This window comes from Terrapene carolina, unplaced genomic scaffold (assembly GCF_002925995.2).
Source record: "Terrapene carolina triunguis isolate 2854851 unplaced genomic scaffold, T_m_triunguis-2.0 Scaffold131, whole genome shotgun sequence".
Lineage (NCBI taxonomy): Eukaryota > Metazoa > Chordata > Testudines > Emydidae > Terrapene > Terrapene triunguis.
Genome location: NW_020664482.1, coordinates 25687048 through 25747571, shown reverse-complemented (window position 1 = coordinate 25747571; position 60524 = coordinate 25687048). Strand labels below are relative to the sequence as shown.

The 60524-nt window shown below is 43.4% G+C and overlaps 1 protein-coding gene across 3 annotated transcripts; it reads right to left on the bottom strand.

The window, feature by feature from the left end:
• Positions 1 to 10940: 10940 nt before the first annotated feature.
• LPAR4 (lysophosphatidic acid receptor 4) lies at positions 10941 to 29530 on the bottom strand. Of its 3 annotated transcripts, none has more exons than XM_029911849.1 (2): positions 29159 to 29530; positions 10941 to 12408 (listed from the first exon to the last, which is right to left on the bottom strand). In XM_029911849.1, the coding sequence occupies exon 2, from the start codon at positions 12261 to 12263 to the stop codon at positions 11214 to 11216; it is 1050 nt and encodes a 349-aa protein (XP_029767709.1). In that variant the 5' UTR covers positions 12264 to 12408; positions 29159 to 29530; the 3' UTR covers positions 10941 to 11213. The 3 variants fall into 3 exon arrangements, with proteins under 3 accessions (XP_029767709.1, XP_029767710.1, XP_024060541.1); XM_029911850.1 differs by having other exon boundaries at positions 29371 to 29530; XM_024204773.3 differs by lacking the exon at positions 29159 to 29530 and adding an exon at positions 28122 to 28374.
• Between the last annotated feature and the right edge of the window lie 30994 nt (positions 29531 to 60524).

The window sequence follows — 60524 nt, the reverse complement described above, 5'->3', positions numbered from 1 at the left end:
ATCGCGATCTGCGGCGGCAATTCGGCGGAAGGTCCTTCGCTTCAAGTGGGAGTGAGGGACCGTCCGCCGAATTGCTGCCGAATAGCTGGACGTGCCGCCCCTCTCCAGAGTGGCCGCCCCAAGCACCTGCTTGGCAAGCTGGTGCCTGGAGCCGGCCCTGCATACAGCTAGCTAAATTGGTTTTTAAAATACTATTTAACTTAAACCGGTACAACTTCTTTATTTAGACACAGTCTTAGATGCTTTACTACCGTGTTAGATTGCATAGTACTTGGGATGTTTTCGTGTCAAAAATTCTCTGAAACATATGGATCTATCTAATTAGTCAGAATGTCCGATCCTGCAATCGTTGTACATATCAAAATCCATCTGAAGTTAATGGGAGCTTGGCCTGCACAAGGATTATGCAAAGCAAATACAATATTCAGCACTTTTTTTTTTTGTATCAGCAGATGTATCAGGTCACTGTTACCTTGGATGTTCTCTTTGTCTACACATACAAACTTAACACAATCCCCTACCATAGATGCAGTTTTGTGTGTGTGTGTAATATGATTCTTAGTAAATCAATCTAATCCCCAGTGTAGACGCAGCTAAGTCCATGGAAGAATCCTTCTGTTGACCAAGCTACCACCCACCCCACAGGGAAGTGGATTATCTACACCAGCAGACAAAACCACTTCCATCGATGTAGGAAGTGCCAACACTACAGTGGCATAGCTGCAGCACTGTAGCTGTGCTGCTGTAGCACCCATAAGTAGACATGCCTGTAGCATGACCACAGGGGTTTGCACTGGTTTAACTAAGACCTTGTCTAAGTTAAAAAAGTTTTGCTGCCATAACTATATTCAGGCAAGCCCTTCTGGTATAGACACCACTTATACCAGTATAAAAGTGCTTCTGCTGGGATAGCTTACACCAGTTCCTTGAGAAAGATAAGCTACACTGGCAAAATCACTTCCATGCTTGTATAAATGCATCTACACTAGGGGTTATACCAGTATAAGTAGTAGTAGTAGGCATCCTTCAGTCTCGAGAGACCATGGGTATGCGCCCCTGAGAGGTAAAGAACTTACTCTGTTGGTTTTATGGCAGCCACGAACGTGGCTGAAGAGACCCACTCGAGAGAGACAATCTCTGCCACATCTGTCACATTTAAAGGTGATGTTTCGACCCTTTGCGCTCTGCCTTCTGCAAGCTCTTTTCTCCTCTGCTAAGCTGGACTGCTTCCTCTCGTAACTCCGGAGACCTTTGTTAAGCTCTTGTTTCCAAAGGCTGCGGTCTTGAGTGTGATCTTTTGTCCACATCCATGTCCATTTCTTTGAGGTCTCACTTGCACACATCAGTATAAGTACACCTCTACCCCGATATAACGCTGTCTTCGGGAGCCAAAAAATCTTACCACGTTATAGGTGAAACCGCGTTATATCGAACTTGCTTTGATCCACCGGAGTGCTCAGCCCCGCCCCCCTGGAGCGCTGCTTTACCGCGTTATATCCGAATTTGTGTTATATCGGGGTAGAGGTATATGTCCGTTAAAAAAAGTCATGCCCCCTAACTGACATCACTAGGCTACATTTTAAGAGTAGACCTAAGCGTTTTTTAAAACTGATTTTATTTAGGGCTGATCTACACCCATCTTTTGTACACTTAATATATTGGTTTTGAAGCAGATGTAGTTAAAGTGGTACAACCCATTAGTGTGGACGAAGTAATGGGGATATAAAGGTGCTTGTACGGGTATCACTTATTTCCATAAGTACACATAGGCACTCTTAGTTTTATTTATTTATTTTAAGTATCTTATTTATCTGTATCCTGGAGTCTGAGTTCCTCCTCCAAAGCTATTCCATTTTAGCAGTTAACATATTGTTCTGCTCGCTCTCTAAAATTGTGCAGTCCTCACCCAGCCTAAACCTCACTGAAATCAATAGGAATTTTGCCTGAGCAAGGACAGCAGTACTGGGCTCTTAATTACTGAGCCCATTCAAACCGAAGCAACCATCCTTCTCTATTGAGTGTGAAGTGCCTACCACAGTGGGCCCCAATTCCTGATCGAGGTCTCTAGATGCAATTGCAATTCTGTTGTTTAATTATGATAATATATTGGAATCAGTTTGCCCGCCACTGAAATGCAGCCGCCTCTAGGGCACTGATAATACATTAAGAATGAGCTCCTACAGATGTTTCACCCCATCTTAGCTTGATACGCTCTGTGTCCTAAGTATGCATGGGCCTGCACACAGGAAGGATGTGGGACAGGGCAGTCTATTTACTTGTTTTTTCCATTTAAAGAACAATGCTTTTTCTCAAGCATTACCAAGAAAAGAGGCAACACAAAATCACCCAATTCTCCCTTCAACCTTTAGTTTAGTGATAGAGCATAACCAAGGGGGCCCCACTGAGAACTTTCCAGCCAGTAGTGCTGTAGAGTGTAATATGGCTACTGGTCACTAGTGAACAGCTACGCTACATAATGTAGGACAGGAAGTGAAAAGTATCTGATGATATTGTATAGGAAGCGTTTAGAAAGGGGGGATGTAATTGCCAAAACTGGGATTGATTTTGGCTTGCAGAATATCTGAGAGCAAATGAAGATCATGGATCTATTTGTCATCCAAATTTATTCAGCAATCTATTTTACTTTCTGGTTGGATTACAAAACCAGTTCGTTGTGAATGTTACTTGAGATTTAAAATTTAAGTCACATGGCATAGTTGAGATAGGTCAGATGGTGATTACCATGTAGGAAGGGTTGTCCCTACTTCAGATATTTGTTCAGTTTTCCTTCCCTTTTTGAGCTGTGAAGAGCGTTTTGAACAGCTTGTGTGAGAGACTGGGAATCTTTGGGATGAGCACATGCAAAAATGGAAAGTTCATGGTGACCTGCAAATGTAAAATGCAAAACCCTGCCAACATTAGAACCATGTGCTGATTGGTAAATGTCCCCAAGTGACCAGGATAGTAAAAGGAACATTCAGCAGGTTTCAAACTTTATTCTGTTGCAAGTATTGATATACATATACAAACTTGGCAAGAAAAAACTGTAGGGTTACTTGAATGCTATAGGCCAATTCTATTTTCCAGTTCAGTTCTGTGGTGGGTTGGTATGATGGGATGTATGATAGGCTCTTTGAGATTCAGAGGGGTTCTGCTTATTTGGGCTGTAAGCACCCTACACCAGCTGGTCTGCCGGAAACATCCTCCAACACTTCTGCACCTCCTGTGGCACTATATCCAGGATCAGCAGAGCTTAAGAAGTTGGTTTATTTGGCAGGTGTCCCTTGTCATTCTGCCAATTCATCAAGCAGGAGGTAAGGAAGGGGGTTGAATGTTACATATAGAACAGAAGGACTCTTCTCCAGACAGGAGTGCAGAGGGAGGGCTTTACCTGTGCTCACATTCTTGCTTCTTATGATTTGATAAGGAAAAAGGCACCTGAACTTGATTCTAGAAAAAAAGTCTTTATTGCAAAGCTCATCTTTTTGATCAGGTGATTGAAAATGTGGGGAATTGTTTGAAGGGCGACATGACTTCTAGCTTGTAAATCACCTGGTTTGCTGATGATGGATTATATGAAATTGTACTGCTGCACTTTCGTTACCGTTGAGTATTAATTTTGTTGTATTTTTAAACCCTATATCAAGGTAATTATGAGTATATACTTAAGTTCCCTTCTTTAGAGGTGTTTTTGTAAATCTAAATACTTACATGATCAAGCCTTGCAGAATTGGGGCCAGGAGGTTTAGCACCTGACTTTGAAAAAACACACCTGACATCAGTAATCACCAGAGATCTTATTCTGATGATTTACTGTCTTACTCTGGACATATGAAATGTGACAGGGGAGGTTATGTTTTATCAATATTATGACGCTGCAAAGACATGACCAACTGAAAAGTTATAGTTCTGACGCCAGTAAATAAGTGCAGGGATTTGGTTGTCTTTCACCAGTGTTCCTTTTGCAGAAGTTGAATTTAATGTGCTTCAGCTTATGTAAAAGGCAACACTGGAATGATCTGAGTAGCTGTGTTCTGATTTCATTGATTTTTCACTGAACAATGGGATTCTCTGGTGTGAAGCATTCTCTCTGGTAGTCTTATTGCAGCTAATATGAATTTAGCAAAATGAAATAATTCAGAAAGGCCATTTATTCCTAGATGACTTGATCACAGAAGTTGATATAGCTTTCAAGTGCAATGCCTGGGACTCAGGTTCCCTAGGGAAGAGCTTCTCAGGGTCAATCTTTGCTTTAGGGTCAATCATTTTTCTGCTAGCCCGCTTTTTTCAAAGAGAACATATGCAAAATGCTGACTTTGGGTAACACGTTCCATCCAATTTCTGGAAAAGTCTTCAGAATTCATTGAACAATAGAATCCAGTCTTCAGGCCAGGTCTGTGCCAATGTTCCAGTTGAAATCAATTAAAAGGCCAAGAACTAAAATAGTGGCTGTTGGAGGAATCTCCAACTATCATTATGGAGCAATCCTCTCTTTCTGGTTTACATAGCAGTATTGACAGGCTCCACAGGAAACATCACCCAGCAATTCATCAAAAATAGGTAGTAAAAGGAGTGAAATGGGGAAACCAGAGATCCATTTTCCCCCGAGGGGAAAAAATAATGTGTTACACAAGTGATGACAAAATGGTACTCTGGCCTTCAGAGACACTGCTGTGGTCCTTTAGTGTAGTATGTGTTTGATTCTACTGTCCTCAGCCAGACAGACAGCTGGGAATTAAAGGAAATAAACTACATCAAATGAGTTCTCTCTGGCAACCACTCTGGATGTGTCATCATCTGACTTCTGCGGTCTAATGATGCCGACTTTCAGAAGTGGTTTAATGAATAAGAGCAACATCAAAGGAAGTGTTGCTTGGTCCTGGAGACCTAAGGCAAATGAAGTGCTACCACAAAAAAAGGCTTGGGTATTTATATAAAACAAGATGAGAATGACCAGATTCCCAGGCTAATGCTCTCCAGGAAATTCTGCTTGTGTGATGGACCTTGTTTTTTCAAATGGTCTATAGAAAAGCTTCAGTTTAAATGTTATTTTGGTTAATCTGTGTGTATTCATATTAATTTATTTTGCTGAATATACTCACTTTTTTTCTCAAATGGTGTCCATCTTCATTATACAAATATAATAGTGAACACCGCAAAAAACTCAAGATGCTAAATAAAATTATATACAATATTTACATGTTTATAGTAAAAATTCCACAGACAGAAGTGCTAATGCAAGATTTTTCTTAGTGTCTTTGGGAAAACTTGCACTAACTAATCCTGAAGGGGAAACCAGCTACTTTCCTTCTTGCATTAATATATTTTACATAAGTTAGAACTGTTAGTGCATCTTGCATCTAATAGGATAAGGGTGAAGTTTAAAGATTCATAAAGAGAATTGCATGTAGCATTAAGTTTAATAAATATTATTTCAACTGGTGTTCTACTCTGAAAAAAGCCACCGGAAGCTTATAAAAACATTAAGGGCTAGTCTACACTGTCGTGGCAGCGCTTTAACGTGGCTTGTGTTGTCACGGCAGAGCGCTGGGGGAGAGCTCTCCCAGCACTGTAAAAAAACCACCTCCACGAGGGGCATAGCTCCGAGCGCTGGGAGTGCGGCTCCCAGCACTGGTGCACTATCTACACTGGCGCTTTACAGCGCTGAAATTTGCTGCGCTCAGAGGGGTGTTTTTTCACCCCGAGTGAGAAAGTTGCAGCGCTGTAAATTGCCAGTGTAGACAAGCCCTCAGATACTAACTAGTTGTTTTTCACTTTTCAGGTCTTGAGTGCATCATTTTAAATACAGTGATCTCAGCTAAATCATCGGTGCATTTAATTCACAAAATAAAATAACTCCAGTACTCATCCCCTCGTTCAGCAAGCTGGTACACTTGGCAGTTACAGCCCTGGTTCTGAGAAGTGCATCAGAGACCCAATTCTGAGTAGCTCTCTATTAGAGGGCTCTGTCAGGTCTCAAGGCAGTATATGGTAGTTCAAATTACAGCTGTTTCCAATCTGGAGAAAAGTAGGGCTTCTATTTTCAAAGGGATTAGTCCTTTAATCTTAATCAAAATAAATATTCCCCTCCTAGTCGATTAATGGAAACCAACATCTCATACTCCATGAACAGATCATTGCTTTGACATGTGTTCTTGAAGTGAACTATGGACAACACATCCCTTCAGATGCAGCAAAGCCTTTATATTTGCCTGTTCCTAAGATACTAAATATATAGCTAGGTCCTGATCTGATTACCTCACTAGTCATTCTTTATGCTGTAAACTTTTGGGGCACTGCGTGGCCCACAGAAACTTCTTGAGAGCAGTCACTGTTACCTATTGCCGTTCCCTGTCCTGAGATGGCACTTTCCCCGGGAAGTGGCTGTCTCCTTCCTAAATTTATAGCAATTGAGCCCATTGGGAATGACAGAGGAGTTACTGAGGAGAAGCCAATTGGGACAGCATGGCTGGTGCCTCCGCAGTGTGCTGGCTGGGGATAGGGACCCATATTGCTGAAAATATGCCCCTCTTTAAAGGTTGTGGAGGAAAGGAGGAAATTCCCCACTGGTGGGGAAGCCCTTCAATGGCTACAGCCCACTGCCTTTGGATGTGTAAGGAAAGCAGGCGTTCCAACTCCCATTGTTCCTGAAGCAGTGTAGTATGAGAGGCCCCCAAGAATGTTATTGGGATTATTAGAGATGCTTAGGGGTTGGAGTCCCTCCCCACAAAATCTGAGAGGAGGGTATGGCTAATAGGGTATAGTGGCACTCATGGGGCAGAGAACTTACTTTCATGTATCACTGTGTAACTCACCTGTGGTGTGGGTGCTTTTTCCTCTTCTTCCTTATTCACCAAGCCAGCACGGCCTCTGGGTACCCTGACCCAATGTACAGACTCTCTATGTGACCTTCTGGTGCCTGTCTGCTCTTGAAGGCCATTTAAAATTTAGTCTGGATAGTTTCCCTTCATTCTGCAAAGCCAATGAAAACTTACCCCATCCGATAAACACACACTTTTCTTCTGCTATAAAAGTAGCTCTGTCTTGCGAACTACCACATAAAATGTGGTCCCACAGCTGCACATAATGGCCTTAATATAACCAACCTCTTTAGAAATTCACAACATTACTATCCAAAACCCTTAGATGAGATTCGTATGGCATTTTACATAGATATGCATATATACACAAGTGGAAGATATTCTTCACACATCAGTGTTTGCGAATGCTACAGCTTAGCACCAGAGTTAAAGAAAGATTAGTGGCCCAAAATTATATAGTAAGCTATAGTTTTGTGATTCACATAAGTGGCATTTGTAAAAAGGAAAAGCTGGTTGCGAATAGATGGAATCCTTGATTAAGTTTATAGCTTGAGTCCTGTCTCTCACAGTTTCAGCTAGATGAGAGCATCAACCTCCTTAATTTGTTTCTTGCATCTAAATTAATGTTTCTGTTTTGTGCTATTCATTAACAGAAGCCCTTTGGCCAGGGGCGGTGTGTGTGTGTATGGGGGAGGGGGTGCAGAAGGGAAGAGGGAGAGGACCCAGCTGCAAGTTATCCAGGCAAACGGAATCCACTTTTTCATTTGCCACCAGAGTTCCTTGCAGCCTTGCTTACTAGCATCTGAAAAATTATTTTCCTCCCTTTCAATTCATTGGTTACTTATATACAAACCATACAGGCATTTACTTGGTATACCTGACCTAGAAAAAAAAATCAGTCAAAAAACTGTCCTACCAGATATGCCAGTCAGCATATGATCTCCATATAACTTGTAACGTATTAAATTACAAAATAATGAATCTTTTCAGTTAGCATTTTGGCACATGATGATAGTATTACATTTTATGTGAGAATATCAACCACAGCTCTCACCCCATAAAACTGCAAACAGAAATTTGTAAGCATTGGCACTAGTTTCACTTAGAAAAAGACAACCATTATACTAGCATTACAGTTAAGCTATGCATGTACAGGCTGGATGGTATCCAGTCACATACAGTTCTTTCCCTCCTCTTTTAACATTTCCTTAAGAAGGCTAGACAGTGGTTTCTAGGTTTTTTTTAAAAGTCCTGCAAATTTAACTAGTAAAAGCATAGAGTTGAGTAGAGCATGAGGTTTCCCAAGATCATTGGTAACAAGATACTCCTTTGTAGTCAACTTTGACACAGTGGGCCAAATTCTGTTCTCACCAATGAAACTCCCTTGCATTCATTAGCTGAGAACAGATTTTGGCCTAAGAACATCCCAACTACCCCCACATAATTCAAGAATCATGCTTATTGCATGAAAGTAGAAAGAAGATTTAATGAACAGAGCGTCACAAGCTGAAAGTCAAAGCTTTCCATTGAGAGAGAGCTGGCATCTACACAGAAGTTTCCATTTTCTCTTTTGTAAGACTGAAATAATAATATAAATGGACCCTGCCTGTGAGATCTGAGCTTACTTGTTTACCCTGTTTTTCCTTACTCAATGGAAAAGGGCTTGATTAAAAGTTTAGAAATGCATCATTAATTCAGTAATCTAGCTTCCAATGATACCCCTTTCCCTTTTCATTCCTTGTTCCCTCCCACCCACAATAAAGTTCCGTCTCCCCAGTACATGCAATTTTTAACATTTTAGGTATCAACATTCAAGAGCCAGTAATGGGGGGAGGGGGTGCGCGTGGAAAGCTGGAATACCTACTGTAAAGGCGTGCCAGACTTGTTATTGATTTGACAGACCCGACTGCTTCCTTGTCAGTGCTCCGGTGTGAAAGATAGTTTGCCACAAACAAATCTCTCTTGCCACATCTTGGATTTTGATCTGAAGCGATGGAAGCAGCTTCTTTGAAATGCATACGACTTATGGCAAGTGTTGAAACAGGTTCATCACGCAAAGGAAATCGAAATTGCAGAAATCCTTGTAAATGGTACAGTGCAGGTGTAGATTGGGGGGGGGGGGGAATGGAAGGGGAACTTTTCTTCCACTTGGCATAAGACTCAAATGGCTGTATTGAATTACAGGAACAAACTCCTCCTTGAGCACACATGTTCCTATAGAGGTCCAAGCATTTTGTTGAAGGGGGAGCAAAACAATCTGGTTAAAATTGGATGTATGTTTTGTACTTGATGGTGGTTTTGGTGATGCAAAGCAGGCATGGTGACTGGTTGCTGAGCAAACCCTGCAACTTTGTAAAATGCCAGCTAATTCATTTTATCATTTGAGTTGCCTGTATTTCTCAAAGCATCAAAGAGTGTTCACCAGGGCAATGCTGGTGTACCCTGCCCCGCCACCTGTTCCAGCTATTGACTTACACCCCCAAGTGGCTAGAATCCTTTCTCCTTGTTGTCATGTTTTCTTTCTTGTCTGGAAATGCTGACTGCCCATTGTTGCCCTGACACTTATGCAGCAGTAAATCCCAGTACGAGAGGTTAGTTTCTAGTCAAGATGGCAATAATGCAAAGCCAAGCTATCAAGGTTTGGCCACTCTATCATTTTGACTGTGAGATTGTGTATCGGGAATTTATCATATAGCCATTCTGTACCTGAGTGCCAGAAGTCAGGTGCTGTAGTTATTTAAGAGCTAAAATATGTTGAACTACAAGATCTTTCTTTGTCTTGCTCAGTGTATGGCTGTTTCTCTTTCATTGAAAACAATGGTAGTGCTAAATAAATATTATTTTCAAAGTGAATTATTTTTTTTTTGCAATCCACTTAGTAAGTAAGCATTTAAACTCCAACCATTTCAAGACGTAATTAGACCTAATGGGTTGCTTGAAATGTCACAGGAGATTCAACATGTGAGAATTAAAACAAATGGTTAAATGGAAGTCTCTCTCTTCAGTTCATTGTGGTCTCACTGTTTTTATCCCTGATAGCTCTGAATTAGAAAAAGACTTACACCATCAACCAGAAAATGTGTATTATTAATGTTATTAAGAGAGTTGCTGGAGCAAGAACTTTGTGGGATCAGATCCTTGCTTTGAGCTGACTGTGCTGAGTAAGGACTGGCCCTGTACTTTGCAGTAACATCATGGGCTGTAGAAACACCAGTCTTAACAATGCTGTAATATGCTTTTTCTTTTATCTACAGTTGGTGTTTAATACAGTGCTAAAATCAATTGAAAGCTAACTTAATCATGCAGCTCAAAAGAATACAGCATCTTGCAGGTGACTTTGTATATCAAAGTCCTTTAATTATTTGCTCTTTCCTATTATTAGTACAACAAACAACCATTTCCTGCATTCTGTAAGAGAACTAATTAAGCTCCAAACCAACCCATACCTACTCTCATTTAAAAAGAACCCTGTATCTAGTAAACCCAGAACATACACTCATAGTAAAGCTGAAATTTTTTATTATATGTTTGAAAGAAAACATACATATGTGTGAAATTGACTTAACATATCCTGTATTTTCAGAAGGCAGGAAAAAATTGACTGAGATTTCTAAAGTAAGATAAAGTTTTTATATTTCCTGACTGGTCCCATGTTTAATCCTAGGAAAACATACCAAATGTTGGCATCATTCAATGCAAGAATCCGCTCCATTCTCTCCATAAATAATCTCCAGAGAGAGATCTACCTTGACTTACATATCTTGAGTTCTCAAAACTGAGAAACCTGTTATCTGATGGGCTTATCTACACATGGAGAAATCTCCGATTAACTCCACGTGTGGACACTTTGAAAGCTAAATTCAAGTGAGTTAAGCTAAATAGGAACAAGACACTCTTATTCTGGAATAAGAATATCCATATGTGGAGTGAACAAGGGTGAAAGTAATATTAAACACTTACCAGTATGGGGGCCTGGCTCTGGGCCTGCGGAAGGGGCAGGGCGTCAGCCTCCCTCAGCCAGCCCATCTGTGCTGCCTGGCCTGGGCCGCCCGGGGCTCCAGCGGCGATTTAAAAGGGCTCTGGCCGCTCACACGGTATCGGCGGCCAGGAGCCCCAGGCCCTTTTAAATCACCAGCCCCGGGGCAGCTGCCCCTTTTGCCCCTCCCGTCGGTGGCCCTGCCGATAGGGTCCCTTCTGGCAGGGCTGCCGATGGGGGGGCAAAAGGGGCAGCGACGTTAAAGCACTGCCATGGCAGCGCTTTAAGGTCGGCTGCATACGGGCCGGTACCGGCTTCTTACTGGTACATCATACCAGCCCGTACCGGCCTACTTTCATCCCTGGGAGTGAATCAGGGATAGTTAATCAGGAATAACTCTATATGTAGACAAGCCATTAGAAATGTGATTCAGCAGTTGGATCACCTCCATTTGTAATAGCCTGGTCATTCACTTCCTCCTGTATTGCAGGCAGTGCAGTCTTCATTGTTAGAGGTGTTTCAGTCTTGGAAATGGAGTCCATTTGTATTTGGGGGTGTATATTGAAAGACTTTTGAAAAGATTCTGATGTGAAGTAGTAAATGAAGGGGTCAAAGCAGCAATTCATTGTTGCAATGCATAATGTGATTGGGTACATTGTCCTAGCAAATCTCTCCAAAGAGCAGTTTGCTATGGCTTGAGATCGCACAAGAGCATATAAGAAAAGTATGGAATTGTAGGGCACAAAGCATACTACAAAAATGGCCACATGCACAATAATCATCTTTAGTACTTTCTCTTTGTTTGTCCCAATCTGAGATAATGTAGCAGGTTTCCGGAGAGTCCTCAGAACCAGTGAAGAGCATGTGAGGTTGATTAGCAAAGGAATTATGAATCCTACCACTTCAATAAATATAGTGATCTTAGACAAATAGGTCTTCCAAACAATTTTGGAAAAACCCTCAAAGCAGGTTGTGCTAGTGCTAGAGACGTTGGTTGTGGAGAACAATGAAGCTAAAATTCCTCCACTGAGGACTAGTATCCAGACTCCTGCACACACAATGGCTGAATTTCTCCTTGTCCGAATGGTACGAGATCTGAATGGGTAGACAATAGCCAGGAAACGGTTGACACTAATGCAGGTGAGGAACAGCATACTGCCATATATGTTGGTGAGAAATGCAGTCCCTGAAATCTTGCACAGAGTGTCCCCAAAAGGCCAGTGCCTGTTGAAATTATAAAATATTTTAAAAGGCAAAGTGAATACAAAGAGCAAGTCAGAGACGGCAAGGTTTGTCATGAAAATAGTTGTCTCGCTTCGCATTTTCATTCGACAGCAGAAAACAAACAAAGAGGCACAGTTTGTGATCAAGCCAAGGATGAATACCACGCTGTATACGGCCCCATACAGGTTGTATTTAAAGGAATCATCTGTCAAACAGGTATGATTATTGCTGTGGTTTCCCATTCCAGGTCTGTGACGTGCTTTTGGAGCCCTTCAAAGCTGAATTCAGTGGCATCCATAAAATAAGTTAGTGAGCGCACTCTTCCTTAAGAATTCTAATGTTGTGGCTTGAAGCTCTGGTGCCTCATATTTGTGATGTCCTGTCATCCTGAGGAAGACACAAACCGTCAGTTCTGCAACCCAACTATCATTTAAAATTTCTGTACATGAAAACACACAGCCCCTTTTCCCCACCACCACCACTTTCACATGTTATTGAGCATATTCTTACCGCTGTAGATGTTCAGGGTTTTTAAATGTTTATCAGGTATGTTTTCTTAAAGATACATCCCATAGGTAGGTATCATGGAGTAGGTATCTTTATTTTATTTTAGAAATGTTGTGATAATGGTAGTATTTGGTTTACAATATATTTTCTTATATACTAAACCAAGAAATATGAAATGATCTGGAAATACATCAGGAGGGAGAGTTTGTCACAAAGGCCAGTTAAGCATCCAGATTCTTACTGAAAGTCTATAGGAGTTGGGTGCCTAATTTACATTTGTGCCTTGAATGGGATTGCCAATCCTCCAGGATTGGCCTGGAGTCTCCTGGAATCGGCATCAATCTCCCGGTGACTATTGAAAGCAATCCGTGAGATTTTAATAGGATATTTTAAGAAAATGACATTGTCATGTTGGGGGGGGGGATCTCCCAGAATAGCTTCAGTCAGAGTTGGCAACTTCTTGAAATAAATCTCCTCCTAAAATCTTAAATAGGAATGGACCATCAGGTTTGGGAAACAAAACCAAAAAACCTAACCCTAACACATCACCCATAGCTAGAACCAAATAAAAATCTGAAATGTTCAGATAAGCTCTTGGAGCTATGCAGAGAATGGAAATTCCATTTTGTGAAGGATTTTGACATTTGTCATTTTTCCGATTAAGAACGAAATCCCAACATTTTGAATTTCTCTGTGAAAGAAAATTCTGAAAAATATTTAGTTACAAGTTGAAACATTTTGTTTTGATTTGCATTTGTTTAAAAAAAATCAATTATACTTAAATAACTGAAACAGTCATTTAAAAAAATTAAAACATTTCATTCTGAAAAGGCCAAAAAGGGACATTCTGAAATTGTTTAGAACTCTTTAGTTTTTTCTCAAACAAGATTTTGGCAAAAACATGATTTCATGAAGTGTTTTGATGATTAAACTGTATTCCTTAGAAAAGGGTTCTAGTGAAGCTTTTCCAAAAAGCTCCTTTTTCACTTCTGGTCTTTGACTAGGATCAGAACAGGAAGTATTGGAAATCCCATAGAAAATCTGGTCTCATGAGACTTCCAACCCAATTTAGCAGGCTCTAGAGATTTGGATAGTTCTGATAAGCATTTGGTTTTTTACACTTATTGGAACTAAATACTTGGAACCCTTTTGAGGTACCCTCATTAACTGTTCTATCTTGAGTCTATTTTTAAGGCCTGTACAAAGAAGCAATCAGAAAGTTTCTCAGATTAGAGAGAGAATAATTTTTTGGGCATGGCTGTATCTCTGGAGAAAGTGGGACAAGGTCAGACAACTGCAGGAGGAGCGTCTGCACTGTAAAAATATAGCAAACCAAATAGAGAATGTAAAGCTTGTTTTCTGTGATCTAACAACTGACCTGGTAGGTAAAACTATAGAGCATTTTTGACAGATGGAACCACTAGTTCGGAGGTGGAGCTGCATCAAAAAGAGATCTTGTGGCAATATACATTAAATAGCAAATTTTAGGTGGTATTGGATACATTATGATTCTCTGAAATAATTGAAAACACTTTTGAAATTAGAATATGTAAGCAAACTACTAATTGAAATGAAGCATGGATTGAATCAGGATAATTGGATGCATATTGTCTAACTAGTAAAATCAAGTGTTTTCTGTATTGTATTCCCAGTGGAAAAAGTTACATTCTCAGACAATATTTCTTGCATGCAAGTTATCTGTAAGCCAACTGTAAAATGTCCATTGCTCAAAACTTTACTAAAACCTACTCTACTACAATGAAAAGAACAGAAACTTCTCATTTTCCTCATCACAAAACTTCACCAAACGACAGACATGAATTCTGGCCCAATCTAGGAGTGACCAGAAAACCGTACATGTACTGTAGGCACTGCAAAAGCAGCATTATGTGCCAGTTGTCTGATCAGTGCCCTGCCTTGTCCATTAGAGACTATTCCTGCTAAGAGCACCAATCTATGTATAAGTAGGTGCATAGGAGTTAGTGTGAAGTCAGATCAGATGGACCATGGCCATGATCTCTAAGCGTTACCTTGGAACTGCACCTGTGTCACAGAGGGCTTACACAACAGCCTCTCTCTAAGTTCTGGAGGAGCCAGGATTGGGGCAAAAAACTTCTATCCCAGGCTGCCCCATTTATTCATGGGCTTTCTAGCAATTGCTAACTGTATGTGCACTGCTCTGTCTGAATTCAGCTTGTGGTCTCCTGGCAGTTTTTGGCACACGCTTTTAAACAATGTTCAGTAAACTTCTTTATCTTTACTTATGTTTGAGATGCGCAGTTGCTATGAGGATCCTGGTTAACACACATTCAAATCAGAAGAAGACATATCTTAATCTGATAGTTGTTGGCTGTGTGGCATGACAAATGATATCAAAGCCAACATTCAGATGTTTTCTACAGCACAAACAGATGCTTCCTTATGTGAACTGTCTTTATAAAAAAAATGTAGGGGGCAAAATGCTCTTCTGGTATCTCTCAGCTTTGTAATCCACACATTGTCTCTCTTTCACTATTTCAATGTCTGCCTTACTAAATTCATGACAAATTGAATTTCATTGCCAACCAGTAGGAAACAGAACACAGAAGAAAATTCCACAGAGATTCGTTTTGGAAGAGGTGCTACTAAGCTATGCAAAAATGCACTTGCTTTAATTGTGAAGTAATCTAAAAATAATCAGAGGTTGACCTACACATTTAGCTGGCTAAATCTATATCAAATGAATTTGTATAGGTTTTATATTTTGCCTGCCTTTAAGGCAATAAGTAACCAGGTTCACAAATATATGTAGTTCCAACAGGGATGGTTTGCCTCATAACTTAAACCTCAGTCTACTATATTAACTTCTTGGCTTCTAACCCACATACTGTACATAAACAGACTGCACTTTATCTCCATCAGAAGCAATCTCTAATGTTTATGTTGAAATTTAACTTGCATAAGTAGATTTCTTTTTTTTCCTCATTGAGAGCCAGATTTTCCATGTGGCCTCAACGGAGGCTCCATATGTGTCCAAATTTTGGAGGGCACAATTTTGGGAACCTATGTTTCTACTCACCCAAAACTTACATCAGATAGTTGGATATTCAATTTTCCCAATTTGTGCATGTGGTCCTGCATTTTGGCAGCCCCAAACTGTGCATTCAGAAACAAAGACTTGCATATTTAAAGGGTATTTTGAAATATTTACCATTGTTATTCACAATCAAGCTACGTTATGTGCCAGCAGTCTGAGCTGCATACAATGCAGCTCCAGTGCTCTGGAGAAAAGATGCTGGATCATTTAATTTTTTTTTTTTTCATTTAACAAGGAGTCACATGGACAAATTTCACTTTCCTGGTGCATCAGTCTGAGAATTATCTACCAACTATTGTTCAAACTAGGTTATGATCTTGAAAATATGAGTCCATGTTGTTTATCTATCTAACACTAAGGTGGTTAAACAAGCTGACAAATTACTCAAACTGAGTCATTCACTTGGAATTACAAGGTGTCAGGGTCTATAATTTTAATGCTTTAAATATTAGATACATTCTCCTTCTCTCTAACCAGAATTAAATCAACAGCAAATTTTCCCTGCCTATCATGCTCACCACAATTATCACTCTGTTGGGAAAGATTAAGAAGATTTAGTTTCACGTTTTTAACATGCCAAGTTCAGTGCACATCAAATAAACAAAATAACTTAGAATTCTGTTTTTCAGGCAGGCCAGATCTTTAGATTCATTGTCCGCTGTACAGAATGTACAAATTCTAGTTCAGCAGTTATTAGACGTGATGCCATAATGGAATATAGAAAAGTGCTTTTACACTAGAGTAGTGAATTACTGTGAGCATTACATCTAATGTGAAGGGGGAGCTTCACGTGACTCTACATCTTTTGTCAGTTACGCCAGTTCAGCCCCACTGAGGGTGAAGCCAGCAGTGTCGCAACAGATAATTGACAGTCAAGCTTGCTCTCACTCAGTTCTCATGTGTTACAGGGATCACTTTCACCTGCCATGCAGTGAAAATTAAGGAAATCTCTTGTCCTTCCTAAAATACATGATCCCTTTGTTTCTGACTCCATTGTCCTTACGCGCTATGACACTCATAATTTGCATGTCGTAGCTTCTCGGGGCACTGTAATTATCAAATATATTTACTTGGCATCCTAAGAGCTTTTAATTTGGAAAAGAAGTATATTTGCACTGAAAATATTGCTCTTGACACACAATAAATGAACTGTTCCAAAAAAAAAGGAAAGAAACTGAGCTCGTCTTGTTTTATTCATGAAGCTGCCTTCTTTTTGTTGCTATTGACATGTCTCTTTCCCTACATGTTAGCCATTGGAAGCCCAGTATAATACAGTATGAACTCAGTGCTAACTGTAAGTATACCTAAACATTCTAGATAGGGTGACCAGGTGCCTGGTTTTTTACCAGAAAGTCTGGTCAAAAAGGGGACCTGACGGTGTCCACTCAGATCTACTGACCGGACACTCAAAGTCCAGTTACTGTGGGCAGGGAGGCGCCGGGTCATCACCCACACCAGCCCCTACTCAGCCAAAGCTGCCTCCTACCTACATTGGGCAGCTACCGCTCCCAGCAGTGGCTCCGCAGGCGAGTCCCTCCTGACCCAGGAAGAGGAAAGAGGACCGAGGAAGGGGAGGGGGCCTCAGGGCAGGCAAGATGCACCACAGAGGAGGTTCCAGAACTCCTGATGGAGTGTCTGGCTTTCAAATATTACGAAGTTGGCAACCTTAATTCTAGGTATACTTCAGTCCCCCTCAGAACAGTTGGAGATGGACCTCTTGTCCCTTCCAGTGCTATATGTCTGTTTTATATGTTATACATAAAATATACATTAATTGGATCACTTTTACTTTGCAAAACAACTTTGGAATCGAAACTTACAATTCACATCTTCTCAATACATTTGTTGCTTTCCCTTGCTTTTTATACTAACTTAGTGGAGATGTAAAGTGAATTGAACTTTGTGAGCATGAACATTTAAGAGGTCGTGTGGGTAAATAAAATTACATGGCTTGTTGATTTTCTTAGTTTGACTCAGATTGACAAAATCAAAACCTTTCAAAATTCTGATGGAATTATTGTGCTTAATGCACTTCATGACACAAAATAGTGTTACACAAATAGGATCAAATTTTGGAAGATGGTTGTACCTGTGTGGATGACAGAAAAGCCATAGGCCAGGAGGTGATGCGACAGAACTGCTCTGGATTTCCTCATGCAAATAGACTAGCGTACAGACCTTCCATGACCAAAGAGGCAGGGATCTAAGGGTCATGGGGCCTTGGCTGTATGATTCAGTACAAACAGCCTCTGCCCCAGTAGTAGACCATTATGTATTGTCCTTACACACAGCATGACAATTTTTCCTACTCTTGGCAAGAGTGGTATGCATGAAAAGGCTTTTGCATCATTATTGTGCATCCAGTTGATAGAATGTAAAAATATGGCTCCACAGTGTGTAACACTACACACTGCACTAAAACATGTCTTATGCATCGTGTCTGCCGAAGCCTAGTGAGATGAGTTAAGTTCAAAGTCGCTATAATCACTGATTTGGAATTTTCTTCCTTTTGTCTATGTCTAAGGTTACTTGGATTAGGTAGAGATTTTGGATGGGAATTTATTTTGTTCTAAAGACAGTTTTAGTTTTTCTTCAGATTTATTAGGGCATAATCCTGCATAAGGGCTGCAAGATGTAGATTCTTCTAGACTTGCATGAAAACTACTGATATGAGAGTGGAACACATCTCTGTAAATACAGACTCTACAGATATGGTTTGTTTTCTAAATGCAAAATGAGATTGTGTGACAAATCTAAGGTACTTCTAATGGACCTGTCATGGTAGCATCTAGTTATCAAGCATTTTTAATGTCTTACAAGGTTTAAATTAAAAAATTAACAACCCTGAATTCAGAATGCCAGCTAGCATTTGGGATAGTAATAAAGCCCAGCTCACACGACTTTGTGAGTCTTGCAATATATGTTGATTTTTGTCTTAAAGCCCCAGCATAGGCTTACATTACTCTTTCATTAAATATATCTATATATCTATATCTATAGCAATATAGATATTTGCCCTTATGGTTAGGGGGGTCATTTCAGAAAAATTCTGAGGTAGGAGCAAAGTAGTATCCGCATATAGGGTGTCCTCTGTCCCAAAGAGGATCACAAATGAGAAACTAGGCAATTATTGCTTTCCTAATGATGTCATCCAAAATTGAGGGGGGAAAAGGGTGTGCAAAAAGTGGAAGAGATAATGGAGCATATAGACCTATGAAAAGTTGGGGGAGGGAAGACAACTTCCCCCTTGCCTTTAGCAAATGATGTCCCTGCTTATAGTTTTGGAGAGAGAGCCTGAAAACATGATCTAAGTGCAGTCTAAAGGCTCAGACAAATCTGCTTTTCGGGAACTCATGATTTTTGACCGCTCAGGTCTGGCAGTATTGTAAAGATATGAGACAAGTGCCGGTAAAAGACTGATCTTTATTTCCTGGCCTCAGTCACATAACATGGAGCAGGGTCACAAAAGGTTGCCCCCTGTCACACAGCAGGAGTAGGTATTCACTGACTCCATTGACTACTGGTAGAGGAAACAGCATTTATTTATTTTTAATTGGACATTTATTTGAAATAAGGTTAATCTAGAATTAGATTCAGGCACTACATCTTCCTATTTTCAAAAGTTTTTTTTCTGTTTCCTGTTGATGTGTGAAAAAGCCGTACGAACAGAAGAAACTGGTTGACTGACAACAGGAAACAATTAAACTGTCTATAAACAAAGTGCTGTTAAATGTACAAAGTAACTGAAAGCAGAAAAGAGACTTTTTTCCTAATCTTGCAACTCTAGTAATCCTAGGTGTTATCTGTGACAATAGTAGGAAAATCTATTCAGATAGTGTGTGACTTTTAAGTTGTCCCTTTAAAGCCTCTCACTCCAAAGAGCCAAACAAGATCTTCCCACACACAAACATGCGTATTTTAACAAAGCAATTTACTGTTAGGAAGATGACATGTAGGTTACAGTGAAAGGGAGAGTTTTCTAGTGCCTTAGAATAAGGGAAGGAGTCAGGCTTTCTTTCATGGCTCTGGCACTGACTTGCTGTGTATCTTCAGCACCTATATTATCTTAATTTTCCCATATTTATTAGCACAAATGCTACTTACCTCATGGGTGTTGAGGCTGAAATAATTGGTGAAATCCTGGCTTCACTGACGTCAGTAGCAAAAAGCCAATTGACTTCAATAGGGCCAGGATTTCATCATGTTTAAGTGCTGTCGATACCAGAGGAAATGCATTAGACAGAAAGCAAAGTTTTAGGCTACTCCAGATCTGGGGCAAACTGAACCGTTGGCATAATCCTGGGTCCCAACAGGCCCTTCTAGCAGCCAGGGGTAGCCTCACCTTGGCCACACCCCCTTTCTCTTGGCCTCTCCCACAGTAGGGGTGGGATAGGAGAAACTATGGTGGTTCTGGGCGGTGTCCCAACTCCCACTGCCCATGATGGCCCAGCGCCTGCACTGCCCACCCGCGGTGGCTCTGCATGAACCCTGGGGCCTTGGCCAGGGCTATGGCTGGATGCAGACATGGTGTGGGGCTTGGTCACCTTGGAGACAAGCCCTGCCCCTCCTCCCAGGACCCTGCCGCTGCCATCGCTGGCCTGTGGCTGCCTGACAAAGGGCTGCACACCAATCCGAGTAAGTGGGGAGCAAGGCTAGTGTCCTGCTAGGGCCCAGCTTGTGGGGCGGGGGGAGGGGTGTTGGTGAACAAGCGGGTCCCACCCCATAGGGATGGCTGGGCCTGCCTGGAGTGTCCCCACTGAGCTGTCCTAGCCCCCAGCACTCGCAGCAGTTGGGAGAGGGAGCAGTGGCATGTAACCCTATGTGCCCCCCACGCATTGCCTCCGTTTGGGGAGGCAACCCCTCCTCTTCCCCAACCTGCACCCAGGGTTCTACAGCTCCTTTTTGCACTAGCAGAGGAGTATAAAGTGGCCAAAACAGGAGCCAGGATTAAGGCTGTTCTTCCTAGAGATTCTTCTTCACTGAATGTGGAAAGGGAAACCTGATCTATATAAGTTATAATCCTAAAGGATCACGCTTTGTTTCCTTTTGGATTGATCAGCACTGTTGTTGATTCTTCTAACAGTCCTTGGAGAGCTCCAAGGCGTTTCCTGTGCATGGCGACTTCCCTGTGCTGTATCTGTTTTGTGTTTAGCTCACTAAAACGTTTTCCTTAGAGGAATGGTGAACTGACCTAACCAATGATCATATGCTAACCTTCAGGGCAAGATACTTTTTTTTTTTTCCTTTTCACTGAAAATGCCTTCTTTCCAAACCCCTCATCCCCTAACCTATTCTAAGATTAGAGCTACCTTCCAGTAGATATTTCAAACTGTCACCATAATGTGTGTGTACATCGATGTGGTAAACTTGACCCTCAATTCATATATATTAATGGATTATTATTAGTATAAAGAGAACTCAACCTTTTGGGCCTAACTTTCAAAGGAACCTCAATATGATTTCTGAAGACTGAGACTGTCATTTTGCATGTGTCTTTTTTCATGCCCAAGTCTCTTACTGGGTGGATCTCTCTTTACACTGGTATACCCAGATCTAATATAGTGCTGCTGTTTGCCAGCATAGCACTAGACCATGCAAAATCTGGAAAATCCAATAGAGAATGCAATACAGAAAACAATCAGTGAAAAATTCTTTAAAAAACCCTGTTATGCTTGTGACCTAAGCAGTTAGCTAATGTTTGGAGTTTAGCAGGTTGTTTCCATTAGAAGGAGAAATTGATGTTGGGGTCAGGTATTTCTTTGATGCAATTCTATTTATTTACAAAGAATGTACAAAGTCCTATTTCCCTGAACACAAGGAGAATCAAACAGGAGGGAGTTTCTTTGCTCAAAATTCAAAGTCTCTTTCCAGCCAGCACTCTGCACAAAAAGTTCCCTCTCTCTTTTGGATTTCTCTCTCAGCCATGTTTTCAGTGCTTCTCTTGCTGTCTTGCTTGGCTTTTGGCCTGCTTCTCTGCATGTTCTCTGGGTGCTTCTGCTCTCACATGCACACCTCTATCAAATAATTCCCAGTAAAACCCCACTGCCCAATAAGTCAAATTTCTGACCAGCCTTGCATCTGGCCTGTGTTTTGGGAAGTGGCTCCTACACTTTCATCTATCTTACTGTAAAAAAGAGCATAGCTGCATCTTACATTTATCCTGAATGAATGGTGTCTTATGCCCACCAGCTTCAGTGAAGTTTCACTCACCTCCATCAGAATACAAATGAGTCTCAGGCTTTTGCAGCTATAAAACTCTGTGGTGAGGGGATTATAGGTTTGATCTCCTTTGAGGCGCTGAGTTCATTCCTCCCCCACTGAAGTCAGTGGGAGTTGAGAGCACTCAGCATCCCACAGGAGTGCTCCAGATCTTGCAGGATGTGCACCCTGCACTGGTTTGGTAGGTGATCTTATTGATATAATAAGGCTTTCCTCTCTCAAAGGCCCTGATCCTGGAAGGTGCTGAACACCCGCAACTCCCATTAAAGTCTATGGACCAGATCCTCAGCTGGAATGAATGGACGTACAGTACAGACCCGTTTACGCGCAGATGTCGGGAGTCAAGCTGCCACGACCACGTGTTAACGCACTGCGGGTTAAGAGGGCCATGCTGAAATATCTTAAGATATCTATATATACATGTATAATTATCTAGGATTACATACGTACTCACAGCGTCCCACATACTGCAGGCCTAGCTGTTAACGGCGCTTTGCAAGAATATAAATTCAAATGTGTAATCTAATAAAAACATTATTATTACTACACGGGGTGAAAGTAACTCAGGGCACTTACCAGTACAGAGCGGGGGTGGCTCTGGCCCCCAGAAGGGGCGGGGCCTTGGGCAGAAAGGGCAGAGCTAGGGGGTCAGCATCCCCCGGCCAACCCTTCCAGGCCGCCTGGGGTTCCCATGGTGATTTAAAGGGCCAGGGGCTCCGGATACCGTTGCTGTGGTAGCGACGTCTGGAGCCCCAGGCCCTTATAAATCGCCGGCTCCGGGACAGCTGCTCCCTTTGCGCCCCCCCCCGCCCGTCGGCGGCCGAGGGGGGGGGGGGCTAAAGGGGCAGGGACCTTAAAGCACTGCAGGGTCCTTTGCCGCGGCCACACACACACACACACACACACCCCGTCGGCGGCCCAGCGCTGCCGCGGCAAAGGATTGACCTTAAAGCGCCCTTTTTGCTTCCCCATCGGCAGCCCTGCTGGTAGGGTCCAACGTTAAAGCGCTGCCGTGGCAGTGCTTTAAGGAGGGTCCTTTGCCAGGGCAGCGCTTTAATGTTGCTGCCCCTTCCCCCCTCCCCTCCCATCGGTGATAAAGACGTACAACATGTTTCTGCTCCGCACTTCCTGTCGATTTCTATGTCAGTGAGTTAGTGAGCAAATCTGTAGCACTACATAGCAAGTTCCTGTACCACGTGTTAACGAGTCTCGCGTGTTAAATAGGTAGCACTGGGAGGCATGGCGCTACTGCGCGTTAAGCAGATTCGCGCGTAAACAGGTCTATACTATATTACCATTTACTGCACTGGAACGGTGCTGCTTTGTACTAGCTAAGGAGCTGACTATTTTTGGGTATGTTTACACTGCAATGTAAACTCAAGGTTAGTAGAACTTGAGTTAGGAGACCCTGGGTTTGTTAACCCAGAGCTTGAGAGTCTACATTCATTTGTAATTACAAGTTAGGAATTGTTGAACCTGGGGTCCCAACATGAGGCTCCAGCATCTACACTGCATTATGCGGGCCTGAGTCCAACAACCCATATCCAAGACTTCCTAGTGCCCTCCCAAAATATGGCTGCACTAGCTCTTTGTTTATGGTGCAGTGTGGGGGGAAAATTGACTGTCCATCAAACTTGATTGTCCAGAAGACAAAGAAAGTTGGCCTGTGGGATTGTGAGATACGTCTGGTGGACTCCCAGATCATGAGTCCAATGGGCCTGCGTCTACATTGCAGAGCAACAGGGTCCCAGCTTGATTCAGGCTCGGATCCTCCAACTCGTGGGCTCCTGGGACCGAGCCCTGCATTAGCATGATTTGTATATAGACAGAAGGGGGGTTAGACTTGAGCTTGAGTTTGAACCCTGGGCTTACACTGCAGTCTAGACATATCCTGAGAGCTGAAGGTACTCAGCACGTTCTTGGAGTTAGATTACCACATGGTTTTGGGCCTTAGGCATCCATATCTTATATGTCACGGGTACCTTTGTCAAAACTGATGTAAACTGACCTGGAGGTTTGATTGGTGTTTTCAGAGAAGCACCTTTACCCTCTCACAGGGAAAATGTCATATTCCTAACCAGCATTCTCCAGTAAATCAGGCTTTTATTTTGTTTTGTAAACTGTAAACAAATTCAATAAATTATAATGAAAATACATAAGAGAAAACACCCCCCAGTGCTGAAAGCTAACAGACAGCGAGAGTTGTGACATTTTACTCCTTCAGGGAGCAAAGCTATAATAATGGAATAAAGCTAGAATGATTTGTCATTACAAAAACACAGATTCAGAGACCTCATAATTTCATTCCCATAATTCAATTTCTAGATGCCATATTTCCACGAATGACAGAGAATGGTGGGAAAACTACAGCATGGTTTGAGGGGAGGTGGTGTTATTTTTGAGTAATGCAATACAACTCATGTTTAACTTGAAAACAAAAACATCTTGAGAGAGAAGACCGTATCCGTAGGTTCCAAAGTGAAACCCCCAAAATGCTAAAAAAAAGTAGCTTTTCAGATGTGACTTTCTTTGTGAACATACATAACTTTTTAAAGTATTATGAAAAAGCATATTGTGTATATTTCATTAAGACCTATGATACAAAAGCAAGCTATTGTTGCCTTCATATGTACTCATTTCTAAAGTTGAATGACTGATGAACATTGTTCAAATTCACTTGCTCAAACTTGCCAAGATAAAGATAGTTTTTGAATTTTCTAGAAAACAAAACTACAAATAATTCAGAAAGCTCTCTCATTTAAGGACAGGCTAAACTGTTACTGAAACTGAATAGGTCTTCACCCTTTCAGAGCATAGTCTCTCTTGAGTAAATGCAGGAGATGGTGCATTTGAGCAAAACATGTACCACCACTGTCTGCTCTGGTGAATAGATAACTTCTGTTTCCAGTAAAATAATTTAGCTTTTGTGAAAGGTGGTGGCTTCATGTCCCCAGAGACTAAAGTCATATTATTTATGGAACAAGCATAGCAGCAGAGCAATCCTTTATACCCACTTGACTTGGTAAGACCCCACTGGGGATGGATGGGGATTTCAGCTCCATACCCATTCAGTCCTATGTCTGTCTGTTGGGATAGTTAAATAGAATGTCATTTGTGGCAGTGAACAGCTGTCCATGCAAATAGCCAGGGACTGGATTGATTTAATCAGCTTGCTTTACGTATGGAAGGCCAACAATGCGTCATGGTAATGAATGTTCTTCACTACCAACCTGGTCTAAATTCCAGCAGGCAAGCTAGGGCTGCAATCTTCTATAACTAGATTTCACATTTTGGTGAACTCTAACAAACACAAATATATCTTAAAAAATTAACATAAGTAGACTTGGAAGAATATGGATATAAATACTTTGACAATTGTGGTCAATTGACTGAAGAAATCCTATAATATTAATAAAAATACAGAGCAATTTTATAGTGATTTACACGTAGACAGCTCTTTGCAAACATTTAGTAAACCTTGTAATGCTGTTAATCCTATGAGATATGGCAGGGTTTTACTTATGGTTTTTCCCTATTTTGGAAACAGATCCAGAACTTAGCGGGTCTGGTTTTGCACCACTGAAGTCAATGGGGACAGGCTTAGACCCAACCTGCATGTAAGGGTATGAATTCTCTGCAGAGTTGGCCTGGATGTGAGTGACCACGCTGTAAAACCACATCCAAGTTACTGTGTCCTCACTGATGCTGTGTTCCCCCAGGTGTGTCATTAGGACTTCTGCGGGCACATCCCATGATCCTTCATGCTGCGGTAAGCTGAGCTGCTCTGATTCTTTCCCAGTCAATTGTGGGAGAAGTTCTGTTCTGAGCACACGGGTGAAATTGTGGCAAGGCATTGGTGGACTATCAATACTGCAGTGATTTACCCTGCATCCTCACTGCAAAGTGGGTGGGTTACTAGTTCCAGTGAAAGCAGAATCTGGGCTCTAACCCAGGGTTGAAAGCACTTCTCTCGGGTGAGAAGTTTTTGAGGGTGGATAGGACAGGAGCTAGGAGCAACACCTGGGTAAAAACCTGGGCTAATTCTGTAGTGCAGACATACCCTTAAAAGTGGCAGTACTAGATACTAGAATATAAAGTTTCCTATTCCTAGTCCCATGTTCTATCTGTTATGTCACACAGCCTCTAAAAAAAAAAAAAAAGTGCTACTGCTAGGATTGCATCTTTTCTGCTGCTTGTGATCTGCAACACTTAGAAACTGTTAACATTAATATCTCACTTCTGCCAGAAAACATGACGAGAGACAGGGCCGGCTCTAGGATTTTTGCCGCCCCAAGCAGAAACAATTTTGGCCGCGTCTTCCCCCCCCCATCCCCCCCGTTTTTTTCTTACCCCACCCCCGGCCCCGCCTCAGCTCCGCCCCTTCCCCAAATCCTCAGCCCTGCCTCCTCCCCCCAGGCTCTCAAGCCTAGGCGGGAGGGGGAGAAGCAGCGCGCGCGCCGCGGCCACTCGGAGTCTCCCCCTCCCTCCCAGGCTCTCAAACCTGGGAGGGAGGGTGAGCAGCGGCGCGCGAATCAGCTGTTTCGCACGCCGCGGCCGCTCGGGATCTCCCCCTCCCTCCCAGGTTTGAGAGCCTGGGAGGGAGGGCGAGCAGCGGCGCGCGAGCGGCAGCAGCGGAGGTGAGCTAGGGTGGCCGGGGCACATTTTTAGGGGCGGCAGGGGCGGCATTCTGGCGCCGGCCATGCCGCCCCTAAAAATGTGCCGCCCCAAGCACCAGCTTGTTTTGCTGGTGCCTAGAGCCGGCCCTGACGAGAGACAAGTTGATGTATTTTCTTTGTGTTCCTTGTCAAACCACATCTTCTGAAATGAAAGTTAATAGGTAACTGCATTCAGGCATGGTTCTATTTGTACTTTCTCTGTATGTTCTGAACTTCTATCTCCAGAATTTAAAGGACACTGGTTTTATCAACTGACCTATACCCTAGTCAGGAGAAGTCTCATTTTTAGTCTCTAAGGAGTAAAAAGAAATGTACACTGAGTCCTTTTTCCCCCTCCCCATGTTTTTCAGGACTCTTTAAGTTAATAAGCTTTGAACTCTTTAAAGTAGTAAGGTTAGCTTCCTGATAGGTTTGCTTTGGCTTTCATAATACTAGTAAGAGAAGGAGGACGGAAAAAGAATTGTAGGGTGAGAGGATATCCTCACTGAGCTTTGAACTTCCTCATCCTTTAGGTTTTGCTAACTATTGTATTCATCTATTGGAGTAATAATAAATTATAGAACTGCCTGGTCTTAAAGAAAAACTCAGCACTATTATTTAAAAGTATCTGCTGCAAATCATTCTTGAGATGGTGAAAAAACTAAGGGATTTTTATTGTAATTGTCTTTTTAAAAGCATCACATTTTAATAACTAAGTATCTTATATGCCTAATAAATTTTACATTTGATAAGTTTTTATATATACTTATAGCCAAACCATGGCCCTATTGAAATCCCTATTGGGAGTTTTTCCATTGATTAAAAGGGAGCAGAATTTGGCTGCAAATGAATGCCCCTTAATTCTTTAAAATAAAACAGTTTTACAAAATGAGAAATTTTGACTCTTATACTCAATTCTGGAAATATAGCTTCTAGGGCCTTGATCCTGCAAAGATTTGGGCATGTGCTTAACTGTATGCACTGTCACAGTGCATAAAGCTGTGCATATAAATCTTTGCAGGATGACAGCCTAAATTAGCATTGTTTAATATAGAGCTCGCTTGTTTAAACCTATGTTAAACAGTATCTTTGAGATACTGAATGCAAAATGTTAAAAAATGCTCTAAACAATTTATTATTGAACAAGCTGCTATTTTTTGGATTAGCTGAAACACGTTAGTTAGCTAATTAAACACAACTCTGACAGAGGTCCTTAATTTGTCATACTGACTTCAGGAGATAGCGTGCATTGCAATGGTTTGCATTGCAATAATTCATAGCAAGTAAGTAGTTTTGCAGAGTTTGCATTCCAAAAACTTGGAGATAATCTTTTCACTGTAAACATGTTGCTACATCACTGTGAGAAACTAGCACTTCTTTCATAGAAACAATATTATGGCTTGGGCAATAGAAATGAAATCTTTCCCCAGATAAAAGTATTGTTAGGTTAGTACTAAAATATTCCACAATTCAAACCTAGTGGGCTAGAATTATTTCTAGTGAAATCATTCTATTGGTTACAGCAGGCATCAGTCTGACCCAGTGAATTAAAAAGTATTAAAATCAGATTCTCAGAGCTGACATTAAATCTGTACACTTTTATAACTGAACCAGAAAATTAATAAATAAAAATAGAAACTTACCCAAGAGATACAGGGCTAGAGATATCATGCCTCCAGACAGCTACCTAGTTAGCAGATCTCAGACAGATTCCTCTCTGGCAGTCCATAGACTTATCCATTTTTTTAAATGAAGGTTTGTTTAATCCCATAAGTAAAATCTCCCTGCTCTAGCTGTTTACTGATTGTCGTTCATCCTTTAAAATGTGAGGCTACTAGCAGTTATCTCCATTCCTTTGTTAGGGGAGGAAAACTGCTGAACGTTGCAGCCATCATGCCTTAGGAAACAGGACGTAAGAAAAGGCCCAATGTCTATGCAGGATCTGAGAGCAGGGGGAACTCTTGGGGGTCTCAATAGGAAATGTTTTTCATTGGATAAGAAGGTATTATTAGTAGCTGTGATCCCGCCCCGTCCTCTGTGTTTTTAGTCACCAGTCATTGGGCTGATTGTGTTTTCCCCCGACGCGCTTTGCCGAGGAAAAGCACCCTTGAGAGTTAAGAATTAGCAGCTTAAGTACTGCTCGACAATAGATAAAGCTTATTTCCTGAGCAGTTGGTTGGCTGACGCAGCCGGTGTGTGTGTGTGTGTGCTTGTAGCAGAGTATTGTTTTAGACTAGCAACTGTAAAGCAAGGGGATACCCAGGTCTGAAAGCTCAAACTTTGTGTTTCCACAACTACAGTGATTGTGTTTCCCCCACCCCAATATAAAAAAAAAAAAAAAAAGAGGGTAAAGAAGAGATTTCTGCCTCAGGCATGCACCATAGAACACCCTCTGGCTGCAAAATGAAACTTTATAAAGATAATGAAATTCTAGGTGCAACTGTTTAGATAAAAATGAGCAAGAACAGATTTCAGTTTGCTCTGAAAGCCTTAGGTTCCTGCTGAAAACGTTTGACGTAGTTTGAATTTCAAATGTTTATGGAGATCATTATAAAGTTCACAATCTCCAGAGAGGTAGCACTTCTCAGGTCTTTATAGCCCAGTCTGCTAAATCTTATTGTCTCAGTAAATCTGGCTCCTGACTTACCAATTAACCAGGAGTTTTATTTCTCTCTCTTACCTTCAATGCCGGCCCTTCAGCTAGGAAAAGGTTTTGGGGTGTCTTCTGTCTGGGAGGAAGAGCAATGTTAGTGGACAAATTATTCAGCTTTGCTTTCTTATGGCAAGTAGTGGTCAGTTTCTTTTCTCCCAGCCTTCTCCAGCCCTCTGCTTGGGATCCTGAGTCTGCTTTTAAACTTTGGTTTTTAAAACTTAGCCAAACAGCTCACATACCCTGATTTCATTTTGTTTATTCTCCTTTTTCTCCGCTCTCTTCTGGCTGCTCTCACAGGCAGCCAAGGCCAGTAAACAACTCATTGTGAAGCTGGAGTGAATGCTATTCCTTGGACTAGTGGCGGGTGATACAGCACTGCAAAAAGAGGATTCTCTGTCTTGCTCCTACAGAGAGAGAGAGAGAGTGTGTGTGAGAGACTTTTGCATCATGACCAGCTGCCATGGGTTTTTATCCAGTCGACTCTCAAATAACTTTCTGAATCTCACGTTATAGCAGCTTTAACTCTCAAATGCACAGACACTGTGGTAGCCCTTCTTCCTTTGACCATAAATGAATTTCATCCTCTCAGGATTCATTTATTCTCCCGTTAGAGTGCATAAAAAGACCTACATAGATTCAAATGGCAAGTGAAGAATCTGCAAATGCGTTTAGGTGCAAAGTGAAAATGGATCAGTTTTCCCTTTTGTACCTGGGATTTAAAGGTGTGAGAGAATATAGATGAATAATGAAGATAAGGCTGAGGAGATAGCTTTGTTAATTTACAGAGCAACACACAACTGAAAGGCAAAGCACCCCTAGTAATCCATCCACAATCAGATTAATCACATTTTTGTGGGCAAAGGATATGGGACTGGAGGGGTTGAGGAGACAAAAGCCACTATCCCAAAGAAGCAGGGTGTAGGGGCTGCAGATATGCTGATCCCCCATTTCTGTGGTCAGTACCGCAGTTTATGGGCTGGAATATAGTAGCTGCTGTCCCTCCATACTTCTAGAATAAGGTAATAGGGAAACTGACCACATAGTGGCAGATTGTATGGTCTATCCTCCATTCTCCTCCGATTGCCACTTCCCAAACCAGCCTGTGCTAGGCTGACACACAAACCTCTTCAGCACACAGGTGTGCAGAGAACCTATCCATACACCACTATGGGTAAACTAAGGGACTCCACTTCAGCTGCATGCTTTAAATGGTGTGGAGGACCTCGTGCTGGCTTATTGCACCAGCATGAATTGTATCCATAGATTTATATACATAGGGAAGTCTGATTTGGCTTCCTGGAAAAGAGACAATAAAGAAAATTGATTTTTACCATAGTAGGCAATGGGAATTTTACAGCTGACATCAGAGAGAGCCTGATTGGGCCTTTGCCTTTCAGACTGAAAAACAGAAATTGTTTCATTATATTGCCTCTGAGTGCCCTCAGTACAAATTAACTAAACCTGAAATTTGCACTTGAGGCCATCCTGAAGGTGTTCAGCGAAAGAAATGCAGTTTAGCTGATTTGAAGCTTTTGTACTGCTGTAGCCATGTCAAGCAGAGTGTGAGAGGCTAGCAACCCCTGTGGATTAGTGGTGAGCATACGTGGCAAAAGCCCTTCAAAGATATCAGTCACTGGGTCAGTCCTCCAGAATTACCGTATTTCTGCCATTGCAAGAATTTTCCCATGTTTCCTTTTGAAGAATAAACACTGGATATATCTTTTAAAAAACAGCCAATTATAGTATTTAGCCAGAACCTGGCAACTTTACCAGTGACTTTGATATCTTTGGAATTTAATCAATCCACTGCACTAATCTGGGGCTGTTGGTTTATCTCAAAGCAATGGTTTAATTATTAACTGTAAACTGATTAACAGGTATCTTTAGCAGCTGCAGGCTCGAGGGGACTCTCAGGAACCCCTTATTAAAATTCTCCTGCCATGCTGAAGGGAGAGTTGGGATGGCTTTCCTGCCCCTTAGGGAGTTCACCCCCCTTTCTAACCATTCCGAATAATTCCTGCCCCTCCTCTCTCTCTGGAGTTGGTAAGAAACTTCTCGCAAAGGCAAGTTATTCCATAATTATCTATTATGGGCTTTTCTTTTTTCTGGAGCATGTTTTACTGGCAACTGCAAGAGACTGGACTAGAAGGGTCACTGTGCTGGTCCAGTATTGCAATTCCTAGGGCTCATAAAGAACAAACCTTCCCCTGTGGAAAGTACCTGATTACACTAAATGTCAGTTATTTTCCAAAAATGTTCCCAGGGTGGCATATACCTGGTTCCCTCACAAGGCCTTCTCTCAAACACACACACTGCCCCTATCCTTCCCCACTTCTAATTAAACAAGCTGAATACTGTTTTATACTATCAATAAGCTCAGTATAATTTTTTCAGCAATAAAGTATAAAAATAGCCAACAAAGTGCTTTTAATGCAAGTTTATTTACCAAACAAAAACACAAAAAAGAGGGCGGGAGGGTGTTGACTCCATCCTTGATTATGATTATGTGGAAGTGTTTTCTTTAAAATGGAAAAACAAATGAATAGATCCCATGGGTCTTTACCCCTCCTCTCTGCAGCAACCTATCCTCCCCACCCCTGATCCCATTGGTTTGTTCATAGACTGGGGGAGCATGGAATTTTGTGGGCACCCCTTGTTAAAATATTGACAGGACATCTGCAATCTCCAGCTATTTTGAAAAACAAATGAACCTAGCCTGTTATCTTATTGGGAACCACGGCTACTTAGAATACACAACATTTTCAGCAAAATTGCCACCATGCTTTTAGAGCACACATAGTGTTTGTACAATGAAGCCCTACTGATGTGCTCTTTTCTGTCATATCTATGTAAACTCTGTCACATTCTGCCTTGCATTGGTGCGTGTTACTTGCATTGAATTTAATCCGAGTTGCATTTGTGTTTCAAAGGCAAATTTTGCCCCCAAGAATGGAATAGCGTAGTTTCAAATTATCACTTACTTCTATTGCTGAAGCTGCCATTGGTTTCAATTAGAATTCATACCCAATTGTGCCTACAAAATATATGTGCACAGGAAGGTGTTTTCCCTGCCTCGAGGTACTTACAAGTAGAAATGGTCAAAAAGTGACAGTTGTGTTTTTTTTTGGTGGGGGGGAGGAATGCAGATTTGGCGACACTAAAAAGTTTTGCGAATTTGTGTCGCTTTTGGTGAATTGTTTCGGTGTTTGAAAAAAACCCTCAAAATAAAAAAAAATTGAAACATTTTGTTTCAGTATTTTAGAAACCATTTTGATTTTTTTTATTCAAAATGACATTTTAAAAAATCTTTTAACTTTATTTAAAATTTTAAAAAACATGAATGCCTCATATCTAAAGGAAACATTTTTATTTTGGGTCAAACAAAACATGTTTTGACCTAAAACAATATTTTTTCAACTACTCGATTTACCAAAAATTTTGAGAAACCTTGTTTTTGGTTTGACCTGAAACAATTTTTTTATTTTTCAAAATTGCCAACGAACCAAAAAATCTATTAGTCACCCAGCTCTACTTCCAAAGCAGCCAAAACAGGGTATTGAATCAATAACTTGCATTTTTAAAAGCCCATAGAATATATATGCATTATAGACATTAACTGGTCCCAACTCTCCTCCTTTCACATAAGTGATTTCTGTTTCCTTTCTTTGTTTTGTACAAAAGCAGACTTAATTTGTGACTAGCTTCTGCATGAATCATTGCTGGGTATTGTACCATGTGCCATACATTCTGAAATATTATATTGGGCCCCTATAAAAAAGCATCTGTACCTCTTATCAAAGCCATGCACAAGTCTAAGCAGCAAAGATAAAAGCACCATTTGCTAAAGGTGATACTTCGAGGCACATTGTTACAGTATTTACAAATTCTTATTGTAATTCTTATTATGATTATTAAATATTTATATTACATTAGCTCTCAAAAGCTCCATTCAGAATCAGGGCCCCATTTTGCTAAGTGCTGTATAAAATCAGAGGTATATATATTGTGTGTGCCAAAGAGTGTACAGTTTGAAGACAAACCGTGTATAAAGGGAGGAGGAGATGAAGGCAATGAAATATTTACCATTTGTATTATAGGGGAAGTGGCAATCACACACACACACACACACTGTTTAGATTTCCTAGCATTTGCTATCCATACACAGTCACTACTCAATTTACTTTAGTTTTGTAATTACATAAATGTTGATTTCCCCCAACTGCCCCTCACCCACTGACCCAAGACTCCTTGGCCTAGCGATTGAAGTGACTTGTAAGCTCCATGGGTGAAGTCAGCCTGGAGGAGAGATGTGAAGGAGGAGGAGAGGGTGTCCTCACGCAGCAGGTGGGTGACCGTTTGAAATCATCACAGTCCATCAGAGTGGTGGTGATGTTTATGAAGGCAATACTTGTGAGATTACTGTCGTCCTGGTTTGGAGGATGGTTGGTTTGGGAAGATGGACAATCTGGCTGTGAGCTTATGAACCCCATGTGTTTGGACACACTGGGCTGCCTGAAAACCAACTGTGGTTCACAATAGATTTCAAGGTTTCAAAATCAGTTTTTGTTCCGATGCAAAAAGTAAATGAAACTTCTTGAAATGTTTTCACCCAAACAAACAAACCCAAACGAGTACAAGGGAGACCAAAGGAGCTAATAGCCTGGTGCTTGCCTGGGGTCTGGGAGATCAGTTTCAAGTCTCTGCTTGAAATCAGGGTCTTGCATGCTCCAGGCAAGTGCTCTAGCTAGCCACCAGGCTATTGGCATCCCAGGTGAGTGTCCTGACCACTGGGCTGTAGAGTCTCTGTCTCTGTCTCTCTCACCCCCAGTGAATATTTATACAATGTGGATCTGCTCCAGTTGGAGCAATTGAGAGACAGACTCTCTGTACCAGTGGTTCCGCAACCATTATGGAGAGGGATAGAGCCCTGCATCCAACCCAAACCCACTGGGACGAGACTACAAGTGCTAGGTCTGGGTTGGGTGGGAAAACAACCAAACCCTCTTGGGCTTGGGTTAGGTCAGCTCTCCTCCTCCTGCCCGTGGGGTTGGCATTGGGGTGTCAGTGTGTTCTGCTTCTCCCAGCCACTACCACCTCGCTGGGCTGTGTTCCAGGATATGCCTGCCGAGGAATGGCAGCTCCTCTCACTCCACAACATGCACACAGGACATCAAGGAGCAATGGATGGCAGCCACATAGCCACTGGTGCACTGACTCCAAGCAGGAGGAGGACAGCCCACCACAGGGGCAGGAGGTAGTGGCAGCTGTGGCAACTCAGGTATGGGGGGGAAGGGTGGGATTAGGTCTGCATGTGACCTAAAATTAGGCCGGGGCAGACTGCTAATGTGGGAGACCTGGGTTCTAGTCCATTGCTCTGCTTTATTCAGAGTCCTAACCACCAGGCTATGGACTATGCTGATCTCTCTCTCCTTGTCTCTCGTTTTGAACTGGAATTCCATCCTGGACCCAAGAAACCTTCCAGATGAAATTTTTATTGAAATCAAAATATTTTGGTTTTGCCGAAACTGCACTTTTTGATTGGGAAAAAGTTTTGTCAAATTTTTCAACCAGGTCTAACTGTAATAATCCATGACTGCCTGTAGGTCATCACGGCCACCTGCTACATTGCAAGTGTGCATATCAGGAATACAATTCATTGTCACCTTGTGCTTCTAAAACACAGGCTTTAGTCAGTTGAGGTAAAGAAAGTCTCTAGTAGCAATGGACATCTCTAGCATCATGGGAGATGAAGGCCAGCTAGGGAGTGTGGTCCATATGCAGAAATGGGGGTGTAAGGCTCCTGAACTACAACTCCCATGAGACACTATGGCTGCTCAGATGTACACAGGTTAAAATTTAGCCAGTCCAAAAAAAATATTTTGATGTTTGGTTGACAAACGAAAAGGTTTTGATTCAGGGTGACCCAAACAAAATGTTTCATTTAGATTTTCCCAGTAGAAAGTAGAAAAATTAAAAGCAAAACTTAGATTTTCCTGCTGAAAAGTTTGATTTTTGCAGGAATGACATTTTCCATTGAAAAAACACTTCAATGAAAAATCCCAACCAGCTCTAGCAGATACTACTCAATGCCGACTGGTGCTACAATACTTAACAGTTTGTCAATGTTTCCATTTCAAATTCTCCTTAATCATAATAATTCACTTTGGAATCAAACTGGGAATGCAGAGTGTCAGCCTGTAGAACAGGGGTGGGCAAACTACGGCCCACAGGCCGCATCTGGCCCACCAGCTGTTTTCATCCAGTCCTCGAACTCCCGTTGGGGAGCGGGGTCGGGGGCCACTCCACGCAGCTCCTGAAAGCAGCGACATGGCCCCCATCTGGCTCCTACATGTAGGGGCAGCCCCGGGACTCCGCTCTGCATGCTGCCCCCACCCCAAGCACTGACCCTGAAGCTTCCATGGGAGCTGCAGGAACAATGCCCGCGGACGGGGCAGTGTGTCGAGCCGCCTGGCTGTGCCTCTGCATAGGAGCCAGAGAAGGGACGTGCCGCTAGTCCAGGAGCCGCTTGAGGTAAGCGCTGCCCAGGAGCTTGCACCCCTGAGCCTCCTCCGCCCCCCCAACCTCCTGCCCCAGACCTGATCCCCCTCCTGCCCTCCAAATCCCTCGACCCCAGCCCCGAGCACCCTTCAACACCCCAAACTCCTCATCCCCAGCCAGAGCCCTCACCCTCCCCAAACCCCAACCCGGAGCCCCCTCCCACACCCTGAACTCCTCATTTCTGGCCCCACCCCAGAACCCACACCCCCAACCAGAGCCCTCACCCCCTCCTACACCCCAACCCCAATTTCATGAGCATTCATGGCCTGCCATACAATTTCTATTCCCAAATGTGGCCCTCGGGCCAAAAAGTTTGCCGACCCGTGCTGTAGAAGCTTTTTTAAAATATATATTTGGAAGGGATCAGTTTAGTCATTTTAAAAGTTAGGGCTAGACAATAAAAAATAGAGATTTACCATTTGGATGGATTTAGGTTTCCTGTAACTTTTTAAAAACTCTTCACTTAAAAATGTATATGTTTTGTTAATTTGGCAGAACTAAATGTTCCCCTACTTCTCTGACCGACGGGGTTTTCCTCTAATAAAACGAGAGGATATTTTTTCTCTAAATGTTTGTTTAAACCTAACCCTCCTTTTAGGAAAAACTGCAAACTGCGCCAACTTAGTGACCAATGCTACAGTCCCTGTGCACCCAAAACTCTTCCTTTGGCTTCAGTGGGAGTTGGAGGTATACAAGGACTATCAGACTAGGCCCTGTCTGACTGTTTTCCAATGTACATAATCCACTAAGAAATAGGATTAGTCAATCTAGCGGAGACCCATTTTCAGAGCCATCAAATAGCAATTATTTTCACATACATCAGCCTTTAGCCCACACTTGTATTAGGCATGATTAACTGGGTACAAAGAACTTAGATTGTTAACTACCACTGTACATTTTATTTAATTATGGGAAAGAAAAAAAAGCTAACTGTAGAACTTTCTAGATCAGTCAGCATAAAAATCTCAAGATACACTAAATGCCTGGATTTGCATGTGCACCCAAGCTGTCTATTTTTTGCTAACCTTTGATTTTGTCTTCCATGTGTGCCACGTGTTCTCAATAAACTGGGATGATAATAGTTGTTAATACCTACCTCTTATACAGAACTTTTCATCAGTAGATCTCAAAACATTTTACAAAGGAGATCAGTATCACTATTCTAATGTTTATAGGTGGGGAAACTGAGGCATGGGGAGGGAGGGGAAGTGACTTCCCCAAGGTCACCAAGCAGGCCATTAATAAGAATTAGAATGATAAGAATGAATGTCAAGGTGCCTTGGAGAAAGAACACGGGAAACCATTGTAATAAACTAATGTTTCTAAGCAGACTTTAAGAAAATAATTTTATTAAAATCATGGGATTGTGTACTGTAGTGTAACAATGTGATGTGCCAGAGTGTGAATATGCATGAGGAACGCACTAATGCTCCCCTCTAGAAATAGTACTGGAGGTATGAAAGTCTCTTTCCACAGGTATTTAAACACTGATGCTTTGAAAATTAACTCGGGGAGTTGGGGGGAGGAATCATTCCCAAGTTCTATTTCCACACTTGTACTAATATTCTTAACTATTAGATATTAGAACAGATCTCTCCTCGAGGTGCTTTCTGTAGGAAAAGAAGGCTTCATGTAAATTTTCTTTTCTTAAAAAACCAAAAATGGATTTGCTGTTGCTACTCATTTCACAGTTTGTTTTGAAGGGAGCGTAGACTTAGGCAGTCTGCCACTGCCAGTCTTTTGGACAGTGTCTTCTCTATGCTTCGTGGCATCTGCCTATCCTCGCTTTTCACATCTCACAGTGATTTAACTGTGCTCTTCCAAATGTACTTCAGCAGTTTCAAAGTCTCTAATTTTTCTTCTCCACTGAGGACTAATTCATTTAAGAAGTTCCCAACTCACTTGCAGGTCATTTTTCCCTTTAGCTTGGAACAGTTTCAATTTTTCATCACCAAATCTAGCATGGAACATCAACTCATTTCAGAAACTGCATCCATGACTGGTTTAGTGCTGAAAAATTACTTCAAGCAAGAAGTACCTGAACACTCACTCATCAGAAATCAGCCAAAACACAAACCTGCTGTGCCCTTATTTAGTAAGAGAACTGGAAGGGTCGATTCTTATCCAAAAGGGACTAGTCTTTATATTTTCTATTTGTGTGTTCTTCAGAGTTCTTACTTGAATAAATTAGGGCTGTCGATTAATCGCAGTTAATTCACGCGATTAACTAAAAAATTAATTGCAATTAATCGCAGTTTTAATTACACTGTTAAACGATAGAATACCAATTGAAATGTATTAAATATTTTGGATGTTTTTCTACATTTTCATAGATATTGTATTCTGTGTCGTAATTGAAACCAAAGTGTGTATTATTTTGGATTACAAATATTTGCATTGTAAAAATGAGAAACAAAAGAAATAGTATTTTTCAATTCACCTCATACAAGTACTGTTGTGCAATCTCTTTGTCGTGAAAGTGCAACTTACAAATGTAGATTTTTTTTGTTACATAACTGAACTCAAAAACAAAACAATGTAAAACTTCAGAGCCTACAAGTCCACTCAGTCCTACTTCTTGTTCAGCCAATCGCTAAGACAAACAGGTTTGTTTACATTTACAGGAGATAATGCTGCCCTCTTATTTACAATGTCACCAGAAAGTGAGAACAGGCATTCGCATGGCACTTTTGTAGCGAGCATTGCAAGGTATTTACATGCCAGATATGCTAAACATTCATATGCCCCTTCATGCTTCGGCCATCATTCCAGAGGACATGCTTCCATGCTGATGACGCTCATTAAAAAAAATGTGTTAATTAAATTTGTGACTGAACTCCTTGAGGGAGAATTGTATGTCCCCTGCTCTGTTTTACCCACATTCTGCCATATATTTCATGTTATAGCAGTCTCGAATGATGACCCAGCACATGTTCATTTTAAGAACACTTTCATTGCAGATTTCACAAAATGCAAAAAAGGTACCAATGTGAGATTTCCAAAGATAGCTCCAGCACTCGACCTAATGTTTAAGAATTTGAAGTGCCTTCCAAAATCTGAGAGACAAGGTGTGGAGCATACTTTCAGAAGTCTTAAAAGAACAACACTCCGATGCAGAAACTACAGAACTGGAATCACAAAAAAGAAAATCAACCTTATGCTGGTGGCATCTGACTCAGACAATGAAAATGAACATCTGTCGGGCCGCACTGCTTTGGATTCTTATTGAGCAGAACTTATCAGCATGGACATGTCCCCTGTAATGCTGGTTGAAGCATGAAGGGACATATGGATAAGGGGCGAGGTCCCGGGGGGCAGTCAGGGGATTACAAGTATTTGCACTGTAAAAAACAACAACAGAAATTGTACTTTTCAATTCACTTAATACAGGGATGGGCAAACTTTTTGGCCCAAGGGCCACATTGAGGTTGCAAAACTGCATAGAGGACCGGGTAGGGAAGGCTGTGCCTCCCCCAAACAGCCTGGCCCCCACCCCCTCCCACTTCCTGCACCCTGACTGCCCCTCTCAGAACTCCCAACCCATCCAAACCCCCCCCTGCTCCTTGTCCCCTAACCGCCCCCTCCCGGGACCCCACCCCCTATCCAACCCCCCTGCTCCCAGTCCCCTGACTGCTCTGACCCCTATTCACACCCCCGCCCCTTGACAGGCCCCCGGGGACCCCACGCTTATACAACCCCCCCCATCCCCTGACCGCTCCCCAGAACCTCTGCCCCATCCAACCGCCCCCTGCTCCCTGTCCCCCTACTGCCCTCCCGGGACTTCCGCCCCTTATCCAACCCCCCGACACCCTTACCGTGCCGTTCAGAGCAGCATATCTGGCAGCCGTGCCACCCGGCCGGAGCCAGACACGCTGCCGCGCTGCTTGGCAGGAGCGCGCAACCCTCTGCCCAGAACGCTGCCGCGGGGGAGGGGCTAGCCTCCCAGGCCAGAAGCTCAAGGGCCGGGCAGGACGGTCCCGCAGGCCGGATGTGGCCCCCCGGCCATAGTTTGCCCACCTCTGGTCTAGGGAAACCCAACTGATAATTAACAGCAAACGTATGGTTTTCAGAAGAGATTATAAAAAAACCCACTCATATTCTAATTGTGGTCCAGCTACTATTGTATCCTGTCCTAGTTCTTAAGCATCCTGGAGCATGTTCTGATACGGTAGGACATAGTCATATATTAACAAGTTTCTTTAACTGGTTGCCCACATTACCAGCAGTTACCGCACTGGTATAAATGTGCAGTCGGAGGAAGTTTCAGCAGTATCCGAGCTAGTATACCTTACTAAATGATGGCTTTTTAATGGTGACTACTGAAATACACTGAGTCCTGCCAAAGGAATGCAAGAAACTCTCTGAAAAGTGAATTATGAAGTAATGTTGCACTATCTACTTAAAAACTGTAAAATGAACAAGAATTTAGCACTCAGATTTTAGTGACAGGTCCTACATAGCAGGTAAATAGGATCATAGAGAAGCATGGATCAAGTGACCAGGAACTGTTTGAATTCAGCATAGAGTATATGGAAATTAAGTTTTCAACAAAACAAACGTGGAGAATAAAAAATCATGGTGCCCATGTAGTGATGGGAAGTATTAACCTCTGTGAGTGTGAAAAGGAGCTGGAGGGTCCAGGACAATCCAAAGTGCAACCATGCAGTAGATTACAATTTGGCTGCAGATGAATACAAGGAACAGGGAGGTGAATATCAGGAAACATTTTCAAACAATGAGAACTGTTGGGCTTCAATATAATTTCCCAGGGGAAGTGGCAAAACTCCATGGCTTGAATCATTTACAATTAGACTAGATAGAGCAATTGAGTATATACTTTAGCAAGGGATCCTGAATTAAGGGAATGAAGATATGATCCACAACACACTTTTCCATCTAATGAGAGTAGTACTGGTGCTCTCTATTAAGAATACTACTTTATTCCTACTAAGGATACATTTTGCAGATTTAGAAACTTAATTTTGTTACTATGCCATGCCTTATTCGACTGTCAAGGATCCTTTGCTTGTGTGAGGTGGATTAGAACAATTGGTACCTATCTGTTTCTGGGACAAACACATCCTAAACAGCAGCCTAGTTTTTGTGCTTTCAGATTTATTACAAGAAATCCTTGCTAATCCTTTTCCTGTCTCCCTCTAGAGGGCAGTTGCTTCCCTCATAAACAGTTGTTTCATAGATTCATAGATTCATAGATTCTAGGACTGGAAGGGACCTCGAGAGGTCATCGAGTCCAGTCCCCTGCCCGCATGGCAGGACCAAATACTGTCTAGACCATCCTTGATAGACATTTATCTAACCTACTCTTAAATATCTCCAGAGATGGAGATTCCACAACCTCCCTAGGCAATTTATTCCAGTGTTTAACCACCCTGACAGTTAGGAACTTTTTCCTAATGTCCAACCTAGACCTCCCTTGCTGCAGTTTAAGCCCATTGCTTCTTGTTCTATCCTCAGAGGCTAAGGTGAACAAGTTTTCTCCCTCCTCCTTATGACACCCTTTTAGATACCTGAAAACTGCTATCATGTCCCCTCTCAGTCTTCTCTTTTCCAAACTAAACAAACCCAATTCTTTCAGCCTTCCTTCATAGGTCATGTTCTCAAGACCTTTAATCATTCTTGTTGCTCTTCTCTGGACCCTTTCCAATTTCTCCACATCTTTCTTGAAATGCGGTGCCCAGAACTGGACACAATACTCCAGCTGAGGCCTAACCAGAGCAGAGTAGAGCGGAAGAATGACTTCACGTGTCTTGCTAACAACACACCTGTTAATACATCCCAGAATCATGTTTGCTTTTTTTGCAACAGCATCACACTGTTGACTCATATTTAGCTTGTGGTCTACTATAACCCCTAGATCCCTTTCTGCCGTACTCCTTCCTAGACAGTCTCTTCCCATTCTGTATGTGTGAAACTGATTTTTTCTTCCTAAGTGGAGCACTTTGCATTTGTCTTTGTTAAACTTCATCCTGTTTAACTCAGACCATTTCTCCAATTTGTCCAGATCATTTTGAATTATGACCCTGTCCTCCAAAGCAGTTGCAATCCCTCCCAGTTTGGTATCATCCGCAAACTTAATAAGCGTACTTTCTATGCCAATATCTAAGTCGTTAATGAAGATATTGAACAGAGCCGGTCCCAAAACAGACCCCTGCGGAACCCCACTCGTTATGCCTTTCCAGCAGGATTGGGAACCATTAATAACAACTCTCTGAGTACGGTTATCCAGCCAGTTATGCACCCACCTTATAGTAGCCCCATCTAAATTGTATTTGCCTAGTTTGTCGATAAGAATATCATGCGAGACCGTATCAAATGCCTTACTAAAGTCTAGGTATACCACATCCACAGCTTCTCCCTTATCCACAAGACTCGTTATCCTATCGAAGAAAGCTATCAGATTGGTTTGACATGATTTGTTCTTTACAAATCCATGCTGGCTGTTCCCTATCACCTTACCACCTTCCAAGCGTTTGCAGATGATTTCCTTAATTACTTGCTCCATTATCTTCCCTGGCACAGAAGTTAAACTAACTGGTCTGTAGTTTCCTGGGTTGTTTTTATTTCCCTTTTTATAGATGGGCACTATATTTGCCCTTTTCCAGTCTTCTGGAATCTCTCCCGTCTCCCATGATTTTCCAAAGATAATAGCTAGAGGCTCAGATACCTCCTCTATTAGCTCCTTGAATATTCTAGGATGCATTTCATCAGGCCCTGGTGACTTGCAGGCATCTAACTTTTCTAAGTGATTTTTAACTTGTTCTTTTTTTATTTTATCTGCTAAACCTACCCCCTTCCCATTAGCATTCACTATGTTAGGCATTCCTTCAGACTTCTCGGTGAAGACCGAAACAAAGAAGTCATTAAGCATCTCTGCCATTTCCAAGTTTCCTGTTACTGTTTCTCCCTCTTCACTAAGCAGTGGGCCTACCCTGTCTTTGGTCTTCCTCTTCCTTCTAATGTATTGATAAAAAGTCTTCTTGTTCCCCTTTATTCCCGTAGCTAGTTTGAGCTCATTTTGTGCCTTTGCCTTTCTAATCTTGCCCCTGCATTCCTGTGTTGTTTGCCTATATTCATCCTTTGTAATCTGTCCTAGTTTCCATTTTTTATATGACTCCTTTTTATTTTTTAGATCATGCAAGATCTCGTGGTTAAGCCAAGGTGGTCTTTTGCCACATTTTCTATCTTTCCTAACCAGCGGAATAGCTTGTTTTGGGGCCCTTAATAGTGTCCCTTTGAAAAACTGCCAACTCTCCTCAGTTGTTTTTCCCCTCAGTCTTGATTCCCATGGGACCTTACCTATCAGCTCTCTGAGCTTACCAAAATCCGCCTTCCTGAAATCCATTGTCTCTATTTTGCTGTTCTCCCTTCTACCCTTCCTTAGAATTGCAAACTCTATGATTTCATGATCACTTTCACCCAAGCTGCCTTCTACTTTCAAATTCTCAACGAGTTCCTCCCTATTTGTTAAAATCAAGTCTAGAACAGCTTCCCCCCAGTAGCTTTTTCAACCTTCTGAAATAAAAAGTTGTCTGCAATGCAGTCCAAGAATTTGTTGGATAGTCTGTGCCCCGCTGTGTTATTTTCCCAACATATATCCGGATAGTTGAAGTCCCCCATCACCACCAAATCTTGGGCTTTGGATGATTTTGTTAGTTGTTTAAAAAAAGCCTCATCCACCTCTTCCACCTGGTTAGGTGGCCTGTAGTAGACTCCTAGCATGACATCACCCTTGTTTTTTACCCCTTTTAGCCTAACCCAGAGACTCTCAACACTTCCGTCTCCTATGTCCATCTCTACCTCAGTCCAAGTGTGTACATTTTTAATATATAAGGCAACACCTCCTCCCTTTCTCCCCTGTCTATCCTTCCTGAGCAAACTGTATCCATCCACACCAACATTCCAATCATGTGTATTATCCCACCAAGTTTCAGTGATGCCAACAATGTCATAGTTGTATTTATTTATTAGCACTTCCAGTTCTTCCTGCTTATTACCCATACTTCTCGCATTTGTATATAGGCATCTCAGATACTGGTTTGATCTTTCCTCCCAGTTTTGTCCTGACCCTCCTTTTTCTCTGCCAATATAGCCCACACTCCCTCTCGTTTCCGACCCATCTCCCAGGTCTCCATGTTCCCCACTTACCTGCGGGCTTTGCTCACCTGTCCCCGTCGAACCTAGTTTAAAGCCCTCCTCACTAGGTTAGCCAGTCTGTGTCCAAATAGGGTCTTTCCCGTCCTCGAAAGGTGAACGCCATCTCTGCCTAGCAGTCCTTCCTCAAATAGCATCCCGTGGTCTAGAAAGCCAAAGCCCTCCTGGCGACACCATCTTCGCAGCCAGGCATTCACCTCCATGATGCATCTGTCTCTGCCCGGGCCCCTACCTTTGACAGGAAGAATCGAAGAGAATACCACCTGCGCTCCAAACTCCTTCACCCGTACTCCCAGAGCCCTGTAGTCACTCTTGATCCGCTCAGTGTCACACCGCGCAGTATCATTTGTGCCCACATGGATGAGTAGCATGGGGTAGTAGTCAGAGGGCTGGATAATCCTCGACAATGCCTCCGTAACGTCTCGGATACGGGCTCCCGGCAGGCAGCATACCTCCCGAGATGAAATGTCAGGGCGACAGATGGGCGCCTCCGTCCCCCTCAGCAGAGAGTCTCCGACCACCACTACCCTACGTTTCCTATTCGCAGTGGTGGCAGCAGACCTCCCAGCCTTAGGGGTATGAGGCTTCTCCTCCTTTACTGTAGGGGGTGATGCCTTCTTTCCTGTATCAAGAAGAGCATAACGATTACCTATTACCACAGCGGGAGGGTTCGGAGCAGGGGTGGAGCACTGCCTGCTGCCAGAAGTAACCAGCTGCCAGTGTCCACCCTGAGCCATCTCCTCCTCCACCAGTGGTGTATCAGCAGTCCTGTGTACTGGGACAGCTACCTCAGCTGTCTCCACATGGACACTGTCCAGGAATTGCTCGTGGATTCGGATGCTTCTCAACCTAGCCACCTCCTCCTGTAGCTCTCCCACCTGCTGCCTGAGAGATTCCACCAGCAGGCACCTTTCACATTGGATGGTCCCCCCAGCCTGGATATCAGTAAGTGGAAATTGCAAGTTACAGTCTCTGCAAAACCACACCAGGATCTGGGTAGAAACATCCATGCTGAGGCGCTCTGTCTGGCTACAGGCACAGGTGGAGGAGACAGAAGCAGTGCTGGCACAGGTGTTGCGGGTCTTCCTAACCATCGCAAGCCTCCCTCTGTCAAACTCTCGTCTGCAGCCCCCTGTCCGCTGAAAGGGTTGTTTAAGCAAGAAGTTTACAGTTTTAAGGGGAATAAAGGGAAAACAGATAGAACCGGCAAGGGACCCTCGCCCCTTCCCACTCCCCTTGCGAAACTCCCTGTTAGCAGCCCCTGTTCGCAAAAGCTCCCTGGTCGCTTGTGTGCTGCTTTATAAAGCCCTGGCCTGTATGAATGCCCCGCCCACTGATTAAGGCTCAGCCAATTACCAGAGGCTTCTAGGTTTCAAACCTTCCTTTGAAGCTCACAGCTTCCAACTGCCAGCCACAGCACACAGTCCTTCAAACAACCAAACAGACTGACAAACACAAGCTCAGCACACAGCAAGTAACCCCCAAACACAAATAAACACACACTACAGACAGTCACTTACCCCAAAAGGGTGCTGTATTGCTCCTCCTTCACCTGGAGAACTCCCTTGCGAAACTCCCTGTTAGCAGCCCCTGTTCGCAAAAGCCTGGCCAATGTTAGCAGCCCTGTTTCAATCCTGGCCAATGTTTTCTGTTTGCTATTTTACATTTCATGACATTACCGAATTTGTGGGATTTCAACTCTCACCACCAGATGCAGAGGGCTGGTGCAATATTGATTCATAACATATTAGCTTCTCCAGCCTTCTGGATTATATCAGCTAAGTGTCAGATGGAAATATTCATTCCACAGTGACAGAGCTGCAGCCAGAATTCAAAAGTTTTGCACTCTTAATAGAATGTGTATTGGCATCTGTACTGATGCAAACAATAGGACTCAACATGGTGTCCAATTTCACCAGGTGTGACAATATCTCACAGTATCTTAGCTGCTATTATCAAATAGGTCAAACTAGATGATCACAATCCCTTCTGGCCTTGGAATAGATGAATATCAACACATGACTTGCTTAGAAGATATATATTAAGAAGGAAGAAAAATCAGGTTTCCAGTTTTCTTAAGATTCCATGCCTACAGTGTCTAATAGTTGTTATAGCCTGGGATTTTCATTGACTTCTCAGACGTTGGTTAGTGGGTGGCACGTTATAATATCTTAATATACAACACTACTCATTTTTGAAAAGGCAGTGGGAGACCATGACTAAAGCTCCAACTGTGCAAAGTGATATGTGCAGGTGCAAGGGTCTGTCTATGCTCATCCTATTACAGATTCAGCAGGTTTATATTGTATCTACATCTATATATAGATGCTTGTTTTATTGGTGAAATATATTAGCAAAACTAATCTTTTCAAGTTCTTGTGCTACTTTGCTGCATAAAGAGATTTATAGGTGAAAAGTGTGATAAAGAACTAAGTGGTAGCATGATTTTTATTATTATTGTTGTATCTCCAGTTCATTCCTGCACTCCAAAACTCCATGATTGATAGTACTTTGTTATTGTATCAACCTGATTGAAATAAATCTCTTTAAAAATCATCTCACATGGTGTGACACTACGCCCAATGTTCTTCATAGAGATATTGTTATGATATGAATATGGCATAACTAAGATGTGTTTTATGCAAGATGGGTCATGAGGTATCATTGGAAAGGTTATGATTTACTGAATATGATTATCCTATTTGTATGCATGTATCATTTCTGTAGCTGAAGTTAGGAATATGGACTATGTCAGCATTTTTCAAACTTCGGGTTGCAACCCAGTACTGGGTTGCGGCATATCAGGCACTGGGTCGCTCTGGTCAGCACCGCCAACTGGGACGTTAAAAGTCCTGTTGGGGGTGCTGCCCAGCTAAGGAAGGCTAGTGCCTATCTGTTTTGACACTGCGCTGCGCCCCAGAAGCGGCCAGCAATGGGTCCGGCTTCTAGGCAGGGGGGCAATGGGATGCCGCGTGCTGCCCCCACCCCAAGCACCAGCTCTGCACTCCCATTGGCCGGGAACTGGGGGGGGGCGGTACTTGCGGGCGAGAGTCACACAAAGCCACTTCTGCGCCTTCGCCTAGGAGCCGGACCTGCTGCTGGCCGCTTCCGGGGCGCAGAGCGGTCCGCGGTGCCAGGATACGCGGGAAGCCTGCCTCTGCACCCCGCTGTGCCACTGACCAGGAGGTAAGTCCGCCTCCCAACCCTACGCCCCAATTCCCAGCCCTGAGCCCCCGCGAACCTGGAACCCCTTCCTGCACCCCAAATCCCTCATCCCCAGCCCCACCCCAGAGTCCTGATCCCCTCCCACACCTCAACACCCTGCCTCAGCCCTGAGCCCCTACCTCAAACCTGGAGCCCATGCTGCACCCCAAACCCCTCATCCCTGGCCCCACCCCAGGGCCCTGACCCCCTCCCACACCCCAACCCCCTGCCCCAGCCTAGAGCCCCCTCCCACACTCTGAACTCCTCATTCCTGGCCCCACCCTGCAGCTCTCACCCCTGCACCCCAACCCTCTGCCTCAGCCCAGAGCCCCTCCCAAATCCCTCATCTCCAGCTCCGTTGGGTCGCAGGCATCAACAATTTTCTTCATCTGGGTCCCCAGAAAAAACGTTTGAAAACCACTGGATTATGTAACAATTACAAGTGGGTTTACACCTGGGGAATGCCCATCAGATAGCATGCAATCAGTGTGGATGGGCCATTAGGGAGAATAGGATTTAGAAGATGCTAATCTCCCACCTTCCTGGGAAGTCTTACTGAGGATTTATGGCTGCTTTGACACTGCAGGGTCATGTGATCATGTCACCTGTACTGGACTCCAACTTGGACTACTGGTATTTTTCCACTAATAGGGGGTGGGGATCAAACTGGGAAACAAAGAATTCCTGCCATATGTAAATCCTATTTAAGGCAGGGAAGTGAGTTAATCAGGATTCATTCTTCACTGAATCCCTGCCCAGGATGACTTGCTGAAAACATTTAAGAAATAAAGAGAAAGGAGGGGAGAAGGACTGAACCCAGGCTGGAAAAGGTGTCTGGCCTGTGAAAGAAATGCATAAAACAACATTTAGGGTGAGAAATTACTACTTGTAACCAGTCTATTTAATGTATTAAGCTTAGTTTGCATGTTTGTTTTATTTGCTCAGTAATCTGCATTGATTTGTTTGCTATCCTTTATAATCACTTAATCTATCTTTTGTAGCTAATAAACTTGTTTTGTTTTCTCTAAACCCAGTTTGTAAAAAGCTGTGCATATCTTCTTCCACATTGAGGGAGGGAGCGAATTTCATGAGCTTACGCTGTACAGTTTTCTGTGCACAGCCAGACAATACAATTTTGGGTTTACTCTCCAGAGGGGGAGTGCACTTGAGTACTAGGCAAATCCCTAGCTTGTCTACACTGGCAACGTTAAAGCGCTGCCGCGGCAGCACTTTAACGCGGCTTGTGTAGTCGCAGCACAGCACTGAAACCACTTCCATGGGGGGCATAACTACCGGCACTGTCTATACTGGCACGTTACAGCGCTGAAACTTGCAGTGCTCAGGGGTGTTTTTTCACACCCCTGGGCGAGAAAGTTTCAGCACTGTAAAGTGCCAGTGTAGACAAGCCCTGAGTCTTCCCATGCAGAGTGATCTGTCTTTCTGTGTCTGTCTTTCTGTAGTTGGGTGTGTCCTTACCTGTGTGTGTGCTGGAGGAGGCGGCTTGAGGGCCTGGTTCAGCAGGACAGTGTAAGGGAGCCCAGGTTGGTGGAACAGGTAGGTTCAGTGGTACCCCAGTACATGAGGTGGCACCCCAGCAGTGGGGAATGCGAGTGGGAGGTAACCCATCCCACATGGTCTATCTGTGCTGGCTTTAATTGTTCATGATCCAGAAGTTTGTAAGGTTCTCCACAATGGAAGTTTCAGAGAGTATGGCATCTAAAACATTAACATCATCCTTGTTTGTGATACAGTGAGTCCATTTTAGCACTGAATTATCAGTTCTGTTGACTGAAAAAAGCTTCTTTGTGGCAGTGGGGAAGTCTCTTGAATAATGCAGTTTTCCTAAAGCTTGTTCTATTGGCAAAAGACTGTCTTATCACAGGGTCATAAAAATGCCTGTGTTCTTAATAAAAGTAGGATATGTGCATAAGGGCAATAGAAATGCTATAAACAGAAAAGACTGATTTAGAGAGAGAGCTGTCTAAGTATTCAAAAAAGCCTGTGACTCATTATTAGACTAAATTATACTTGCAGATAGGGTGACCAGAGAACAAGTGTGAAAAATCAGGACTGGGGGAGGGGGGTAGTAGGAGCCTATATAAGAAAAAGACCCACAAATCGGGACTGTCCCGATAAAATTGGGACATCTGGTCACCCTACTTGCAGATAAAGATTGCTGAATATCTTGGTACAGCAAAACTTTCAACATGAAATGGAGTTATAATTAATTAAAAGAATCAAACATCTTCTTTCAGTCTATGATCTATTCATTAGGTGAACAGTACCTAGTAAAGGACTAAATTTTCTGGGTTCTGGGGAGAAGTTGGGAATCCTTATTTTGCATTATATTCTGAAATGGAAGAATTAAATCCACACTTTTCTGTCTCTAGAGAATATTTTGGCACTGACTTTTTTTTTTCTCAAATGAATGCAATTTACTGGAATTATGTAGGTCCAGTTTTATTTTATTTCAGACTTAAAATAAATGGAGAAACTCCTTTTCTGCCCTTGGTCTTTACGGTTCCAAACTCCTCTTTTGTTTACAGTCCATTTAATCCAGAAACACAACACAAACAGTGGGTGAAACAATATAAATTTTAAAATTGTTTGACTTAGTGCCAGATTGTCCATGGCCTAAAGCTTGTTGCTTTAGTACACTTTACTATGGATCATTATATTGTATGTAGCAGTTATCATATGAACTGCCATTTGTCTCAATGCTAAAATAACCACCAGATGCTACAGTACACTTTGGCCAACTACATGTATTTTATGGTAGAGGCTACTTGCAATGATTTAAAGGGAGTAATAGCTGAAAATATCAAACGATCTTTACTTGCAGTGGGGATGGGCCCCTCCCCCATTAAATGAAAAAGCAACACCTATAGTATAACAGAAGATAGCTCTCTTCTGAGAGTGAAAAGGCTCTTGTATTCTCTCTGCTAGCCTTTAATAGAGTACTCCCCAGCCCCCTGAGATAGTGTATTCTGTGCTGAACTGTGGCCTGCTTAATATTGAAAGCATTTCAAAAAGAAAAATGAGGAAAAATTGTACATCACAAAGTTCACAAAAAATCCCTCACAAAGCTACCAGGACTCTACATCCTCCTTCTCCCACACAACATAGTTCTAACCTCCTTCAGGACCTCTGAACAGATACATGACGAATGGAATTTCAGCTTTAAACAACAAATTAATCCCAAAGCATCCAGTTAACAATTCCAAATTCATGCCTAGATTGAAGCTTAAGTGTTTAAGAAATGTCACGGTTGTTGTAAGCCATACTGTACTTTATTTTTTGCCAGATGTTCTCTAGAAAGTAAAACAGATTACTTTTAAATGGAGCCACCTGTATCAAAGTAATTAATGACTGCAAGAGGGGTGACACTCATCAAGAAGGTTAAACCAATCAAAAGACAACGGCAAATAACTAATTGTATATCTTTAGTACCAGACTGGTCAAAGCCTTGCCGGACAGGTCTGTCATTAGTACAGTAATTTAAAATAGACTATGCAGCAACTCAACCTCTGTAGTCAGGAGCAGAGCCAGGGTTTTTGGCCCCCTAGGCGGGGGTCCTTCCGCGCTCCTGGTCATCGTCGGCAATTCTGCGGCGGGGGGGTCCTTCCGCGCTCCCGGTCTTCGGGGCACTTCGGCGGCGGGTCCCAGAGCGAGTGAAGGACCCGCCGCAGAATTGCCGCCGAAGACCCGGAGCACGGAAGGACCCCCCCGCCGCCGAGAGCAGCAAAATGCCGCCCCCCCAAATCCTGGTGCCCTAGGCGACCGCCACGGTCGCCTAAATGGAAGCGCCGGCCCTGTCTGTAGTTTGGAAATAGAGATGAATCCAAATCACAAAGTTTTAAAGCTAACTTTCCCACGGTTTGAGGTGATCAGATCCTGGTATCTTAGAATGAGCTAACTGGAAATTGACTTAACCTAGTTTAAGAGAATAATGTCACTGATTACAGGATGGCCTAATTTTAATTCAGGTGGTTAAGAATCTGGATTCCCTTGAACACAGGGATGGGATGAAAGCTCATAGATGTAGTTGGCATTTTATTATCTGCATACCACTTACAGACTGCCTGCAAGGAAACGGTGAGCGCCATTTCCTATCCACATTTGTCACTTCACATTGATGATGGTGCTTTGACTTTTAAGGACAGGAAGATGGTGGTTACTGAAAGGACCTAGCTTGGTGAACATTCCATTTCTAGCTGCCTATGCTGTCATGTGGAGGCTTGATGTGAGCAAGAGTATTTTGCTCAGGTAAAAGATTATTTGGCTATACAAGCTGCCTTCTCCTTGCTTCCTTTCGCTTGTCACAAGCATACAGCTAGATTCTGATACCTTTAACCGTGCTGAGTATCACCATTCTCTGTAAGTGGTCGCACTAAAGTCAATAAGATTACTTGTGGATTTGAGTGGTATTCAACATGAGTATGGAGATCTAGTCCCCAGCATTCACTTTCAGTAAGATATAGGCATAATACTTGTGGCATCAGATTTAAAAATAAAACCTCAACCAACCAAACAAACAATAAAAATATCTGAATAAAAGGGGTTTTCTAAAATACATTTTAAAGTTCAGCTTAGGATTCAAGTACACTTCAATCTCATGAATTTTTCTCACGAGGTTACAGCCCAAATGCCAGAAATCTTATAAGATCAGTTTTCATCCTGAGACTTTGGGTATATCAAAAGTGAAACCAATGTCCCTTCTGGTTTTAGATACAACCTGGAACCCAAATTACAAGACAGATAAATCTGAGGAGTCTAATCTGAAATTTTGAGAAATTCCAAGATGTTGTCTGAGGTGTTTCTGGTTTTGACGCATCTTTGCCGGAAAGCTAATGTTGTACAGAGCATCACTCAGAAGCTGCAGCAATGATTTCAAATGCAAATAACTTTATCGTGCAAATCACATGGTTCAATTTTGCATTTATAGGGGGGCTTTCATCCCTTTTTGTAGCATCCCTTTTTGCTAGTACTCTCACCATGACCAAACCTGAAGCTACCTGTTGTTACTGTGACAGTTGTGGGGTCAATTAGTATACAGTGCGTTGAAGAACCAAATGCTACAGTCCTGCAAAGAACAGTTAAATGTTACTGTAGAAATTATTGCTCATAATTGAATCTTCTCACGCCGTTATCCTTAAATGAGCTGGTAAAGGACCAGTGCACTTTCTGTAACTCATAACTAATCACATTTTAACCAGAAGTGAGAATTAAGGGATTGCTACAGACTTTGCTGGGTTTTGCGTTTTTTCTTTCTCTCACCCTTTTGTATAATTCTACTAATGACCCCTTTTCACACTGCAGATTAGGACCTTTTTTTAATGCTTCTTGCTCTCACATGTCAACATGATTTTTTTGGCCGATGTGGACCAGATGCAACCACTTAAAACCAACAATGGCTGGGCAAATGATTGTGTTTAAATGGTGATATCCACGTTTTAAAACTAATTCCTATTTGATGGTACCTGAAGTCTGATTCTTAAAAGTGACCGGCAAACTATTATTAATTTATTATTGATTTTTTTTTAAGTGGGGAAGGGACTCTGCTTGGTTTTTTCTTCAGAATTACCAGGTATGTCAACTCAACTTTTGCTAAGGAGGGATGGAAGAGGGTAGATCTCAGAAGATGTTAGCTCTTGCATCTTAATGGAAAGAAGGAGTTTGAATGTTTAACTAAGATTTCCTTTCTCCAGAATCTAGGCCTTGATGTTAAATAGATGTTTTAAAAACAAACAAAAACCCCAAAGTTTTAATTAGTCTAATTTATTAGCTTAATTTATTTTTTCCTTCCCATCTCTGGTCTGTTGTTCATATTTCACTCTTTTGGTCCTTATGATGCCATTTCACTAATTCTCCAATCATGCTAGGGTTTGGCAGGCCAGACTGGCCCTGAATTTCTAACATAAATGCTGGGGGAGAGGGGAGGAAAGTCATCTTAAAAAAACCCACCCACCTACACACACTTTTCAAGCCTTCTTTATTCACTGTAAAATAGTTATAAAGGGCATAAACCCAATTTTACTGCCCCTGCCCCTCCCCCTTGAAATCATCTTTAACATTAAGTCTAGGAACGCTGTTCTTATCATAATTTGCTCTCTTTTCTCTGGGGCCATGATCCATTATAATGATTGTTTAATTTAATTTAAAAATTGTATTGTTCAAATAGCTGTGTGCAGCACCTGCATTGCTGAAGCTAGCACCCTCTCTCATGGTGTACTTTCGCCCTGTTTGAGGATAATCTACTTTGTATTAGATCAGCAGTTGTTCTGGATCGGTTGTCAGAACTCGAAGTTTGATTTTGGAGCAAAATTGGAAAGATTTGTATTTGAATTCACCTACTGATTGATACTTTTACAAACTGTGGGTTTGCTGAGCTTTGGTATGGAGCTGTTTAAGGCATCTTGAGGTGGCTTTTATAACCACATGCAGTACAGAAAGCTTCCAAATGGCCTGATCAGAGTGTTCCTAGTTCCTGTGCCTAGTTTTAAGCTTGCCTCCCTATTGAAGGGCCAACCCAGTGATGGGAATCCCAGTTTACAACCAAGACTGTAAGCCCTTTGGGGGCAAAGATTGTCTTTTTATTAAATACATGTACAGCACCTAGCACGAGGGCCTATGATGGGTGCCTTTAGGTGCTACTGCAGTACCAACAAATAACAATACGGCCACATGTTACAAGGCTGTTTCATGCTATCCATCCTGGTGTTACATCCACAGAGGTTACACAGTGCAATCCTGGTACATTTCCTTGTTCCCTTGGCAGAGGCATATGGGCGTTTTCCCTGCTCTAGTGAGCACACACATTTACCCCTTGCGGACTCTAGCCCTTTCTATGCTCTCTTATCTCCTCAGGATTTTTGGCTGTTGAAGTATGCAGCGCAGCTGTGGGGGTGTCTGGTCTCTCCACTGTGCAAGGGCAGGGGAAGTTGCTTGTGTGGGAGAATGAGCTGACATTACCTCATCCCAATTTGCATCATGCTGATGTAGCAGCTTGATAAGAAGGCACATGCAGAGGGAAACACCACTTTGGGCCTGTCAACAGTAGCTTTGCCAACTTTTAAGTGGGCTTCCCTCACTTTTGCTCTATAGGAAGCTATGTGTGAGCCCCTTGCTCCTACTTGACCTATTTTGTTGAGGATTACTTTCTTTTGGAAGATAAAAGGTCTAATTCCCCTCTCTCTTATGTAGGCTTTACATGTGCAATTTCATTTCCTGCAGTGGTACTCCTCCTGGTTTGCAAAGGAGAAGAGAATCAGGCTGAAAATATACAGCCTGCTCTTCTCAGAGTTGCAGGGAGCACAACTTTATGGATGCTCCAGAGTCTTTCTGGGGTATCAGTGAGCTATTTTGGTACAAGCCCTATACACCATGCCCCATTTATTTACCAACTCAGACGCTCCCAGTAATGAAATACAATACATTTTCAGTTAAATAAGCATCTTCTAAAATGGGCACCCACACTATAGGACAGTTCAGAAGAGGAAGAAAAAAAATGGACAATCCAAATAGAAGGTCGGGATGAACTCATGGAGGCAGAAAGTACTTACACAAACTGGAATTCAACCAGGTCACCCTATCTCTTACAATGTATGCCAGCAGAACTTTAATGACCACATGTGGTCAGTCAGAACCCTGATTTTATGTCTCCTCTGCATGACGGTATCTCAAGCAACATGATCATCCAACAATATCATGGAGCTGGAGCATCAGCTCAGTGCTGATATAAGAAAATAAAAGTCCCATCTACAACATTTCCAGCACGTGGGTGGTTTTTTTCCAGCAATTAGTTTGCTGGATGTCTCCCAGACCCCAGTGCTGCTTGGCTGTGAGATCTAATAGTATGGTGATAGGCTGGTGGAGTTTAAATGATAAATATTCTCAAGTGAATTTAAAGCAGCTTCTTGGGCCATTACCAACTGGTGCTATATTTATCCTAATGCTGACACATCTTTAAATAGGCTGGTCTGTTACAGGCTCTCTGTTTAAAGGATTTGCCATGATTACTGTAATGAAATGCAGTATTTGCAAACCTGTTTCAAAAATAACAAAGCCCTCCTAAATAGTTCTTTGATCTTACAGAATTTCTTCTGCCAGGAAACTGTTGCGGAAGACATGTCCTTTTCTATGATGGCTCTATTATTTCTCTCCTGTAAACACTTCTTCTATTTTTGTTTCCTTAGATTTATTCTTTGAGGAGTTACTGCCAATTCACCTCTCAGGCCATCCTTAGTGTCAAAATAACACTAAGAATTATGGTTTCACCTACTCGTGTGGGATCCACTGCGGGATTATTCATGGGATGCCAGGTTGCAAAGTGGGTGATTTAAAGCTATAACATTTTTCCCTTCGCTTGCTCTTCTCACTTTTATTTGGCTCCTGTTAATTTATAATGATGATGGATGCATCCATAATCACAAGAGTTCTATATCGCACCGTTGGCAGCTCTTAGCACTGAAGCTGCATGCATGTACTAAAAGCTGCCAGCCAGAGCAGAGCTACAGCATGGCTAGTTGCTAACTTGCCCCCGCGGTTAAAGGGATGGGAATGTCTCTCACTTTCCACACACAAAAAAAGGTGCTTTAACCCAGGGGTCGGCAACGTTCAGCACGCGGCTCGCCAGGGTAAGCACCCTAGCGGGCCGGGCCAGTTTATTTACCTGCTGACGTGGCAGGTTCGGCCGATCGCGGCCCCCACTAGCCGCGGTTCGCCGTCCCGGGCCAATGGGGGTGGCGGGAAGCGGCACGGGCGAAGGATGTGCTGGCCGCAGCTGTTAGCCTTCCCAAGGAAGTGGGGAGCTGGTGGGGCACAGAGAAGTGGACACTGCATCCTCCAGTCCCCAAAGTGCTGGGAAGCATTGATTCTTCTTCTCCTTGTGGAAATATAGTCTAGTCTTGATCCCAGTCTTGCCACTAAGACTTACATTATTCAATCTGATGACCATTTTCTTCGTCACTCACAAGTGGCCAGAATGGAAATGAGCCTTTAATTTCACTTTCAAACTGCCAGTATCAACAGCGTGATTTTCATTAGTTCCTCTTTATCTTTCTGTGAGCCTAGATGTTCTGTTTTGTTAAACACATTCAATTTAATTTTGCTATCAGCACAGGTCATGAGCACTGCTCCATGCTTTCACAGTCTTGAGTCTAAATTTTCCCGTTTTTTTACAAACACATGGTTTTGCTTAGTACTAGCTAAAGCAGGGGCAGGCAAACTTTTTGGCCCAAGGGCCGCATCAGGTTTTCTAAATTGTATGGAGGGCCGGTTAGGAGAGGGGATCGTGGCCCGGCCCCCCCCCCCTATCTGCCCCCCCCCCCCGGGACTCCTGCCCCATCCAACCCTCCGTTCCCTGGGACCCCTGCCCCATCCACACACCCCAGCTCCCTGTCCCCTGACCACCCCTGGATCCCCGCCACCCCATCCAACCCCTCCTCTCATTCCTGACGGCCCCCCTGGGACTCCTGCCCCATCCAACCACCCCTTCTCCCTGTCCCCTGACTGCCTCCGGAACCCCTGTCCCTGACTGCCCACTGCTGCCCCATCCACCCCCCCCCCCTTCCTGGCTGCCCCCCGGGACCCCTGCCCCCATTCAATCCCCTGTTCCCCCCCCCCAACCGCCCCGACCCCTATCCAAACCCCCGTCCCCTGACCACCACCCCGAACTCCCCTGCCCTCTATCCAACCCCCCCTGCTCCCTGCCCCCTTACCACACTGCCTGGAGCACAGGTGGCTGGCGGCACTACAGCCGTGCCGCCCGGCCGCCGCCACCACCACACAGCACAGAGACCAGGTCAGGCTGGGCTCTGCAGCTGCGCTGCCCCAGGAGCTCACAGCCCTGCCGCCCAGAGCATTGCGCCGGCAGCGGAACGAGCGAGCTGAGGCTGCGGGGGAGGGAGGACAGCAGAGGGGAGGGGCTGGGGCTAGCCTCCCAGGCCAGAAGCTCAGGGGCTGGGGGCCGGATGTGGCCCGCGGGCCGTAGTTTGCCCACCTCTGAGCTAAAGAGCTACAAGTTGTATGTCTCAAATACGTATCTGCCAAGGTAAGTAATCTCTGCTGTGAATTTTAACAATGGAAGCCCACGGTCATTGGTTTTCCTGTGTACAGATTTACCAGCTGCTGGTCTCCAACATTTATTGATGTTTTCTTTGTCTCTAATCAAGACATTGTCATATTTAATTAGGGAGTCTATTCTTTGACACTGAGATGTTGGATGCTCTTGTTTCCAGGCTGATAGAGGGCAAAGGGCACAATTCTGGGCCAGACCCGGGTCAGCCTCTGCATGAGTGCACAAGGGCAGAGAAAGACACACCTTTGCTTCCACTGGGGAGCTCAGTCTCTGCTGCCTTCTAGCACCCTTGTAGGTGCTGGGTAAGAACAGGACAATGGCCTGGTCTACACTACGAGTTTAGGTCGACTTTAGCCGCGTTAAATCGACTTAAGCCTGGACACGTTTACACTACGAAGCCCTTTCTGTGGACTTAAAGGGCCCTTTAAACCGGTTTCCTAACACCACCTCGACAAGGGGATTAGCGATAAAATCGGCCTTAGGGGGTCGGAATTGGGTTAGTGTGGACGGAATTCGACATTACTGGCCTCCGGGAGCTATCCCACAGTGCTTCATTGTGACCGCTCTGGACAGCACTCTCATCTCAGATGCACTGGCCAGGTAGACAGGAAAAGCCCCGCGAACGTTTGAATTTCATTTCCTGTTTGCTCAGCGTGGAGAGCACAGGTGACCATGCAGAGCCCATCAGCAGAGGTAACCGTGATGGAGTCCCAGTCCCAGTCCCAGGATCGCAGAAGAGCTCCAGCCTGGACCGAGCGGGAGGTACGGGATCTGATCGCCATCTGGGGAGATGAATCAGTGCTCGCCGAACTCCGAAGCAGTAAAAGAAATGGCAAAACATTACAAAAGATCTCCAAGGCCATGAAGGACAGAGGCCATAACAGGGATGCACAGCAGTGCCGCGTGAAAATTAAGGAGCTAAGGCAAGCCTACCACAAAGTCAGAGACGCAAACGGAAGGTCCGGGGCAGAGCCGCAAACATGCCGCTACTACGTGGAGCTGCATGCCATTCTAGGGGGTGCAGCCACCACTAGCCCAAGCGTGTTCTATGAGTCCCTCTCTGGAAACGGGGAAGCGGGTTCGGCGGACGAGGAAGATGAGGATGGAGAGAACATAGATAGCTCACAGCAGCAAGGAAGCGGAGAAACCAGTTACCCCAACAGCCAGGATATGTTTGTCACCCTGGACCTGGAACCAGTAACCCCCGAACTCACCCAAGACCCTGAGGGCACACAGGGGACCTCTGGTGAGTGTACCTTTGCAAAAATTACACATGGTTTAAAAACAAGCGTGTTTAATGATTAATGATTAATTTGCCCTGGCAATCGCGGCCAGTACAGCTACTGGAAAAGTCTGTTAACGTGTATGGGGATGGAGCGGAAATCCTCCAGGGACATCTCCAGAAAGCTCTCCTTCATGTACTCCCAAAGCCTTTGCAAAAGGTTTCTGGGGAGGGCTGCCTTATCCTGTCCGCCATGGTAGGACACTTTACCACGCCAGGCCAGTAGCACGTAGTCTGGAATCATTGCATAACAAAGCATGGCAGCGTATGGTCCCGGTGTTTGCTGGCATGCAGACAACATCCATTCCTTATCTCTCTTTGTTATCCTCAGGAGAGTGATATCATTCACGGTCACCTGGTTAAAATGGGGCAATTTTATTAAGGGGACATTCAGGGGTGCCCCTTCCTGCTCTGCTGAACAGAAATATACCCCGCTGTTAACCACGCGGTGGGGGGGAGGGTTGAAGTGACCATCCCAGAGAATTGGGTGTGTGGGGGAGGGGAGTTAGTTGGGTTTGTGCTGCATGTTAAACCTGAAATCGCAGCCCCTCCTTTTACATTGCAAACCCATTTTAAATGGCACGGGTGCTTGGTATGGGAAATGAGGGCAGAACTGTTTGAAACCATCCCCACATGTTAAGAAGGTTAAAAAAGCCCAAAGACTATATGTCTTACCATGGCTGCCTGCAAGCTGAAATCTGTGTCCTGGCACTGCGTGAGTGATCTCTCACACCAAACCAGGAGACTCTCAATATAAGAGGAATAATGCGACCTTGTAACGAAAGCACATGTGCTGTGTGATGTTGTGAACAGCAAAATCTAACGTGAAAGAGTCTACCCATTGTTCTCTAAAATGTATCTTTTTTAACAACCTCTCCCTTCTCCACCAGCTGCAAATCTTACTCCTTCGCAGAGGCTAGTGAATATTCGAAGAAGGAAGCGAAGGACGCGTGACGAAATGTTTACTGAACTTCAGACTGCCTCCCACGCTGACAGAGCACAGCTGAATGCGTGGAGGCAGTCAATGACTGATTTTAAAAAAGCCCAATATGAGCGAGAGGAGAGGTGGCGTGCTGAAACGCGGGCTGAAGAGGAGAGGTGGCGTCAACTTGTAATCAGAAAGCAAGAGTCGATGCTCCGGCTGCTGGAGCATCAAAGTGATATGCTCCTGCGTATGGTTGAGCTGCAGGAAAGGCAGCAGGAGCAGAGACCACCGCTACAGCCCCTCTGTAACCAACAGACCTCCTCCCCAAGTCCCATTGCCTCCTCACCCAGACGCCCAAGAACACGGTGGGGGGGCCTTCGGCCACCCACTCACTCCACCCTAGATGATTTCCATAGCAATAAGTTTTAAAGTTTTAAATTGGAGTGTGTCCTTTTCCTTCCCTCCTCCCCCACCCATCCCGGGCTACCTTTCCAATTATCCCCCTAGTTGTGTGCTGAATTAATAAAGAATGCATGAATGTGAAGCAACAATGACTTTATTGCCTCTGCAAGTGGTGCTCGAAGGGGGGAGGGTAGTAGGGGAGGGTGGGGTGGTTGGTTTACAGGGAAGTAGAGTTAACAGGGTGGTGGGGGAGGGGCAGAGGGTTCATCAAGGAGCAACAAACAGAAGTTTCACTCCGTAGCCTGGCCAGTCACAAAACTGGTTTTCAACGCTTCTCTGATGCGCACCGCGCCCTGCTGTGCTCCTCTAACCGCCCTGGTGTCTGGCTGCGCGTAATCAGCGGCCAGGCGATTTGCCTCAACCTCCCACCCCGCCATAAATGTCTCCCCCTTACTTTCACATATATTGTGGAGCGCACAGCAAGCAGCAATAACAATGGGGAGATTCTTTTCGCTAAGGTCTGAGCGAGTCAGTAAGCTGCGCCAGTGCGCTTTTAAACGGCCAAATGCACATTCCACCACCATTCGGCACTTGCTCAGCCTGTAGTTGAACAGGTCCTGACTGCTGTCCAGGCTGCCTGTGTATGGCTTCATGAGCCATGGCATTAAGGGGTAGGCTGGGTCCCCAAGGATCACGATAGGCATTTCAACATCCCCAATGGTTATTTTCTGGTCCGGGAAGAAAGTCCCTTCCTCCAGCTTTCGAAACAGAA

What these genes read in the sequence shown, in the direction of transcription:
- LPAR4 (XM_029911849.1), bottom strand. Translation starts at nt 12,263, where the DNA reads ATGGGAAACCACAGCAATAATCATACCTGTTTGACAGATGATTCCTTT.